Source organism: Pristiophorus japonicus, unplaced genomic scaffold (genome assembly GCF_044704955.1).
Source record: "Pristiophorus japonicus isolate sPriJap1 unplaced genomic scaffold, sPriJap1.hap1 HAP1_SCAFFOLD_195, whole genome shotgun sequence".
Classification (NCBI taxonomy): Eukaryota; Metazoa; Chordata; class Chondrichthyes; family Pristiophoridae; genus Pristiophorus; species Pristiophorus japonicus.
This window is the reverse complement of record NW_027251643.1, coordinates 618,732-690,820: the sequence shown is the minus strand read 5'-3', so window position 1 is coordinate 690,820 and position 72,089 is coordinate 618,732.

Here is a 72,089-nt window from a genome sequence, read left to right as displayed (position 1 = left end):
ATGGGCTCGCATAGTCGACATGCACCCACGACCATGGTTTGGTGGGCCAGCGCCAGGTTCTTAAGGTGCCTCCCTGGGGGCATTACTGAGTTGGGCACAAAAGGTGCACCGACGGACGCAGAGCTCCAAGTCCGCGTCAATGCCAGGCCACCAGACTTGAGATCTGGCTATGGCCTTCATAAGGACAATCCCCAGGTGCTCGCAATGGAGCTCCTGGAAAAATGCCTCCCTGCCTCGTAAGGGCATAATTACTTGGCTGCCCCACAGCAGGCAGTCTGCCTGTAGTGAGAGTTCATGCATGCACCTATGGAAGCGTTTGACTTCCTTGGGACAGGCATCGCGAGCCTCTGCCCAGTCACCAGTTAAAACGCATCTTTTAACTAGAGATACCGTGAGGTCGCTGCTGGTCCAGCCTCTGATTTGGCGAGCTGTCATGGGTGAACCTGTGGATTCAAAGCATTGATTGCCATGACCATCTCACAGTCCTGTTCGTTGGACCCTTCTGTGGTCGCCAGGGGTAGCCTGCTAAGCGCGTCGGCACAGTTGTCTGTGCCTGGTTTGTGACTTATCGTAAGCCACCAGCATGAGTGGCCACCGCTGAATGCGCGACGAGGCGTTGGCGTTGATTGCCTTGCACTCGGATAGGAGGGACGTGAGGGATTTGTGGTCAGTTTCTAACGCAAACTTGGCCCCGGAAACGTATTGCTGCATCTTTTTGTCACCATACACGTACACGAGTGCCTCCTTCTCAACTAAACCGTTCCCGCGCTCTGACCGCGAAAGTGACCTGGTGGCATAAGCAACGGGCTGCAATTTACCTGCATCATTGACGTGCTGTAAAACGCAACTGAACACATAAGCTGACGCAGCACACATAAGGATTAAATTTTTACCTGGTTCAAAAAATGCTAAAACACTCTTGGAACATAGGAAGTTGCATGCCTTATTGAAGGTGCGTTCTTTGTCGTCCCCCCAAAACCAATCGCACCGCTTTCTGAGTAGCACTTGGAGAGGCTCCAGCAGCGTGCTCAAGTTCTGCATAAAGTTCCCAAAGCAATTGAGTAGCCCGAGAAACGCACACAGTTCTGAGACATTCCAGCGACTGGGTGCCAGGTGAATCGCTTTGGTTTTGGATTCGGTTGAGCGGATTCCATCAGCGGCAATCCTTCTGCCAAAAAATTCAACCTCAGGCGCGAGAAACAGACACGTGGATTTCTTAACTCTTTGGCCTACCCGATCCAATCGACTGAGTATTTCCTCAAGTTTGCGGACATGAGAGTCGGTGTACCTGCCCATGATGAGTATGTCATCTTTAAACACAACAGTCCCCGGGATGGACTTGAGCAGACTCTCCATGTAGCGCTGGAATATAGCCGCCGCCTACCTGATGCCGAATGGGCATCAATTTTACCCAAAAAGGCCTCGATGTGTGTTGATGGTGGTGAGTAGCTCAGACTATTCGGTCAGTTCTTGCGTCATATATGCAGATGTGCGTCAAGTTTCGAGAAAAGTTTACCTCCGACTAACGTGGCAAATAGTTCCTCCGCTCTGGGCAGCAGCTATTGGTCCTGTCGGGAGACTCTATTTATCGTGTAATCCCCACAGATTCACATGGATCCATCAGGCTTCACGACGGGGATGATGGTGTTTGCCCAGTCGCTAAATTCCACGGGAGAAATTATGCCTTCCCGCAGAAGCGGGTCCAGTTCGTTTTCTCTCTTTTCCCTCATCACATATAGATCCTCAGTTTGGTGTCGATCTTTGTGAGTTTTGGTCTGTTGCTTTTGTGCGGCTATAGTTGTTCAAATTGTTGAACGCTCATGAGGGATTGACTGGCCCCCGTGTCCAGTTCCATGTTGACGGGTATCCCGTTGAGTAGAACCCTCATCATAATTGGAGGCGTCTTGGTGTAAGAAGAGTAGACATTGATCGTGTTAACCAGCTGTACCTCGGCGTCCCGTGCACTGTTCCAACCAGGTTCTGGTCCGCATTCCGACCCTTCTGATTCGTAAACCAGCCGAGCTGCTGTTTTTCTGCACATACGAGCCAGATGCTGTGTGTGTTGCAGTTTCTGCAAACGGCATGCTGAAATCGACACACCCTGATAGAGTGCCTTCCCCCACATCTGCAACACAGACCATTTCCATTATTTGCGAAGGATGAGCTGCGTCTGGCTGATCTCCCTTGAGCTTCTCTCGATCTGTTGTTTATTGCTCGCATTGGGGTTGATGAGGTGTGATCGGCCGTTTATGTGGCCCTTGATTTTGATGGATTTTGGCGCCACTGTCTGCTGTTGAAGGCCTGCTCTCCGGCCTTTGTCTGTGTGTGGGGGTAGCGGTTTGTTTCACAATGTGAATTCCTTGTTCCGATGCCTTGTTGGTTGTCATACCCGAAGTACAGATCAGCCTCGTTTCTTCTTCGCCTGCCAAGAACGTCTGTGCGACCAGTGCTGCTGCCTTTCGAGGCAAGTTCTTAGTCTCTATAAGCTTTCGGAATATGCCTACGTGGCCTATTCCTTCAATAAAAAAGTCTCTCAATACTTTTCTCCTTAGTTCATCGGTGAAATCACATGAACTAGCCAGCCTCCGAAGTTCCGCAACGAAGTTGGGTATGCTTTGTTCCACACAGCGTCGGTAGTTGTAGAACCTGTGTCTGGGCATGTGTAGGCTGTTTGCTGGCTTCAGGTGGTCTCTCACCAGTGCGCTCAACTCCTCAAACGACTTGCTTGCTGGTTTCTTGTTGCCAGCAGATCTTTCATTAAAGCTTATGTTTTCGATCCACAGCTGGTCAGGAGATGGGCTCTTGTCTTGTCTGCCTTATCGTCGCCCAGCCAGTCTTTCGTCACAAAGCTTTGCTGGAGCCTTTCTATAAAGTCATCCCAATTGTCTCCAGCATTGTATTTCTCATCTGAGCTATTGGTAGCCATTCTGTCGATTCTGTGATCCCATTCTCTTCGACACTGTAAAGTCCTGAGTCTAATGTACTGAATTCCACAAGACACATGCTGAACTCATGGTCACTCACGACCTGCACCTTTAATTCACAGATCTCCAGTGCTGCACTTGCCTGAGACCTCCCTTTATGTACCTCAGTGGGACAGGTATGGAGTGTATCCTGCAAGTGCACCCCTGGTGGTAAGGTATGCTTATTGTTACAGGTTATATCCAGTTAAAGTAATGTATAGCATGGTAAGATACAGTTATATACAGTAATGTGAGATACATCACAGGAAGCAAACTCGGGGAAAATGCTATATCAAGGAGTGGGTTTAGGAAAAGATGAGCATATTTCGAGTAAATGAACAAATGCACTGCGATCTGGGTGCGCAGCGAAGCAGCCAGCCCCAATGTAACTTGGAACACAACAGTTTAACAATTCGGTCATTGCAGCAGAAATCACACTCTAGCTTACACAAATCATATTCCTTCTCAAACTATGCAGGATGATCCGGGATTACGAGATAATCAGTTTTAAAGGGACAGTTATGAACCGGAACTGACAACCATCCCGTTTAAACAGACGCAAAATGATCCGCGAATGAAAGCACATCCATTTTACACAGATGCAGAATGACCCTTGACTGACATCAGTTCCCTTTTAAAAGAAGAAAGTGAGATTTATATAATCCCTGAAGGCAATTGCGCGGTGCGTGAGTGAGCGTGGGGGTCAGGACCACGCGGGGCTGGGATGGTGATTGAAACCACATGTGATAGACAGGCAGGAGGGAGGGAGGGACGTAAAAGCACTAAAAGCCAATTTAGAAATATATATATATTTAACATTTTAAGAAAAGAAATACGCTTATATGTTATTTAAAAATAAATGAATTTGATTTGTTTTAAATAAATAAATAATTAATTCATTATCTGGATGTTTTTTGATTGAACGAAGGCTGTGTGACAGGAAGAATTCAATTGGAAATGACGAGGTGCAGTCAGTAAATACCAAAACACTGTAAGCCCATGGCGGAAGACAAGCCGGACGGAAGATGTGGGCTACAAAGGCGGTCTTTTAAATTCACATGTGTCATTCTACTGCATCTGACAGCAGCTGCTTGTGCTGTGAAAGAGGTCAAATGTAATAGAGCCCAGTGCAGACAGAACAGAAAAAGCATATTTATCGTGAAAGTTAAAAAGTTGGGATTGTATATATTTATACGTAAACACAAAGCCAGTCAGTTAGTCATGTCTTGTCTTGTCTTGAATTGATTTGATTTGAATTTCAAAATACATGTTGAGGATATCATCATGTCACACAGCCCACACGCAAGCCCTGGCTAAAATCGCTATATTTCTAACTTGTGTATTTTCCCTTCTTTCAGATGTAGAATAGCAAAATCCCACAGCAGATTCTTCTACTGTCAGAGAGTCCACGAAGGAGTGTTCAATCAAATCAGTATGGCTTCAAGTTGCATGTAATGTATTTGTCTCACATGACATGAAATGCACAGTAAGATCGCACAGTACGCTTGCAAACACTCTGGCTTACACAAACAAACAAATAAACAAACTAAAATTCTAGCACCGTTCAAAGGCAGTTTTTCAAATTTGAAATTTGAAATCCGGGACAGTCAACACATCCCTTTTTAATAGGCACATAATGATCCGGGACTGACAGCACACCATTTTAAACAGACAGAGAATGATACCGGACAGGCAGTCCATCCTCTTAAAAGGGACATGGAAACACAATGAATAAAAACAGATGATTGTATAAAATTCAGCAGGTCGTGCAGATTCTGTAGATGAAAAACCCGGTTTCACGTTCTGTCGGATAATCATACCGATATTTTTGGAAAAAGTTAAAGATTACAATTTTTTTCAACAAAAATAGCGCCTGGCAAATATACGTAGCGAGAAAGGTCAAAAGGAAACGTCTGTGATACACTGGAACGCAGGAGTGATTAAGTAATTGATGGCAGAATGGGAAACGGCAAAGTGGGTGGTATTCGGGCAATAACGTAAGAAAGGATGGTCCAGTGTTAGTGCGAATAGCAGAACCATTCCCAGACAATGGGAACGATGCTTATGATCCGATACGTTTGAACATAATGTTGAGTCCAGAAGACTATAACATGACTAAAAGATATGCCTTCAACGCCTTTTAATCAGACCAGCCAGCTGGGCCACCCGTTATTGATTTCCTGTCCGTTTTGAATTCGGCAGCCAAGGGACTAATTCAAAAGCCAGCCTCTCACATCTTTTGAGCTCCAGAGAAACAGGACACATTCATATTCAGGTCAGAGTTGGAGATTGACGCTGAATGTATGCTTATCCCAGTTCAGGTGAGGTTGTGCGTTGAGACAGGAATATATACTGATCAAGTATTGGCCGGAACCAAACACGGGTTTCGGTTATCAAACGAGACACAGAGCCGAGTACCTCTCAGATACTTTAACTTTACTCCGTTGGGTGAGTTTCGCTTTGCTATGGAATTTGGAAGCTGTGTGATCATCTGCGCAAAATCACATGTTTTAATGTGAAATATTTTTATTTTCTCTTATGTCGACCGGCTGGGAGAAGCAGAATTTTGAGTAAAAACTGGCGGGGCTCGTACGGGATTTCTCGCATTTTAAATGTGATCATCGCTAAGCGAGAATCGCACCCAAAAACCATCGAGCCACCAACAGTGAAGAACGTAGCTCTCAGATTCTGACGGTAGTGAGAAAAGATACTCGGCGCATCGTGCGTGTGCTGTCCCTCCAGACCTAGATGATTAGTCCTCCTCTCCATAGTCCTACAAATGTTATCCCTTTGACGAATATATTATTAATTTGAGGCATGACAGTCGCAAAGTGCAGCATTCTTGTTCGCAAAAGGGAAATATGGCGATGATGTGATTGACAAACGACCAGGGGGATCAAAACTGTAACACAATAACGACGAGGATGAGATGTGAACCCATGCAATAGCTTATCAGTCCATCGCCTTAACCACTCGGCCACCTCGTGTCTTATTTAGCGACAATTCACCCATTCAACCTGCTGCTTTTTGTATCCAAAGAGAAATTATGTGCAAGAAAGTCCACTTCACAGCTTGTTCTGCCCATTCAAATAGATCGACAATGATGAAAATGTGCCATTAGATTCTTAAAGCAAACAGCTTTCCTTCACTTCAGGTGAGTGACTGTAAGAGATGGTTGGTTTTTCGGCAGCATCACAACAAAGAATATAAATTTTCATGTGGCGAACTAATTGACCACAGCAGGACTCGAACTTGTAAGTTTCTGATAACGTCACGCTGGTAATCGAAGTCAGACACCTTATCCGTTAGGCCATGCGACCTCTGCATCAGCGCACAGTTTGTTGTTGTTTATATTGGGAGCAAATTCGGGGCAACTGCGATATGAAGGAGTGGATTTTGGAAAAGATGAGTATATTTCGAGTAAAGTAACAAATGCACTGCGATCTGAGTGCGCATCGGCTCAGGCATCCCCAATGTAACTTGGAACACAACAGTTTAACAATTCGGTCATTGCATTTGAAATCATACGCCTTCTCAAACTATACAGGATGATCTGGGATTAGGAGAAAATTCGTTTTAAATGGAGAGATTATGAGCCGGACCTGACAACCATCCCGTTTAAACAGACACAGAATGATCCGCGAATGCAAACACAACCCTTTTTCACAGATGCAGAATGACCCTTGACTGACAGCAGTTCCCTTTTAAAAGAATAAATTGACATTTCTATGATCCCTGAATGCAATTGTGCAGTGAGTGTGCGTGGGGGTCAGGAACTCGCGGGGCTGGGACGGTGATTGAAAACACAGGTGATAGACAGTCAGGAAAGGGTGAGGGACGTAAATCAAGCCAGTCAAAAAGCCAATTTACAAAAATATATACAGTTAACTTAAGAAAAGATAAAATATATATTTTATTGAAAAAAATTGAATTTGATTTATTTTAAATAAATAAATAATTGATTCATTATCTCGATATGTTTTGATTGAACGAAGGCTGCGTGACTGGAAGAATTCCATTGGAAATGATGGGGTGCTGTCAGCAAATATCCAAACACCGTAAGCCCTTGGTGGAAGGCAAGCCACGATGGAAGATGTGGGCTTTCAAGGCGATCTTTTGAACTCGCGAGTGTCTTTCTGCTACATCTGACAGCAGCTGCTTGTGCTGTGAAAGATATCCAATGTAATGAAGCTCAGTGCAGGCAGAACAGAAAAAGCACATTTATTTTGAAAGTTAAAAAGTTGGGATTGTGTATAAATATACACATATATATACATGTATACACAAAGTCAATCAGTCAGTCATGTCTTGTTATGTCTTGATTTTATTTGATTAGCATTGGAAAATAACGGTGTAGGATGGCATCTTGTCACACAGCCCACACGCAAGCCCTGGCTAAAATCGCTATATTTCTAACTTGTTTAATTTCCCTTCTTTCAGATGTGGAAAAGCAAATTCCAACAGCAGATTATTGTACCATCAGAGAGTCCACGAAGGAGTGTTCAATCAAATCAGTATGGCTTCAAGTTGCACGTAATGCATTTTTCTCACATGACATGCAATGCACAGTAAGATCGCACAGCGCGTTTGCACACACCCTGGCTTACACAAACACACAAACAAACTAAAATACCTGCACCGTCCAAAGGCAGTTTTTGAAATTTGAAATTTGAAATCTGGGACAGACAGCACATCCCTTTTAAACAGGCATAGAATGATCCGGGACTGAGAGCAAACCATTTTACACAGACAGAGAATGATCTTGGACAGACAGCACAGTCGCTTAAAAGGGATAAGGAAACAGAATGCATAAAGGACAGATAATTATGTAAAACTCAGCAGGTCGTGCAGATTCTGTGGATGAAGAACCCGTTTTCACGTTCTGTCGGATAATCATTCCAATATTTTAGGAAAATGTTAAAGATTACAGATTTGTTCAACAAATCGAGCAGCTGGACAAAATAGGCAAAGAGAAAGGACAAAAGAGAAGTTCTGTGATACAGTGGAGCGCATGAGAGATTAAATAATAAATGGCACAATGGGAAAAAGCAAAGTGGGTGGTAATCGGGCAATAAAGTAACAAAGGATGGTCCAGAGTAGGTGTTAGTGGGAATAGCAGAACCATTACCAGACAATGGGAGCGGTGCTTATCATCCGATTTGTTGAACCTAATTTTGAGGCCGAACGACTGTCAAATGCCGAATCGAAATATAGGATGTCAACGCCTTTTAATCAGACCAGGCAGCTTGGCCACCCGGGATTGATTTCCTGTCCGGTTTCAATTCGGCAGCCAAGTGTCTAATTCAAAAGCAAGCTTCGCACATCTTTTCAGCTCTAGAGAAACAGGACGCACTCATATTCAGGGAAGAGGTGGATATTGACGCTGAATGTCTGCTTATCCCAATTGAGGTGAGCTGATGCGGCACAAAGGAAGATATACTGATCAAGTATTGTCTGGAACCAAACACGGGTTTAGGTTGTTCAATGAGACACAGACCCGAGTACATCTGAGATATTTTAACTTTACTCAGTTGGGTAATTTCACTTTGCTCCTGTGAAACTCTGGGATTTGGACCCTGTCGGAACGACGGCGTGAAATGACACGCTTAATTTGAAATATTGTTGTTTTCTCACATGTCGACCTGCTGCGAGAAGTGGATCTTTGAATAAAAGATGTCGAGGCTCGTGCAGGATTTGAACCTGTGATTTCTCGCATTTAAATTGCGACAATCGCTAAACAAGTCGACCAACGAGCCGCGAACGTTGAGAAGCGAAGCTCTCAGATTCTGACGGTAGTTTACTATTCGGCCCATCGTGTCTGTGGTGTCTCTCAGTGACCTATCTAATTAGTCACCATATCCATTGTCCTGCTAATGTTTTCTCTTTGAACAACATATTATTAATGTGAGACATGACATGACCAAAGTGCAGCATCCTTGTCAGTAAAAGGTGAATTTGGCCATGAGGTTAAATGTGATTGACAAAACAAACAGAGCGGTCAAATGTTTAACACAATAACGACGAGGTTGGGAGCACAATTGATTAGCAGTCCATAACCTGAACCTCTCTGCCACTTTATCTCCTATTTACTACAACGTCAGCCATACAGTCCTCTAATTTTTGCATCCAAACAGACATAATCTGCAAGAAGGTCTACTTCATCGCTTGTTGTGCCCGTGCAACCAGATCGACAATGATGAAAATTTGCCATTGGTTTCTTAAAGCAAACAGCCTCCCTTTACTTCAGGTGAGTGACTGAGCGAGATGGCTCGTTTTGCAGCAGAATAACAACAAAGACTTTAAAATTTCACGCAGCGAGATAATTGACAGCGGCAGGACACGAATCTGTAATCGTCTGATAACATCACGCTTACAATCGAAGACAGACATTTTATCCGTTAGGCCACGCGCTGCTGCCGCCAAAGGGCTATTTGTTTTTGTTTATATTGGGAGTAATTCGAGGCAACGGCTATAACAATGATTGGATTTAGGAAAAGATGAGCATGTCTTGAGTAATTTAACAGATGCGCTGCGACCTGGGTCAGCAGCGGCTCAGGCAAACAGAATGTAGCTTGGAAGACAACAGTTTAACAATTCGGTCATCACAGTTGAAATCACACTCCTTTTAAAAATATACAGGATGATCTCGGTTTATGAGAAAATCCGTCTTCAAGGGGCAGATTATGAACTGGAACTGACAAAGATTTCGTTTAAACAGACACCGAATGATCCAGGACTACAAGCACATGCCTTTTAGCCACTTGCAGATAGACCCTTGACAGACCGCAGTTAACTTTTAAAAGAATAAAGTGAGATTTCTATCATCCCTGAAGGAAATTGTTCAGTGAATGAGTGAGCGTGGGGCTCTGGACCACGCGGGGCTGGGACGGTTATTGGGGCCACAGGTTATAGACAGGCAGGAAGGAGGGACGCACATAAAATCAACCCAGACAAAAAGCCAATTTAAAAAAATATATATATGTACATAAAACATTTTAAGAAAATACATAAAATTTAAGTTTCATTTAAAAAAAAACATTTGATTTGTTTTAAATGAATAAATAATTGATTCCTAATCTATATATTTTCTGATTGAACGAAGGCTGCGTGACTGGATGAATCCCATTGGAAATGAGGGGATGCAGTCAGCAAATACTCAAACACAGTAAGCCCTTTGAGGAAGACAAGCCAAAAGGGAAGATGTGCGCGACAAAGGCGATCTTTTAAAGTGGCGCGTGTCTTTCTACTGGCTCTGACAGCAGCTCCTTGTGCTGTGAAAGAGGTCAAATGTAATAGAGCCCAGTGCAGGCAGAACAGAAAAAGCACATTTATTGTGATATTAAAAAGTTGGGATTGCATATAAATATACATATATATTTATATATATGTGTTAACAAAGTCAGTCAGTCAGTCTTGTCTTGTCTTGAATTGATATGATTTGAATTTCAAAATAAGTTTGGATAATGTCATCATGTCACACAGCCCGCACACAAGCCCTTGCTAAAATCGTTATATTTCAAACTTGTTTATTTTCCCTCGTTCAGATGTGGAATAGCAAAGTCCCACGGCAGATTCTTCTACCGTCAGAGAGTGCAAGAAGGAATGTTCAGTCAAATCAGTATGTCTTAAAGTTGCATTTAATGCATTTTACTCTCATGACATGAAATTCACGGTAAGATCGCACAGCACGTTTGCACACACTCTGGTTTACACAAACACACAAACAAACTAAAATTCCTGCAAATTTTGGAAATTTGAAATTTGAAATCCAGGACAGACAGCACATCCATTTTAAACACGCAGAGAATCATCCTGCAGTGATAGCACACCATTTTAAACAGACAGACAATGATCCCGGACAGACAGCCCATCCCCTTAAAAGGGATATGGAAACAGAATGAATAAAGCAGATAATTACGTAAAACTCAGCAGGTCGTGTAGATTTTGTGAATGAAGAACCCGGTTCCACGTTCTGTCGGATAATAATTCCGATATTTTAGAATAACGTTAAAGATTACAGATTTTTTCAAAAAAAAATAGAGCCTGGAAAAAATAAGCAGCGAGAAAGTTCAAAAGGAAACGTCTGTGGTACAATGGAACGCAGGAGTGATTAAATAATACATGGGACAATGGGGAACGGCAAAGTGGGTGGTAATCGGGCAATAAGGTAACAAAAGATTGTCCAGAGGAGGTGCTAGTGGGAACAGCAGACCACTAACAGAAAATGGGAGCGGTGCTTATGATGCGATAAGTTGAATCTAATGTTGAGGCCAGAAGAGTACAACATGCCGACAATATAGGGTGCTAATTAGATAGGTCTCCGAGGGTCTATAATAACGCCTTTTAATCAGACCAGGCAGCTTCGCCACCCCGGATTGATTTCCTGTCCGGTTTGAATTCGGCAGGCAAGGGACTAATTCAAAAGCCAGCTTCTCACATCTTTTCAGCTCTAGAGAAACAGGACGCACTCATATTCAGGGCAGAGTTGAGATTGCCGCTGAATGTATGCTTATCCCAATTGAGGTGAGCTTATGCGTGGAGACAGGTAGATATACTGATTAAGCATTGGCCAGAAACAAACACGGGTTTAGGTTATCCAACGAGACACAGAGCCGAGTATCTCTGAGATACTTTAACTTTACTCAGTTAGGTGAGTTTCACTTTGCTCTGGGATCTGGGAACATCGGAGCAAAATCACACGATTTAATGTGAAATATGTCTGATTTCTCAAATATCGACCGGCTGTGAGAAGCGGAAAATTGAGTAAAAAATGCCGGGGCATGTCCGGGATTTGGACCCGCGACCTCTTGCATTTACAAATGTAATCATCCCTCAGCGCCAATCAGACACTGAGACCAACGAGCCGCCGATAGTGAAGAGCGTTGCTCTCAGTTTCTGACGGCAGTGAGAAAGAATATTCGGCGCATAGTGCTTCTGCTGTCCCTCAGAGACCGATCTAATTAGCCCCCCTCTCCATGTTCCTAAAATGTTATCCCTTTGAAGAATATATTATTAATTTCAGACGTGCAAAGGGCAGCATCCTTGTGAGTGTAAGAGGAAGTTGGCGATGAGGTTTAATGTGATTGATAAAACGACCACGGTGGGTCATAGCTGTAACACCAACTCTCCAGTTTGCAGCAACGTTAGGCATTCAATTTACTGCTTTTTGCATCCAAACAGAAATATTCTGCAAGAATGTCCACTTCACCACTTGTCCTGACAATGCAACCAGATGTACAATGTTGAAAATGTGCCATCAGCTTTCCATTACTTCAGGTGAGTGGCTGTACACACGTGGAATTAAATGCACCAGATACAGCAGAAGGAGGAGCTGCGAAAATAGCGGAGTTAGGATATTCATAAAAAGGAGGAATTGGAATAGGGCTGCAGAAACAGGGAAATTAGAAGCTCCGGAAATAGAGCAATAAGGAGCTCCTGAAACAGAATGAGAAGGAGCTCCAAAAATAGTGGGATAAGGAGCTCCTGAATCAGACTGATAAGGAGCTCCTGAAACAGAGGAATTTGCAGCTCCTGAAACAGAGGGATAAGGAGCTCCATAAACAGAGGGATAAGGAGCTCCTGAAACAGAGGGATAATGAGCTCCTGAAACAGAGGGATAAGGAGCTCCAGAAACAGGGGGACGAGGTGCTCCTGAAACAGAGGGATAAGGAGCTCCTGAAACAGATGGATAAATAGCTCATGAATCAGAGGGATAAGGAGCTCTTGAAACAGATGGATAAGGATCACCTGAAGAAAATAATTAGGAGCTCCTGCAAAAAAGGGATAAGGTGCTCCTGAAACAGAGGAATAAGGAGCTCCTGAAACAGAGGAATTAGGAGCTCCTGAAACAGAGGAATAAGGAGCTCCTGAAACAGGGGGATAAGGAGCTCCTGTAACAGAGGAATTAGGAGCTCCTGCAAAAGAGGGGTAAGGAGATCCTGAAACAGAGGTGTAAGGAGCTCCTGAAACAGGGGGATAAGGTGCTCCTGAAACAGAAGGATAAGGAGCTCCTGAAACAGAGGTGTAAGGAGCTCCTGAAACAGGGGGATAAGGAGCTCCTGAAACAGAGGGATAAGGAGCTCCTGAAACAGAGGAATTAGGAGCTCCTGCAACACAGGGATAAGGAGCTCCTGAAACAGAGGGATAAGGAGCTCCAGAAACAGGGGGATAAGGAGCTCCTGAAACAGAGGAATTAGGTGCTCCTGCAACACAGTGATAAGGAGCTCCTGCAACACAGGGATAAGGAGCTCATGCAACAGAGGGATAAGGAGCTCCTGAAACAGATGGATAAGGAGCTCTTGAAACAGGACCTATGAGCTCCTGCAACAGAGGGACAAGGAGCTCCTGAAACAGAGGTATAAGGAGCTCCTGAAACAGAGGGATAAGGAGCTCATGAAACAGAGGGAAAAGGAGCTCCTGAAACAGAGGGATATGGAGCTCCTGAAACAGAGGGATATGGAGCTCCTGAAACAGAGGGATAAGGAGCTCCTGAAACAGAGGGATAAGGAGCTCATGAAAGAGAGGGATAAGGAGCTCCTAAAACAGGATAATTTGGAGCTCCTGAAACAGAGGGATAGGGATCTCCTGCAACAGAGGAATTAGGAGCGCCTGAAACAGATGGATAAGGAGTTCCTGCAACAGAGTCATTAGGAGCTCCTGCAACACAGGGATAAGGAGCTCTTGAAACAGAGGGATAAGGAGCTCCAGAAACAGGGGGATAAGGAGCTCCTGAAACAGAGGGATAAGGAGCTCTTGAAACAGGACCTATGAGCTCCTGCAACAGAGGGACAAGGAGCTCCTGAAACAGAGGTATAAAGAGCTGCTGAAACAGAGGGATAAGGAGCTCCTGAATCAGAGGTATAAGGAGCTGCTGAAACAGAGGGATATGGAGCTCCTGAAACAGAGGGATAAGGAGCTCATGAAACAGAGGGATAAGGAGCTCATGAAACAGAGGGAAAAGGAGCCCCTGCAACAGATGGATAAGGAGCTCATGAAACAGAGGGATAAGGAGCTCCTGCAACAGAGGGATATGGAGCTCCTGAAACAGAGGGATAAGGAGCTCCTGAAACAGAGGGATAAGGAGCTCATGAAAGAGAGGGATAAGGAGCTCCTGAAACAGGAGAATTTGGAGCTCCTGAAACAGAGGGATAGGGATCTCCTGCAACAGAGGAATTAGGAGCTCCTGAAACAGATGGATAAGGAGTTCCTGCAACAGAGTCATTAGGAGCTCCTGCAACACAGGGATAAGGAGCTCCTGAAACAGAGGGATAAGGAGCTCCAGAAACAGGGGGATAAGGAGCTCCTGAAACAGAGGGATAAGAAGCTCATGAAACAGAGGGATAAGGAGCTCCAGAAACAGGTGAATTTGGAGCTCCTGAAAAAGAGGGATAGGGAGCTCCTGAAACAGAGGGATAAGGAGCTCCTGAAACAGAGGGATAGGAAGCTCCTGAAACAGAGGGATAAGGAGCTCCTGAAACAGAGGGAGAAGGAACTCCAGAAACAGAGGGATAAGGAGCTCCAGAAACAGAGGGAAAAGGAGATCCTGAAACATGGGGAATTCAGAGCCCCGGCTACAGGGATTCCCGGAGTTTCACAAACAGGTACATTTGGTTTTGAAAAGACATGTGAATTATGAACACCAAAAATAGGGCGATTAGGAGAGATGGCGGTACTTGCACCCCTAAATATCATTGTCAGGTATAGTTTCTAAATATAATGTACTCTGATCCATCTTTCTTAGGTTCAATGTGGAAGAATTTATACTTCGCCACAGGGATCTATATCTACACAGTTATTTTCGCAAACACTTAATAAACGTCTCTTTGTAACTTCATGTTCTACGACGATATTTGCAGTGCCAGTTACATTGTTATTCATTAAAATTGGATGAGAGAGCAGGACTTGAAAGAGTCTCCCCGTTTGTTTTTCTTTCTCTGTCTTCTCACGTCTTTTTTCTTTTTGTCTCCCCATCTGTTTCCAACTCTCTCTCGCCCAACGTTTCACTCCATCGTCTTTCTCGCCACTTGTGTAACCCCTGTCTGTCTTTCTCTGTGCCCCTCTCGCCGGTCTCTCCGTCTGACTGCCACTGCATTTTTCTTTCCTCTGCTGTTATCTCTATTTCTGTCTCCCCGTCTGTTCCCATACGTCTCTCCGCCTCCATCCCTCTGCCGTCTGTCTCTCGAGTCTGTCCCTTGCATTTCTCACTCCGTTTGGCCCGCAGTCTGTCCACCTATCTCTCTCACTGTCTGTCTATGTCGTTACCTCCCTGTCTCCCTCCTGTTTAACTTTCTCGTTTGCACTCTCTCACTCTCCCCAGTCTGGCTCTCTCTGTCCCTAACTTTCCTGCTTTCCTGTGTCTGCCTGATCCCTCCGCTCTATTTCTGTCTTCCCCGTTTCCCTCTGCTGTATCTCTCTCCCCTTCTACATCCTCCCGTCTGTCTACCACCATCAGTCTCGCCCACTCTGTCTCCTTCTTTTACATTTCCAGTCGGACTATTTCCACCACACGGTCTGTCGCTCTCTCTCTATCACTTTCTGCTTGTGTCGCTCTCTCTCTGTCCCCCACCACATCTCCTCTCTATCTCCTTCCGAAATCTCGCCTGTCTTTCTCTCACTCTCGCTGTTGGCCCTCTGGCTCACCAGTTTGAATGTTCCCGTCTGGCACCGTCTCTGCCTTTGTATTTGTAACATATCATCTATCTACCGCAGCCTGTCGCAATCCATCATTCTTCCAGTTAATCTCTATCACAACACACCAATATATTGCTCTCTCTCTGTCTCTCGCTCCCCCAGCTCTTTTTCTTTGTCTATCGCGTCGGTTTCTCCCTGGGTCTGATTTCTGCCGATTTCTCTCCTACGTCTGTCCCATTCTAACCCGCTCACGTGTACTCACTTCTGCATCAAATCCATCTGCCCTGTCTATCCACAGCTGTCTCCCCATCTCGCACTCTCTCTGTCACCCCCAAATGTTTATCTCTCTTTGCCCCGCCGATCTGTCTGTCTGTCTCTCTCTGTGCCTCCGCCTTCTCGTTCTCTCCTTCTTTCTCCCCACGTCTGTCTCCCTATATTTCTCACTCTGTTTGACCCATCCATTACCCCACCTTCTATATATCTCTCTCTTTCCCTGTCTCCAACGTGTTTTTTTTCATTAATTCAAAGATTTGGGCGTTGCTACTACGGCCTTCCTTCCTTTGTTGCCCTTCTGAAACTGCCCCGGAGAAGGTGGTGGTGAGCCGACTGTTTGAACCGCTGCAGTCCGTGTGGTGAAGGTACTCCCACAATGCTTTCATTGTCGCAGCGGTTTGATTCAACTGAGTGTCTCGCTGGGCCATTGTAGAGGGCATTGAAGTATCAACCACATTGCTATGCATTTGGAGTCATGTGTAGCCTAGACCAGGAAAGGACGGCATAATTCATCCTTTAAAGGCATTAGTGAACCAGATGGATTGTTACGACGATCCAGTAGTATCATGGTCATTTTTGATACTAGCCTTTTAAATCCAGATTGATGTAATTAACTGAACCTAAATTTTTCAGCTATGGTGGCAGGATTTGAACTTACATCTCGGGATCTTTAGTCCAGGCCACTGGATTAGTTCAGCAATATTCCCAGTCTGCTACCGTAAGTTTTCTCTCGTTCTCTCACTCGGTGTATTCCCGGTCTGTCTCCTCCTTCCTTCTCCCCCACCTGCCTCTCTCTGTCTTGCCATCAATCTTTTTCCACCGCCTGTCTCCGTCAGTCTCTCTCTCTCCCCACGCTCCTACCCGTATCTGTCTCCAAATCTGATCCCCCGTATGTCCCTCTCATTCTGCCTCCTCTTATGTCTTTCTTGTCCTGTCTTTCCTGCAAGCCTCTGTCTCTGTCTCTGTCTCCTCATCTATCTGCCGTTGCTGTCTGCCCCATCTGTATCTCTCGCCGTCTCGCCCTGTTTGCCCCGATTGTTTCAACCAATTCTCTATTTTTCTGTCCCTTACAAGTCTGTCTCACCCCCTCTCTCTCACTCACTACGTTACCCCACCGTCTGTCTCTCTCTATCTCAGCCCACTCTGTTATCTTTCTGGCTAACACACTTCTGCCTCCCCTGTCTGCCAATTACTGTCCCCTTCCACCATTCACCCCCATCTGCCCCTGTCTGTCGATCTATGTCTGCGTTCCGTCAGTTTTTCCTGTCTGCCTCCCCTGTCTGTTACGCACTGCCCCCTTCCATTATTCTCCCACATCTGACTACTCCCTTCTGCCTTCCACGTCTATCTCTCTCTTTGTCTCCCACCATATCTCCCACCGCCCAGCCACCCCAGTTTGCCTCCATCCGTTTCTCACCCTGTCGGTCTGTCTTGCCACCCCCACCCCTCAGTATTGTCACTCTCTATATCCTCCACCATAATTAACTCACTCTTTCTCCCCTCCCCCTAGTCTGTCGCTCTCTCTCTTTCAAAATATGTCTGTCTCGCTTTCTGTCTCTCAGGAATGTCTCCTCTCCATCACAACCACCTGTCTGACTCTCTCTTTCTGTGACATGCACATAACTGTCTCCCCCTGCCTGTCCATCTCTCTGTCACCTTTACCAGGCGTAAGATTTTGAAGGAGACCTTCCAAGCAAGAGTTTGTAAAATAGCGCAAATCTCCGACCACAAAGACCCTTCTCTCAGGGATCCGTTGGATCTGTCAAAAGCCATTTTGACTTTTCCAGTGCCGGTTTTCAGCGCATGCACATCGCGCTCTGAGAAGTGCACTTGAGGGGACTCGACGCGTGCGGCTGACAAGTTGTCAATGACGATTGCAATAATTATTAATCTTTCACAGAGAGTTATGTAATTAATTTAATAAGCTTCATTTTAATTTAATAAATCCCGGAACGGGCATCGAACCTGTGCCGACGAGGATAGAGTGCTGCATCCTAACCACTAGATGGCGGTCAGAGGGTTGAGTAAACGTGAGAGGCCAAGAACTCGTGAGCCAGTCAGACGGCCTCTGTGAGAATCTTCAAAGGGAGAATATTCAAAGTAAGCTAGTCGCAACAGCATTGAACTGCAATTTTTAAAAAAAGCTAAAGCTTGTGGTTTGCCCTGGCACACATGGCGGAAATTAAACGGCGCAAGTTAACCGATTTGAAGATTTAATGTCTTTTGGAACTGGCTCGTTTTGTTAACTGTAAAACATATGATTTATCTTAAAGATTGGATATTTTATTGCAGTCCTCTGCTGTTGCGACTTTACAAGAACAACAACATCAATTTAGCTCCCAGACTGATGTGCGGTATCCGGATTGGTTTCAATACCCGCAAACTGGTGCACTGGGATTACCTCAGACAGTATCTGGATTGCATTATTGACGCTTCCCGTCAATGACATTTAATCACAATCTCGTCATCATAAATCTTTCCAGAGTTGCTGGCTGAGTATATCCAACATTTTCTGATGTCATTTCAGATTTACAGGCTTCGCAGTACTTTGCTTTTGAAACTAAAAAGTTATGTAATTTGACGTCATTGAGGATTCGAACGTCAGGGCGTTTATTCAACGGCAAACGTGAGACGTGCATGCTGTGTATCCTCTCTGCTGCCAGGTAAAGAACATCACTGAGTGATGAGGAACATTTTGAGGGGTGAAGGTGATCAGCATAAGCCGTGATCTATGTGCTAACCAAGACATAAGGAGATAAGGGGATGAATTCCTTCAGTCAGAGTTTCAGGTGTAATTGAGGAAATTAATGAGCAGGACCACAAAGGCATTCCATGGATTATTCCCAGTGCCCCGCGCTATTGAGTTTAGAATAAACGGTGCACGAGGTTGGGCTACAGAAACCTGGGACATTGGGATCAGTTCTGGCGCAGGACGGACCTGTTACTGTAGGTCGGGTTGGACATCAACAGAGCTTGGACCAAAGTACTTGCGGGAAGATTAACTGGTGGGTTGGGTGAGAGGTTGAACTCATTTGGCAGTGGATTTGTTTATCAGGATGAAACATCTGTAGATGTTGTAATTTTGCACTGTATACCCAAGTCCAGATGATTATTATATATCAAATATAGCAGTGAACGTGGACTCAGACAGGGCATTGCAACCCATCCATGGGAAACGATAAACCACGGCCCGAACAAACCTTCCCTTACACCGAGCACAAGCATAGGCAAAACAGGCACAGCAGAATTTGCTGAGGACCGCAGAGAGTAAAATGTTCTTTGATTAGTGATAGTTCTAAATATATGTTAATGTCTCTGTATTAATTTGCAATTTGTTCTGTGGGATATAAATATATTTTGTATATCTGTATTAGTGTTTATATATTTGAATGCAACAAAATTATTTATAATTGAATTATGGATCATCTGTGTGCGATATAAATGTATATTCTGTGTCTATCTTTGTATCTATGTTACTTGTAAACACCTCGCAAATAAACGTAAAGACAATTGCAGCGCAGAGATACTTAGAGAAAAATTCAGAAAGAAAACAGAGATAAAAACAAATATATTTATAATAACGCAGAGATGAACACAAATAATTTGATTATCAAGGTTCCACACAATTTTATTTACATGTCACAGATAGATACACAGATATCGTTTAAATTTCCCGCACGGACATCCAAATTCATTAGAAATAACAAAGCATTACACACAAAAATAAAACAAGTGCAGATGGGGGTCGAACCCATGATCTTCAATTTACAATACCAACACCTTTCCACTGGGCCACTGCACAATAATACGCTGCGTGATTTTCGTCACATTGCTACCGAATCCCAATTCATTTAAATTTCATTGTCTGAGCACAGACGCATATACACAAACATAAAGTGGGATAGTGCAACGGGCAAATGATCAGCGTAATTTATATGAAACTAACATAAAACATTTCATAAAACCATACATTTCCGATTGAGAGTACTTGGTCCATCGTACTCTTGAACGAGCTATCCAATTGGTCCCAGCTCTTTCCACAACGGCCTGCAAAATGTGCCTCTTCAAGCATTTATCCAATTCCATTTTGAGGGTTACAATTGAATTGTAGTGCAACGGGGAAATGACAGGGTGGTGAGACTGGCTGAGAGTCAGCACGGGCTCGACGGGCCGAATTGTCTTCTATTGTGCTGTAACAATTCCATGAATCGATGACTCTATGGTTCACCACCCTTTCAGGCAGTGCATTACAGATCACAACCACTCACAGCTTAAAAACAAACAATTCTCCTCCACTTACATCTGTTTCCTTTGTTGTGCTCTGGATGTTCCCAAGACTGGATAGATTCGGTTATGGGGAAAGATTGGAGTTGTTTTCGTCGGAACAGATGAGGATAATGGGTGACATAATTGAGGTGTTTAACTTTATGCGGGGCCCAGATAGTATGCATAAGAAACATCTATACTCCTGAGCAGAGAGGTCAATTACCAAGGGGCATAGATTTAAAGTAATTGACAAAAGGATTACACGAGAGTCGAGATACATTTTTTCACCCAGAGTGAATTTGGGTCTTGAGCTCATTGACTGAAAAGTTGGTGGAGACACAATCATAAGCACTACTTGTATAGGGATTGAATTGCCCTAATCTGCAACGCTACAGATCAAGAGCTGGGACGTGGGATTAGGCTGAATAGCTCTTTCGAATGGCGGAGACAGGATCGGCTGAATGCCCTCCTTCTCTGCGGCAAACGTCTACAATTCTATGAGTCTAAGAGGTGTGGAATGCTCTTTTGTGTCCTGCTCGTATCTGTATCCCACCATCGATGGGATCTTGCTGTGTGGTAATTGGCTGCCGTATTGCGCTACAGTACATCAAGTGACTACACTTTAAGAACGACTTCATCTTCTGTAAAGCACGTTTTGGTAAAATATTAATTCAGTGGATGTGTGCGTAGCTAGCAAGGCTTATATTCATTGCCCAACCCTAATTGGGTTTGAGAAGGTAGTGATGAACAAACTTCGTGAACCACTGCAGTACTTGGATATGCACTTGATGGCTATGGTCCAAGAGCTAGAAATTGGATTTGGCAGGAGAGTACTTTGTCCACCAGCAAGAACGCGATGGGCTAAATGGTTTCCTTCTGTGCTGGAAATATCTATAGTTCTATTATTCAGTGAGGTAATGGTAGTACCAATGTGCTGTTGTTCAAGGAGTTCCAAGATTTTCACCCAGTACAATAATGGAAATGCGATATATTTCCTGTTTCATTATCTGCGGAGTTGATACTAGAGTTGGAAAAATCAATCTTCAGCGATCATGCCCACTTCTGACCTTATGATGAAGGGCAGTTCATTAATGAAGCAGGTGATGAGGAACTCCTGCAGCGATATCCTGGGCTGAGATGATTGGCGTCGAAAAACCACAATCATCTTTTTTTAGGCTAAGTATGTCTCCAGCAGTGGAGATTAACCCAGCAATGACTTCAACTTTAGAAACCTCCTTGATGAAACATTCGGTCAACTACTGCTTTGATGTCAAGGACAATCACTCTCGCCTCATTTTAGAATTAGTCACTTTTGGCCATATTTGGACCAAGGCTGTAATGATGTCTGGAGGCTGGGGGTCCTGTCGGAACTCAAACTGAGCAACAGCGGGCAATTGTGTCATTCTATGTTCGTGAAAGATGCTACAGGAATGCAAGCACGTGCTGTTACTGTTTGAAAACAGCGCACAGTTGCATGATGTATATTTGTAGGATCACATGTGTCATCGACCTCAAATCTTACTCCTACCTTCCTCTTCGGACAGACCCTACCAGGGCTTCAAAGCATGGCACGTTTTAAAGTGACAGTGTTAAAAAAATTGTTTCATTCTATATTTCTTAAAGATTAAGAAGGCACAACAGGCAGCCATATATCCCAGTTTGCCGATGATGCAAATATTGGTGATATAGTAATTAGTGCAGAAGTTAGCGTATACTTATAAAGATATATTGATAGATTAAATGAACGGACAATTCAGTGGCAGATAGATTCTAAACAGGTAATTGTGTGGTCATCCATTATAGATCACAAAGTTTAGATCCGAGTACTAATTAAATGGAGCACAGCTCGGAGGGATGGAGTTCCAAAGTGGTTGACCGTCCAAGTGCACATACCGCTAAAATGTAGTAGCAAGTTACAAATATATTCGAAACAACTAATGGCATGTTAGGCTTTATAACTAGTGGTTGGACTGTAAAGCAAAGGAAGTTTTTCTTCAACTGTACAGAGATGTAGTTAGACTATATCTGGGGTACTCTAAGTTATTGAATATAATAGATTCATACAAGTTTACAGCATGAAAGGAGGCAATTTCGGCCCATCCTGTCTGTGCCACGGTTATCCAGCCTAATCCAACTTTCCAGCTCTCGGTCGATAACCCTGCACGTTACGGCCCTTCAGGTGCACATCCAAATACGTTTTAAAGGTGCTACAGATTTCTGCCTCCACCACTCTTTCAGGCAGTACGTTTTAGAGTACCACAACTATCTGCGTGTGGAGATTTACCATCACATCTCCTGTAAACCTTCTCCAATTACTATAAATGTATGCCCGCTTGTTGTTGAGCACTCTGCTAAGGGAAATAAGCCATTTCTATCCATTATATCTAGTCCCCTTATGGGCACGGCCCCTTAGAAATGATAGGCTGGATTGGAATGTGTACTATTCTTACTCACCAGAATGTTACCAGGATGCCACGGGTTAAATTATGAGGAGAGATTACATAAACTAGGCCTGTACTCCCTGGAATATAGAAGGTTACGTGTCGATTTGATTGAGGTTTTTAAGGTTTTGAAACAAATTGATAAGATAGATAGAGATAAATATTTTTTCACCATTCGTGGGGGAGTTTTGACAAGGGGACATAATGTTAAAATCAGAGGCAGGACATTCGACAGAGTAGTTAGGAAAATCTTGTTCACGCAAAGGGTGATGGATATATCTTCTACAAAAGGCAGGATATACTAGCTTAATTAAAAATGTTAATTTTAGATTGATAGTTTTTGCGAGACACTGGTTGAAATGATGTGGAGCAAATGTAGGTGGATGGAGTTACGATGGAGCTCAGCCCAGAATTGACAGGATGGCGAATAGGCACAAGGGGCGGAATGGCCTAATCCTGTTCCTATGTTCAGTCAATTGGCAGAACACCTATTAAAAATAAAGAAAAGTTGTCTTGAAGGGTGAATTAAAATATATTATTTGCAGAGATTATGGACCGCTTCCACGCTTTAATAACAAACAAGCATTAAGTTTAATTGTCAAGCCAGTTGTTTGAATATTTACCAGGAGCAGAGACACATCAGTTGGATTTTAATTCCAACGCATTAACATCTCGGCCATCCTGGTCATGGGCACGCTGCAGTGCAGTGCTTGGAAATTCGGCAAATCGCTTGCAAACTCAAAAAGTAGTTTTCAGCACAGAGCAAACTACACGTCTGCATACTCTGCAGACGTGGGAGGATATATACCTTGTGTTTAACTGTGGATGGTGAAAAGATGAAACGCAAAAGCAAAGCACTTAGGCAATAACGCATTGACACATCAGTTGTGATCTTATTGAATGGCGGAGCATGTTCGTGAAGCCAAATGGCCTAATCCTGCTCCTATTTTTTAAAGGTTGATGGGTTTGTGCAGCTCTTTCAGACAGCTTGTGAGTGACTGTTAAAAGAGCCGTTGTGTTTGCGTTTGTTCTCTCAGAACAGCGCGCAGTTTTACTTGGAGCTGGTGAACTTGGTGACTGCCTGTATCCCTTCCGACACAGCGTGCTTGGCCAGCTCCCCGGGCAGCAGCAGGCGCACGGTGGTCTGGATCTCCGGGAGCTGATGGTGCGGCGCTTGTTCTTATGGGCCAGGCGGGAAGCCTCACCCGCGATGCGCTCGAAAATATCGTTCACAACCGAATTCATGATGCCCATGGCCTTGGAGGAGATGCCGGTGTCGGGGTAAACCTGCTTCATCACTTTGTAGATGTAGATCGAGTAAATCTCCTTCCTCGACTTTCTGCGCTTCTTGCGGCACTTCGCTGGTACTTTGGTGACGGCTTGCTTCGTGCCTTCCTTGGTGGAAACTGTTTACCCCGCCGGTGGAAGCAGGCTCAATGTCCGCCAATTTGGTCAGGGCGGGTCACTCTGCGCATGAGCAGACCTTTGTGCAGGGACAATGTGTGGGCGGGGCTTCAGTGTATATGTCAGTTTGATTGGACAGACGTTTATGCCCGGGTCAGTGACCCCTGAAAAGGAGCCTTGTTGTTCTGATTATTGTCTGGTGACCCTGGGCCCGGGCTCCTCCTATTGGGCCAGCCCAGGCTTACCCTATCGGACCAGCACAGGGTCACACTATTGGGCCAGCCCAGGTTCACCCTCTCTGACCAGCACAGGCTCACACTATTGGGCCAGCCCAGGTTCACCTTATCTGGCCAGTACAGATTCTCACTATTGGGCCAACCGGTCTCACCCTATTGGGCCAGCCCACGTGCACCCGATTGGGCCAGCCGGTCTCACCCTATTGGGCCAGCCCAGGCTCAACCTATTGGGCCAGCCGGTCTCACCCTATTGGGCCAGCCGGTCTCACCCTATTGGGCCAGCCCAGGCTCAACCTATCAAGCCAGCACAGGCTCACCCTATTGGGCCAGCCGGTCTCACCCTATTGGGCCATCCCGGGCTCACCATTTTGGGCCAGCACAAAAGACCCAGTAAGCAGCAGAGAAAATCAGCAGCTCATTGATTTTATTCTCACTCTGCGCACAGCGGGTGCAGAACTGAACCCAACCATGTAAGCTGGGATTAATCCACATCATCAGCCTTTGAATGTGGAAGGAGAAATGTATGTCTCTTCTGTCTGTGGGAACAGATTTCAAACATCAGTGTGACGAGAGAAGCACTGAGATACACACACATCTGAGTGAGAGTGTCCCAGTGCACTGCCTGTGGAAAAAGTTTCAACCAGTTACACAGCCTGAAAAACGTCGCAACTTTCACATCGGGGAGAAATACACGTGTTCTGTGTGTGGACAAAACGTCAACTAATCATCCAACCTGGAGAGATACAAGGACACCCACACCATGGAGAAACCATCGAAATGTGGAACAGTTCACCATCTGATCTAGACATTTATTGTCGCAGTCACACCGGGGAGAGGCTGTTCACCTGCTCTGTGCGCGGGCAGGGTTTCACTCAGTCATCGGATCTGCTTTAACTCCAGCGAGTTAATACTCGGGAAGTGTGGGAAGGGATTCACTCAGTTATCTGAATTGCGAGTTCACAAGTGACAGCAGCGGTTGGGTTCGACTGTTATTACTGCTGTTAATCACATCCTGACTGAATCGTATTCATTCTGTCAATTGGGATTTGTTTCTGCTGATGTTAATAACCCCGAAAACTGGGATGGAGTTTAATATTTTGAGATTTCAAATAATACAATGTGTCGATATTTGATTTCTCCATGATAAGAGGAGACTTTTGATGTCCTGTTACATTTTGCGCCTTTTCTCCTTTCCAATTCTAGATTGTTTCAGTTCTCATGCCTTCGGTTACTCTCAGGGACATGCCCCAGTTCCTCATACCTTCCAGATTGCCTCTCTTTGCCTTGGCGTCTAGGTTAGGAATAGCCAACATGCCCGGGATCACTAAACACAAACCCCAGTCTGTTAATCTCTTTCAGCTACAGGACTTTGCGTGTTCCTGGCAGCATCTCTCTCACCTTCGATGTGTGTATAGAGCATCCTGCAAATCTGGTTTCAATTTAAATTTGAATCCACTTAGTTAATGTATTTTTAAAAAAGTACAGGTAAACCGATTACATCAAGTAATTGGCAAAGGTTTGCAGTCAACAAGATGAACAAGTAAAAGTATCATGGGCCAATAACCCAGCTCTTTCTGCACAGGAGAAAGTCTGTTATCTAAATCCTCGAATGTTAGTTGGTGAGATGAGGGACTGAAACTCTTTCCACACTCAGCTGGTAAACGGCCTCTCCTCCCGATGTGTTTCCACCAGACGCACAATCGCATCCATTCCCACTGTCCCCACATTTACAGTGTTGAGTCAGCTGGGCACATACTTCTCACAGGCTAGACGATTGGTTGGTGGTGCAGCCATAAAAACAACATGTGTCCTGTTTCTCCCCGCTGTAATTGGTGTTTTTCCAAAGGCTGATGATAAGGTGATGCCGATGAATCCGGTAAATCTCTCAAATCCTGGCGTGATGTTTGGTTTCAGTTTCTCAGCTGCAGATCCTCCCCTTCTAATACACTGCAAAGGGAGCTTACAAAAGTTGTTACTTTTAAGTACAGGGTAGAAATTTCCACTGTGGTTAGGTATCAGAGTCGGGTCAAATTCTGTCCACAAATGACATTCACACACCTCCCAGTTGAGGTATTTTCCCAGTTGAGGTCATTGCATCGGTATCAAGAGCAGGGCCCCTGCCTAATCTTTTGCTCATATTTAGTCCAATGGTACTGAGGATAATTATAACCTTTGAACTACTGCCAGGGAATTCTTGCACTGATGCAGCAAATCCAGGGACTTCTTACACTGATCGACCATTTACAATGAGTCATCAAATCCATGATGAATTACATGGTGACACCAAATTGGGAGATTACTAATACCGTGACAACAAATCCAGGGACCAGTAGCACTGAGACAACAAATCCAGGGAGCACTTATACGGAGACTACAACATTACATGGGATATACGGCACAGTAATGGACCATTCGCACTAACCAGTCCATGCCGGTGTTTATGCTCTGCTCGGGAATTAGAGAGCATCAGTATGGGGTGTGGCCATGCCGGTGAAACCAGCTCTAGTTAGGGTGAAAGGTGGGTAATGAATGAAGATATGATGCTGGCATCAGACGGTGACCAGTGGGGCCTGGTGACAGATTGTTAGAAGCCCTTTTCAGGTAGATTGATGATTAGATATAACCAGCACAACAACTATATCCATCTGTTCTTGATCAAAATCCCCAATCTAATGTCACTAATTTATTTTTCTGTGACAAATGTAGAGATGTGAAAGAACAGAGGAAATGAGGCTTGCACAGGAATGAAGATTCCTTGAGTGAACACATTTGTGTGAGGTTAAAAACCTGAAATGGAAACGGGCACGTCCAGTGACACTTATATTGCCAAAAGTGCTTTCTAAGTTAATCATTATATCCTAAGCCGAATATCCTACTGATTATCCCAATCACTAATCCCAATCCTAAAAAATAACCATAAACCACACCCACTAACCGCTAAACCTACATCTAAACCCATTCCCCAACCAAAGCTAAGAACATAAGAAATAGTTGCAGAAGTAGGCCATCTGGCCCCTTGAGCCCACTCCGCCATTCAATAACATCATGGCTGATATGATCTTGGCCTCAATTCCACTTCCCTGCTCTCTCCCCATAAACCTTGACTCTCCTATCTTTCAAAAATTAGTCCATCTGCAACTTAAATATCCCTCATATGCGGTCCCTCAAAATGAGATATATTGAATATCCAGCCTCCGTTGCTCTCTGGGGCAGAGAATGTCAAAGATTCACGACCCTCTGAGAGAAGAAATTTCTCCTCGTTTCGGTTTTAAATGGGCGACCTCTTATTCTCAGACTATGCCACCTAGTTCTAGATTCCCCACAAGAGGTAACAAAGTGGGGAAGCTAAAGACCTTATAAAGGAAGTATTTAAACAATTATGTTGATGCAAAAATTACTGCAAGGTATGTTAGTAACAAGTAATTATAATCAACTAACCCATCAAAATTAGCAAAGACAACGACAAAGATCAGAACATTTCAATATTGATCACATGCAGTATGTGTGGAGATCTATTAACCGCATCCAACAATCGTTAAACAATACAGAAAATAACAGATTTCCAGTCTTAAGCCTTTCGTTCTTTCTAGGGCTACTTGAAAGGAACTTCAAATGAGTGTAAAGTGAGACACGCCGATTCAGTCCATGACACCCACAAGCCATATACTCAAACGAAACAAGCTTGGGATTTGATGTGGCAAAAGATGAACTGCGTGAGAAGTGAAATAATCGAGAGTAAGAAAAGGCGCAAAACAGAAGGTAAGGGAAGATGAATTAGTCCCTTATTCTGGAGAGATCAGATATTGGACACTCGGTGTGTGAAACAAGCTGATTTATACAATATTTACACAGCTCAGGTACAGGGTCACTGAGAGCAGCAGTCTCAGTGCCAGGATGAACATGGTTCAGTGCCCAATGGGAGCCCAGGAAATCCTGCTCCAGTCACTGAAGTTATCCGTCATAGTTACCCAGCATTCCCCGCAACAGGGATGTGCCGGACTCAGACTACAGGGGCCCAGTGCGCAGGCGTAGGACCAGGCTGTGTGTGGAGCATGCGCGGTGCGTGTAATGGCGGAGTGGGTATCGTGAGCGTGTGCTCCGTCAAAGTGACAAATTCCCGCGGGACCGAGGGCAGTAATGGACCAGCGGGTAGCTTCGGAGGGATCATAAGTTACTGGTGCCCGCCGGAAGCCCGCAATAATAACCGGAATATCGGCGGCTGCAAACCCGAGGCTTTCTCCCGGTCACAGGCCCAGAGTAACGGCGGCCATCTTTGTACAGGAAGGCAGGTTCAGTCCTCCGCCATCTTCATCGGGTGAGCAGCGAAGCGCATGCGTGGCCATCTTGGTAAAGTAACAACTTAGTTATTGTATTCTGGCATTTCTCACCATCTCTCCCACAGGCGCTGCTCAGTGCTCAGCTCACAGTCTGTGTCCTGGACAATTGTAAGAGGAAAACCCCAGAGCTGGTCACTCCCAGTGGGAGAATCCCCATGTACAGTCAAAGGGGTGGGATCCCCATCAACAATCCCAGGGTTATTATCTCATAACAACACAATAACATCACAAAAATAGGAGCAGGAGTGGGTCAGTGGGCCCTTGGATCCTGCTCTGCCATTCAATAAGATCAAGGCTGATCTGATCATGGACTGGGCTCCACTTCTCTGCCCGCTCCCCATAACCCTTTATTCCCTTATCGCTCAAAAATCTCTCTACTTCTGCCTTAAATGTATTCAATGACCCAGCCTCCACAGCTCTCCGGGGCAGAGAATTCTATTAAATGGGCAACCCCTTATTCTGAGACTGCTCCCTAGTTTCAGTTTCCCCTATGAGTGGCAATATCCTCTCTGCATTCAACTTTTCAAGCCGCCTCGTGATCTCACATGTTTCAATAAAATCTCCTCATTTTTCTAAATTCCTATGTGTGTCGGCCCAACCTTCTCAACTTATCCTCATAAAACAACCCCCTTATCTTCGGAATCAACCTCTGAACAGCCTCCAATGCAAGTATATCCTTCCTTAAATGCAGAGACAAAAACTGCATGCAGTATTCCAGGTGTGGTCTCACCAATACCCTGTACAGTTTTAGCAGGACTTCTCTGCTTTTATATTCTATCCCCCTTGCAATAAAGGCCAACATTCCATTTGCCTTCCTGATTACTTGCTGTACCGGCATACTAACTTTTTGTGTTTTATGCACAAACACCCTCAGGTCTCTCTGTCCTGCAGCAATTTACAATTTTTCTCCATTAAAATTATAATTTGTTTTTCTATTATTTCTGCCAAAGTGGATAACCTCAATACTACATCTGATAAATTTTTGTGCACTCATATAGCTTGTCTATATCCCTTTGCAGATGTTTTTGTGTCCTCTTCGTAAATTGCTTTCCACCCATTTTTCTATCATCAGCAAACTTGGCTCCATTAAACTTGGTCCTTTCATCCAAGTCATTAATATAGATTGTAAATATTTGAGGCCGATCCCTGCGGCACCCCACTAGTCACTGTTTGACAACCGGAAAATGACTAATTTATCCCAACTTTCTGTTTTCTGTTAGTTAGCCCACCCTCTATCCATACTAATATATTACCCCAACCCCGTGAACTGTTATCTTGTGCAGTAGCCTTTTATATGGCACCTTATCGAAAGCCTTCTGGAAATCCAAATACACCACCTCCACTGGTTCCCCCTTATCCACCCTACTCATTACATCCTCAAAGAACTCCAGCAAATGTGTCAAATGTGATTTCCCTTTCATAAAGCCATGCTGACTCTGCTTGATTGAATAATGCTTTGCTAAATGTAGCACTACTGCTTCCTTCATATTGGACTCCAGCATTTTCCCAATGATAGATGTTAGGCTAACTGGTCTATAGTTTCCTGCTTTTTGTCTGCCTCCTTTTTTAAATAGAGGCGTTACATTTGTGGTTTTCCAATCTGCTGGGACCCAGATCCAAGTGATTTTGGTAGATTACAACCAAAGCATCTTCTATCTCTACAGCTACTTCTCTTAAAACCCTCAGGTCGAGGGGACTTGCCTGTCTTTAGTCCCATTATTTTACTGAGTACTACTTCATTAGTGATCGTGATTGTATTAAGTTCCTCCCTCCATATATCCACTTGATTGTCCACTTCGGTATTACTCTCACTGACCGAGTGTTTTACTGTAATTAAATTAATCTCGGACTTTTTATGTCAGATTCTAACTCCTGCACGGTCCCAGCAAACACCACCACTCCCTCGTCCTGCCGATATTTCTGCAGGATTGCTTTGTGAAGACGGGCTCATGGAGAAAAACACCATGCACGGAATGATTCCAAATTGAGCATCTCCAAGGGACGAGGCTCCCAGCTTTAATCATTCTCTGTCCTTTCCGCCCAGGCCCCATTCCTGTGCTCAGATTCGGATAAGAGTAAATTGGGAAAAGTGCTCTTTGATTTTTACAAGCTGAATTATTGCAGAGAGCTGCGCATGTGCGGATAAGCCCTGCTCCGTGTTGATTTCCAGTGAGTAGAAGAGCGCATGTGTCTTCCCCTCCCCCAGCCCTGCCTGTGATCACCATTCACTCAGTGAGCAGAAGAAGATGGTTTAAAACAGCCGGGAATGGAGACACCGTGGCCCCGGGGTAAGGCAGTGAGCAGCAGCCTCCTTACAGCAGCACAGCGCTTTGGGAGTGTGTCCGCAGATGGGCTCAGAGATCGGCATTGAGTCCGGGGGGAGTTCAGGGGGAGTCGGGGGCTGTGTGTAAGAGGCTGAGTGGACCAAGAACCAGTCTCAGTGCGTGGTGTGAGTGGGGGAAGGGAGAGGCCATTCTCAGGCTGTGTGTGGACAGTGTGTGTCCAGGGTAAGTGAGACAGAATGGTCAGAATCTGCTATTTGCAATCTGCTGCTTTCTCTCTCCACACCAGCAGTGAACGTTCCTGGTTTAGTTCCGTCAGGGTCTGTGTGTAAGAGGCAGAGTGGAGCAGGAACTAGTTCCGGAACATGGTGTGAGTGGGGGAAGGGAGAGGCCATTCTCGGGCTGTGTGTGGACAGTGTAAGGTAACAGAGAAAGTAAATCACCTCGATCTTTCAAATCATTGCTGCTTTCTTTCCCCAAATCAGTAGTGAATGTTCCTGATTCAGTTCCAATCTCATCGTGTCTGTTGTTTCTGGGCAGTGAGCAGTGGAAACACAGCTTGAGAGTGAGGATGTGGGGAGTTTCACAAAGTGCATCTATTGCAGGCATCAGAATAGGAGTGTGAGGGAAGATATTTTTAAAAAACAGTTATATTGTTTCGGTGAGTTGAGTTCTCCAGAACCGTGTTGCTGATGATTGAGAGATACATTGTCGCCCCCTCAGATACACCATATTTTCCCCCGCATCCATATCTTAGAACTTCTAATATTCTTGTATTATTATTCTCAGAGCAAAATTCTTCAACCAGCCAGAACAAATGTGATCTTTCCTCAACCCGGAACAAAAGGTACAGTGCAGGCAGCTCCTTCTCACACACAGTAAGTAGATTATCACTCGCTGAGCACAGAGTCCCAGAACTGGCCTCAATCCTATTGTCACATACAGCAGAAGCTGTCAGTCCCACAGTGATCCGAAGTGGCAGAGTTACATTGTGAATCTTACAGCCACATGGAGCAGTAGAAGCAGATGCTGTTTCACCATTGAAAGTGATCACACTGACAGGTACATTAAAAACCCACACTCACTTGGTAGGTCGAGCATAAAACAGACAATCGCCTGTCAGAAAAAATGTCAAACAGATAGTATGAATCACACTCGCGTATCAGTAGCTGATGGGTACAGAGCAAAAGCCATATTCATGTTTCAGAATCTGATGGATTCAGTATTAACCACCCGAACACACCAGAAGATGACAGGTGCAGAATAAAACCCACATTCCCGCACCACAGACTGAGAGATACAGTATACAACACACACCCACATATACGAAAGTGACAGTAACAGAATAAAATCCCCACTTGCATACCAGAGAGTGACAGGTAAAGTGTAAATCCCATGTGCACATATCGGAAAACTGAAAGGCAGTAAGTAAAATTGTTACTTGCATCGCAGAAACTGATAGGGGCAGAGTAAAACCCTCACACACACATCAGACAACTGACACGTGGAAGGGAAAATCTTCACTCACATATCAGAGAAATACAGGCAAAAAGTAACATTGATTCTCACGTTCACATACCAGATTCTGACAGATACAGAGTAAATTCCACACTCACATAGCAGGGACTGACAGGTAAAGTCTAAATCACACAATCAACTAGCAGGAACAAATAGGTACAGTTTTAACCCAGACTAACATAACAGAAACTGAGAGGTACAGATTATACCTCACACTCACATACAAGGAACTGACAGGTACAGATTATACCAACACTCACATACCAGACACTGACAGCTACAGATTATACTCACACTCACATAACAGAAACTGACAGGTACAGATTATATCCACACTCACATACCAGAAACTGACAGGTACAGATTATACCCACACTCACATACCAGAAACTGAGAGGTACAGATTATACCCACACTCACATACCAGAAACTGACAGGTACAGATTATACCCACACTCACATACCAGAGACTGACAGGTACAATTTATACTCACACTCACATACCAGGGACTGACAGGTACAGAGTGTACCCATACTCACATACCAGAGACTGACAGGTACCGATTATGTTACACTCACATGCCAGGAACTGACAGGTACAGATTATACCCATACTCACATACCAGAGACTGACAGGTACAGATTATATTACACTCACATGCCAGGAACTGACAGGTACAGATTATACTCACACTCACATACCAGAAACTGACAGATACAGATTATTCCCACACTCACATACCAGAGACTGACAGGTACAGATTCTACCCCACACTCACATACCAGAAACTGACAGGTACAGATTATACCCACACTCACATACCAGAAACTGACAGGTACAGATTATACCCACACTCACAAACCAGAGACTGACAGGTACAGATTATACCCACACTCACATACCAGAGACTGACAGGTACAGATTCTACCCCACACTCACATACCAGAGACTGACAGGTACAGATTATACCCACACTCACATATCAGAGACTGACAGGTACAGATTATACCCCACACTCACATTTCAGAAACTGACAGATACAGATTATTCCCACACTCACATACCAGAGACTGACAGGTACAGATTATACCCCACACTCACATATCAGAGACTGACAGGTACAGATTATACCCACACTCACATATCAGAGACTGACAGGTACAGATTATACCCCACACTCACATATCAGAGACTGACAGGTACAGATTATACCCCACACTCACATACCAGACACTGACAGATACAGATTATAACCCACGCTCACATACCTGAAACTGACAGATACAGATTATACCCACACTCACAAATCAGAAACTGACAGGTACAGATTATACCCACACTCACATACCAGAAACTGACAGGTACAGATTATACCCCACACTCACATACCAGACACTGACAGGTACAGATTATACCCCACGCTCACATACCAGACACTGACTGATACAGATTATACCCCACACTCACAAATCAGAAACTGACAGATACAATATAAAACATACAACCACGTAACGTAATCGATAAAATTAAATGATTATACCTCATACTCACATATCAGAACGTGACAGGTACAGAATAAAACCCAGACTCCCATAACAGAGAAAGGCCCGCACTCACATACCAGATGCAGATAGATACAGAGTAAAACTCAGACTCACATACTAGAGACCGACAGATTCAGCATAAACACTCACCTCCATAACAAAAATTGACAATTAGAAAGTAAATATTCTATCAGAAATTGGTGGTACCGAGTAAAACATTGCTAACATACTGGAGAATGATGCATATGGATAGAGCTCACATAACAGATACAGCACAAAACAAACACTCACACACCATGAATGGAAAGATACAGATTGAAACCCACTGGCAATTACCAGAAATTGACAGGTACAGGATAAAACCCAGACTCTCCTATCAGAAACTGAAATAGAGTAATACCCTCATTCACATGCCAGAGATGGACTGATACAGGGTCAAACCCACGTTCCCATAACAGACACCCACAACATTAATTCTATATTTACCTGTCAATGGATCAGAGAGTGAAAGTATCAGTATCTATCCTATAATCGGCAGTTAATCCCACACTGACACTGCAACAGAGATTGAAAGTGGCAGGGTGTACCCTACATTCATCTGTCAATCAGAACCTCATATAGTATCAGAGAATGAGAAATGCAGTATCTATCCAACACTCACCTGTCATATAGTATCAGAGAATGAGAAAGGCAGTATCCATCCAACACTCACCTGTCATATAGTATCAGAGAATGAGAAATGCAGTATCTATCCAACACTCACCTGTCATATAGTATCAGAGAATGAGAAAGGCAGTATCTATCCAACATTCACCTGTCACATCGTGTCAGAGAATGAGAGAGGCAGTATCTATCCAACACTCACCTGTCATATAGTGTCAGAGCATGAGAAAGGCAGTATCTATCCAACACTCACCTGTCACATAGTATCAGAGAATGAGAGAGTCAGTATCTATCCAACACTCACCTGTCATATAGTGTCAGAGAATGAGAAAGGCAGTATCTATCCAACATTCACCTGTCACATAGTGTCAGAGAATGAGAGAGTCAGTATCTATCCAACACTCACCTGTCATATAGTATCAGAGAATGAGAGAGGCAGTATCTATCCAACACTCACCTGTCACATTGTGTCAGAGAATGAGAAAGGCAATATCTATCCAACTTCTATTATTAAGGAAGCAGTAGCAGTACATTTGGAGTAGCATAATTCAATCAAGCAAAATCAGCATGGTTTTATGAAAAGGAAATTATGTTTGACAAATTTGCTGGAGTTCGTTGAAGATGTAATGAGCAGGGTGGATAAGGGGGAACTAGTAGCTGTAGTGTATTTTGATTTGAAGAAGGCATGTGATAAGAGGTGACTGAATGAGATAAAAGTTCACAGGATTTGGGGTAATATATTAGCATGGATAGAGGATTGGCTAACTAACAGAAAACAGAAAGTCAGTATAAATGGGACATTTTCCAGTTGGCAATCAGTGACTAGTGGGGTGCCACATGGATCGGTGCTTGGTCTTTACAATCTATATTAATGACTTGGATGAAGGGACCGAATGAAATGTAGCCAAGTTTGCTGATGATTCAAGGATGGGCAGGAAAACAAATGTGAGGAGGACACAAAAAATCTGCAATGGAATATAGACAGGCTAAGTGAGTGGGCAAAAATTTTGCAGATAGAGTATAATGTGGGAAAATGTGAGGTTATCCACTTTGGCAGAAGTAATAGAAAGCAAATTATAATTTAAATGGAGAAAAATTGCAAAATGCTGCAGTACAGAGAGACCTGGGGCTACTTGTGCATGAAACACAAAGTTTTAGTATGCTGGTACAGAAGTAATCAGGAAGGCAAATGGAATGTTGCCTTTTATTGCAAGGGGAATAGAGTATAAAAGCAGAGAAGTCCTGCTCCAACTGTACAGGGTATTGGTGAGGCCACACCTGGAATACTACGTGCAGTTTTGTTCTCTGTATTTAAGCCTGCTGACACACCAGCGAGTTCACACTGGGAAGAGGCCATTCAGCTACACTGTGTGTGGGAAGGGATTCACTCAGTCATCTAGCCTGCTGACACACCAGCAAGTTCACAAGTGACTGCAGGGTTTGGATTCTGCTATTATCACAGACTGAATCAGATCCATTCTGACAGTTGGGCTTTCTTTCTGCTCATATTGATACCCCTGAAACTGGGCTGGAGCTTAATATTCTGGATAGTTGACCAATTAATCAACGGGAAAAGGATCAGATAAAAAATAACGCTGATTTTGTTTGCATCTATAATTCACCCTTTAAAAAACATAAGAAATAGGAGCAGGAGTAGGCCAATGGCCACTCAAACCTGCTCTGCCATTTAATAAGTTTATGGCTGATCTGATCTTGGCCATAGCTCCACTTCCCTGCCCACTCCCCATAACCCTTCGCTCCATTATCACTCAGAAATCTGTCTACCTCCACCTTAAATACATTCAATGACCGAGAATCCACAGCTCTCCGGGGTAGAAAATTCCAAAGATTTATGACCCTCTGAGAGAAGGAATTTCTGCTCATCTCAGTTTTAAATCGGCGACCCCTTATTCTTAAACTATGCCCCCTCGTCCTAGATTCCCCCACGAGTGGAAACATCCTTTGTGTATCGACCTTGTCGATTCCCCTCAGTATCATATGTTTCAATAAGATCACCTCTCATTCTTCTAAACTCCAATAAGTATCGACCCAACCTGCTCAACCTAACCCTATATGTCAACCCCTTCATCTCAGAAATTAAACTAGTGAAGCTTCTCTGAACTGTCTCCAATGCAAGTATATCCCTCCTTAAATAAGGAGATGAAAACTGTATGCAGTACTCCAGGTGTGGTCTCACCAAAACCCTGTACAGTTGTAGCAGGACTTCCCTGCTTTTATACTCCATCCCCTTTGCAATAAAGGGCAACATTTCTATTGGCTTTATAAGTACTTGCTCTATCTTAACACTAAATTTTTGTCTTTTGAACACAAGGACAACACCGTCCCTCTGTACTGCAGACTTTGTAATACCTCTCCAATTAAATAATACTTTGTATTTTTATTTTTCCTGCCATAGTGGATAACCTCACACTTTCCCACATTATACTCCATCTGCCAAATATTAGCCCACTTACTTAGCCTGACTACATCCCTTTGCAGATTATTTGAGTCCTCCTCCTATTTACTTTCCCATCCATCTTTGTATCATCAGCAAATTTGGTTACATTACACTCTGTCCCTTTATCCAAGTCACTAATATAGATTGTAAATAATTGAGGCCGATCCCTGCGGCACCCCATTAGTCACCGTTTGCCAAACAGAAAATGATCCATTTATCCCAACTCTCTGTCTTCAGTTAGTTAGCCCACTCTCTATCCATACTAATATATTACCCCCAATCCCATGAACTTTTATCTTGTGCAGTAGCCTTTTATATGGCCCCTTATCGAAAGTCTTCTGGAAATCCAAATACACCACATCCACTGGTTCCCCCTTATCCACCCTGCTCATTACATCCTCAAAGAACTCCAGCAAATTTGTCAAACATGAGTTCTCTTTCAAAAAACCATGCTGACTCTGCTTGTCCTGCTACTCGTTCCTTAATAATGGCCTCCAGGTTTTCCCAACAACAGATGTTAGGCTAACTAGTCTATAGTTTCCTGTTTTTTGCCTCCGTCATTTTTTAAATAGCGGTGTTACATTTGTGGTTTTCCAAACCGCTGGGATCTCTCCACAATCCAGAGAGTTCTGGCAGATTTCAACCAACGCATCCACTATTATCTGAATGGTGACAGATTCGGAAAAGGGGAGGTGCAACGAGACCTGGGTGTCATCGTGCATCAGTCATTGAAGGTTGGCATGCAGATACAGCAGGTGGTTAAGAAAGCAAATGGAATGTTGGCCTTAATAGCGAGGGGATTTGAGTATAGAGGCAGGGAGTTGTGACTACAGTTGTACAGGGCCTTGGTGAGGCCACACCGAGAGTATTGTGTACAGTTTTCGTCTCCTAACTTTTGGAAGGACATTGTTACTATTGAGGGAGTGCAGTGAAGGTTCACCAGACTGATTCCCGGGATGGCGGGACTGACATATCAAGAAAGACTCGATCAACTGGGTTAAAATTCGCTGGAGTTTAGAAGAATGAGACGGGATCTCTGCAGTAACTCCTTTAAGACCCTTGGATGCAGGCCATGATGTCCAGGGGATTTCTCCACCTTTAGTCCCATTATTTTACAGCTTACTTTTTCTTTAGTGTCAGTGATAGTTTTAAGTACCCACTTCCCTCTCCCCCTTGATTATTATTGGGATGTATTCCGTATCTTCACGAAATATATTCAAAAAGGAGTTAGATGTAGTCCTTACCACTAGGGGGATTAAGGGGTATGGCGAGAAAGAGGAATGGCGGACTGAAGTTGCATGTTCAGCCATGAACTCAATGTTTGGTGGTGCAGGCGCGAAGGGCTGAATGGCCTACTCCTGTACCTATTTTCTATTTTTTTATACAGCACCCCACAGGGACATCACATACTATCCCTTCCCTGGGGCAGCTCGGAGTCAGATACAGTACGTACTACACCTCACAGGGACATCACACACTGTCCCTTCCCTGGGGCAGCTCAGAGTCAGATACAGAACGTACTGCACCCCACAGGGACATCACACACTTTCCCCTCTCTGGGGCAGCTGAGGGTCAGACACTGAACATACTGCATCCCACGGGAACATCACACACTGCCCCCACCCTGGGGCAGCTCAGAGTCAGACACTGAACATACTGCATCCCACGGGGACATCACACACTGCCCCCTCCCTGGGGCAGCTCAGAGTCAGACACTGAACATACTGCATCCCACGGGGACATCACACACTACCCCCTCCCTGGGGCAGCTCAGAGTCAGACACTGAACATACTGCATCCCACGGGGACATCACACACTGCCCCCTCCCTGGGGCAGCTCAGAGTCAGACACTGCACCCCACAGGGACATCACACACTACCCCCTCCCTGGGGCAGCTCAGAGTCAGACAGTGAACATACTGCACCCCACAGGGACAGCACACACTGCCCCCTCCCTGGGGCAGCTGAGGGTCAGACACTGAACATACTGCACACTACAAGGGCTGCACGATCTGCCCTGTTTCTGGGGGAGTCGCAGCTGAGGGTCCGCAGACAGAAGGGGAACTTCTTCAAACCTTCTGGTCATGAATCCTGAGTCAGATTGATGTCGATTCCCCACATTCTGCGCTCCTCCTGAGAAGTCACAGCGACCATGGAACCTCACGGACCCTGGAGAAGCTCCCAGACCTCAGAGCTCTGCCCCACAGATCTGTGATACTGGGTCACCCATTGGGGGCAGTGATCCCTCGGCCTCACCCCCCACCCACAGACTCCCCCTCCGCATGTTAGCTCCACTCTCACTGTGTGCTGCATGGAGTTATATTTATCCACAGCCGCTCTCCTCCCCTCAAGACGCTGACTCTGGCTGGGAGCAGAAATACAAATCAAACATCTTCAATTCCCAGCACACATTCAGGAAATGTGCGCCACTTACTGGGCACTGTACAGGGCTGGAGCAGATAACAACTCCCTCAATTATCCTGGTCCCAGACTGACACAGAACCAGATCCCCCCTCACCCTGCCCTATCCCAGACTGTCCCAGAACCTCCTTACCCTCCCCTGTCCAAGACTGACCCAGACCTCCCCTCACCCTCCCCTGTCCCAGACTGACACAGGCTCCCCTCACCCTCCCCTGTCCCAGACCCCCCCTCACCCTGCCCTGTCCCAGACCCCCCCCCTCACACTCCCCTGTACCATTCTGACCCAGAACCCTCCTCACCCTCCCCTGTCCCAGACCCCACTCCTCACCCTCCAGTGTCCCAGACTAACCCAGACCTCCACTCACCCTCCCCTGTCCCAGACTAACCCAGAACCCCCCTCAGCCTCCCCTGTCCCAGAATGACCCAGACCTCCCCTTACCCTCCCCTGTCCCAGAATGACCCAGACCTCCCCTTACCCTCCCCTGTCCCAGACTGACCCAGAAACCCCTCACCCTCCCCTGTCCCAGACTGACCCAGAAACCCCTCACCCTCCCCTGTCCCAGACTGACCCAGAATCCCCTCACCCTCCCCTGTCCCAGACTGACCCAGAAACCCCTCACCCTCCCCTGTCCCAGACTGACCCAGAAACCCCTCACCCTCCCCTGTCCCAGACTGACCCAGAACACCCTCACCCTCCCCTGTCCCAGACTGACTCAGAAACCCCCTCACCCTTCCCTGTCCCAGACTGACCCGGAACACCCTCACCCTCCCCTGTCCCAGACTGAACCAGAACCCCCTCACCCTCCCCTGTCCCAGACTGACCGAGAACCCCCTCACCCTCCCCTGTCCCAGGCTAACCCAGAACCCCCTCACCCTCCCCTGTCCCGAACTGACTCAGAAATCCCCTCACCCTCCCCTGTCCCAGACTGACTCAGAAACCCCCTCACACTCCCCTGTCCCAGACTGACTCAGACCTCCCCTCACTCACCCCTGTCCCAGATTGACCCAGAACCCCTCACCCTCCCCTGTCCCAAACTGACTCAGAACCCCCCTCACCCTCCCCTGTCCCAGACTGACTCAGACCTCCCCACACCCAACCCTGTCCCAGACTGACCCAGAACCCCCTCACCCTCCCCTGCCCCAGACTGACCTAGAACCCCCTCACCCTCCCATGTCCCAGACTGACCCAGAACCACCTCACCTTACCCTGTCCCAGACTGACCCAGAACCCCCTCACCCTCCCCTGTCCCAGACTGATCCAGAACCCTCTCACCCTCCCCTGTCCCAGAACCCCTTAACCTCCCCTGTCCCAGGCTAACGCAGAACCCCCTCACCCTCCCATGTCCCAGACTGACCCACAACCACCTCACCTTACCCTGTCCCAGACTGACCCAGAACCCCCTCACCCTCCCCTGTCCCAGACTGACTCAGAACCCCCTCACCCTCCCCTGTCCCAGGCTAACCCAGGGGAGGGTGATGAGGTTCTGGGTCAGTCTGGGACAGGGGAGGGTGAGGGGAAGTCTGGGTCAGTCTGGGACAGTGGAGGGTGAGGAGAAGTCTGGGTCAGTCTGGGACAGGGGAGGGTGAGGTGTTCTGAGTCAGTCTGGGACAGGGGAGGGCGAGTGGAGTTCTGGGTCAGTCTGGGACAGGGGAGGGTGAGGGGAGGTATGGGTCAGTCTGGGACAGTGGAGTGTGAGGGGAAGTCTGGGTCAGTCTGGGACAGGGGAGGGTGAGGGGAAGTCTGGGTCAGTCTGGGAGAGTGGAGGGTGAGTGGAGTTCTGAGTCAGTCTGGGACGAGGAGGGTGAGCGGGTTCTGGTCAGTCTGGGACCGGGAAGCGTGAGGGGGTTCTGGGTCAGTCTGGGACAGTGGAGGGTGAGCGGGTTCTGGGTCAGTCTGGGACAGGGGAGGGTGAGGGGGTTCTAGGTCAGTCTGGGACAGGGGAGGGTGAGGGGGTTCTAGGTCAGTCTGGGACAGGAAGGGTGAGGGGGTTCTGGGTTAGTTTGGGACAGGGGAGGGTGAGGGGTTCTGGGTCAGTCTGGGACAGGGGAGGGTGAGGAGGGTTCTGGGTCAGTCTGGGACAGGGGTGGGTGAGGGGAGGTCTGGGACAGGGGAGGGTGAGGGGGTTCTGGGTCAGTCTGGGACAGGGGAGGGTGAGGGGGTTCTGGATCAGTCTGGGACAGAGGAGGGTGAGCGGAGGTCTGCGTCAGTCTGGGACAGGGGAGGGTGAGGGGGGTCTGGGTCAGTCTGGGACCGGGTAAGCGTGAGGGGGTTCTAGGTCAGTCTGGGACAGGGGAGGGTGAGGGGTGTCTGGGTCAGTCTGGGACAGGGGAAGGTGAGGGGGGTCTGGGTCAGTCTGGGACAGGGGAGGGTGAGGGGTTCTTGGTCAGTCTGGGACAGGGGAGGGTGAGGGGTTCTGGGTCAGTCTGGGACAGGGGAGGCTGAGGGGTTCTGGGTCAGTCTGGGACAGGGGACGGTGAGGGGAGGTCTGGGTCAGTCTGGGACAGCTGAGGGTAAGGGTTCTGAGTCAGTCTGGGACAGTGGAGGCTGAGTGGAGTTCTGAGCCTGTCTGGGACGGGGAGAGTGAGGGGAGGTCTGGGTCAATCTGGGACAGGGGAGGGTGAGGGATTCTGGTCAGTCTGGGACAGGGGAGGGTGAGGGGATTCTGAGTCAGTCTGGGACAGTGGAGGATGAGTAGAGTTCTGAGTCTGTCTGGGACGGGGAGGGTGAGGGGAGGTCTGGGTCAATCTGGGACAGGGGTGGGTGAGGGGGGTTTTGAGTCAGTCTGGGACAGGAGAGAGTGAGGGGGGCCTGGGTCAGTCTGGGACCGGGGAGCGTGAGGGGATTCTCGGTCAGTCTGGGACAGGGGAGGGTGAGGGGGTTCTGGGTCAGTCTGGGATAGTGGAGGGTGAGGGGGTTCTAGGTCAGTCTGGGACAGGGGTGGGTGAGCGGTTCTGAGTCTGTCTGGGACAGGGGAGCGTGTGGGAGGTCTGGATCAGCCTGGGACAGGGGAGGGTGAGGGGTTCTGGGTCAGTCTGGGACACGGAAGGGTGAGGGGGTTCTGGGGCAGTCTGGGACAGGGGAGTATGAGGGGATGTCTGGGTCAGTCTGGGACGGGGAGGGTGAGGGGAGGTCTGCGTCAATCTGGGACAGGGGAGGTTGAGGGATTCTGGTCAGTCTGGGACAGGGGAGGGTGAGGGGGTTCTGGGTCAGTCTGGGACAGGGGAGGGTGAGGGGGTTCTAGGTCAGTCTGGGACAGGGGAGGGTGAGGGGGTTCTGGGTTAGTTTGGGACAGGGGAGGGTGAGGGGTTCTGGGTCAGTCTGGGACAGGGGAGGTTGAGGGGAGGTCTGAGTCAGTCTGGGACAGGGGAGGGTGAGGGGATTCTGAGTCAGTCTGGGACAGGGGTGGGTGAGGGGAGGTCTGGGTCAGTCTGGTACAGGGGAGAGTGAGGGGGGCCTGGGCTCAGTCTGGGACTGGGGAGGGTGAGGGGGGTCTGGGTCAGTCTGGGTCAGTCTGGGACAGAGGAGGGTGAGGGGTTCTGGGTCAGTCTGGGACAGGGGAGGGTGAGGGGGTTCTGGGTTAGCCTGGGACAGGGGAGGGTGAGGGGTTCTGGGTCAGTCTGAGACACGGGAGGGTGAGGGTTTCTGGGTCAGTCTGGGACAGGGGAGGGTGAGGGGGTTCTGGGTCAGTCTGGGACAGGGGTGTGTGAGCGGAGGTCTGGTACAGGGGAGGGTGAGGGCGTTGTGGTTCAGTCTGGGACAGGGGAGGGTGAGGGGAAGTCTGGGTCAGTCTGGGACAGGGGAGAGTGAGGGGTTCTGAGTCAGTCTGGGACAGTGGAGGGTGAGTGGAGTTCTGAGTCAGTCTGGGATGGGGAGTGTGAGGGGAGGTCTGGGTCAATCTGGGACAGGGGAGGGTGAGGGATTCTGGACAGTCTGGGACAGGGGAGGGTGAGGGGGTTCTGGGTCAGTCTGGGACAGGGGTGTGTGAGCGGAGGTCTGGTACAGGGGAGGGTGAGGGCGTTCTGGGTCAGTCTGGGACAGGGGAGGGTGAGGGGAAGTCTGGGTCAGTCTGGGACAGGGGAGGGTGAGGGGGTTCTAGGTCAGTCTGGGACAGGGTAGGGTAAGGGGGTTCTGGGTTAGTTTGGGACAGGGGAGGGTGAGGGGTTCTGGGTCAGTCTGGGACAGGGGAGGTTGAGGGGAGGTCTGGTACAGGGGAGGGTGAGGGGATTCTGGGTCAGTCTGGTACAGGAGAGAGTGAGGGGGACCTGGGTCAGTCTGGGACCGGGGAGGGTGAGGGGGTTCTGGGTTAGCCTGGGACAGGGGAGGTTGAGGGGTTCTGGGTCAGTCTGGGACAGGGGAGGGTGAGGGGTTCTGAGTCAGTCTGGGACAGTGGAGGCTGAGTGGAGTTCTGAGTCTGTCTGGGAGGGGAAGGGTGAGGGGAGGTCTGGGTCAATCTGGGACAGGGGAGGGTGAGTGATTCTGGTCAGTCTGGGACAGGGGAGGGTGAGGGTTTCTGGGTCAGTCTGGGACAGGGGAGGGTGAGGGGGTTCTGGGTCAGTCTGGGACAGGGGTGTGTGAGCGGAGGTCTGGTACAGGGGAGGGTGAGGGCGTTGTGGTTCAGTCTGGGACAGGGGAGGGTGAGGGGAAGTCTGGGTCAGTCTGGGACAGGGGAGAGTGAGGGGTTCTGAGTCAGTCTGGGACAGTGGAGGGTGAGTGGAGTTCTGAGTCAGTCTGGGACGGGGAGTGTGAGGGGAGGTCTGGGTCAATCTGGGACAGGGGAGGGTGAGGGATTCTGGTCAGTCTGGGACAGGGGAGGGTGAGGGGGTTCTGGGTCAGTCTGGGACAGGGGTGTGTGAGCGGAGGTCTGGTACAGGGGAGGGTGAGGGCGTTCTGGGTCAGTCTGGGACAGGGGAGGGTGAGGGGAAGTCTGGGTCAGTCTGGGACAGGGGAGGGTGAGGGGTTCTGAGTCAGTCTGGGACAGTGGAGGCTGAGTGGAGTTTTGAGTCTGTCTGGGAGGGGAAGGGTGAGGGGAGGTCTGGGTCAATCTGGGACAGGGGAGGGTGAGTGATTCTGGTCAGTCTGGGACAGGGGTGCGTGAGGGGGTTCTGGGTCAGTCTGGGACAGGGGAGGGTGAGTGGGTTCTAGGTCAGTCTGTGACAGGGTAGGGTGAGGGGGTTCTGGGTCAGTCTGGGACAGGGGAGGGTGAGGGGATTCTGGGTCAGTCTGGGACAGGAGAGGGTGAGGGGGTTCTAGGTCAGTCTGGGACAGGGTAGGGTGAGGGGGTTCTGGGTTAGTTTGGGACAGGGGAGGGTGAGGGGATTCTGAGTCAGTCTGGGACAGGGGAGGATGAGGGGAGGTCTGGGTCAGTCTGGGACAGGGGAGTGTGAGGAAGGTTCTGGGTCAGCCTTGGACAGGGGAGGGTGATGGGAGGTCTGGGACAGGGGAGGGTGAGGGGGTTCTTGGTCAGTCTGGGACAGGGGAGGGTGAGGGGGTTCTGGGTCAGTCTGGGACAGGGGTGTGTGAGCGGAGGTCTGGTACAGGGGAGGGTGAGGGCGTTGTGGTTCAGTCTGGGACAGGGGAGGGTGAGGGGAAGTCTGGGTCAGTCTGGGACAGGGGAGAGTGAGGGGTTCTGAGTCAGTCTGGGACAGTGGAGGGTGAGTGGAGTTCTGAGTCAGTCTGGGATGGGGAGTGTGAGGGGAGGTCTGGGTCAATCTGGGACAGGGGAGGGTGAGGGATTCTGGTCAGTCTGGGACAGGGGAGGGTGAGGGGGTTCTGGGTCAGTCTGGGACAGGGGTGTGTGAGCGGAGGTCTGGTACAGGGGAGGGTGAGGGCGTTCTGGGTCAGTCTGGGACAGGGGAGGGTGAGGGGAAGTCTGGGTCAGTCTGGGACAGGGGAGGGTGAGGGGGTTCTAGGTCAGTCTGAGACAGGGTAGGGTAAGGGGGTTCTGGGTTAGTTTGGGACAGGGGAGGGTGAGGGGTTCTGGGTCAGTCTGGGACAGGGGAGGTTGAGGGGAGGTCTGGTACAGGGGAGGGTGAGGGGATTCTGGGTCAGTCTGGTACAGGGGAGAGTGAGGGGGACCTGGGTCAGTCTGGGACCGGGGAGGGTGAGGGGGTTCTGGGTTAGCCTGGGACAGGGGAGGTTGAGGGGTTCTGGGTCAGTCTGGGACAGGGGAGGGTGAGGGGTTCTGAGTCAGTCTGGGACAGTGGAGGCTGAGTGGAGTTCTGAGTCTGTCTGGGAGGGGAAGGGTGAGGGGAGGTCTGGGTCAATCTGGGACAGGGGAGGGTGAGGGGGTTCTGGGTCAGTCTGGGACAGGGGAGGGTGAGTGGGTTCTAGGTCAGTCTGGGACAGGGTAGGGTGAGGGGGTTCTGGGTCAGTCTGGGACAGGGTAGGGTGAGGGGGTTCTGGGTCAGTCTGGGACAGGGGAGGGTGAGGGGATTCTGGGTCAGTCTGGGACAGGAGAGGGTGAGGGGGTTCTAGGTCAGTCTGGGACAGGGGAGGGTGAGGGGATTCTGAGTCAGTCTGGGACAGGGGTGGGTGAGGGGAGGTCTGGGTCAGTCTGGTACAGGGGAGAGTGAGGGGGGCCTGGGCTCAGTCTGGGACTGGGGAGCATGTGGGGGTTTTCAAGGTCAGTCTGGGACAGGGGAGGGTGAGGGGGGTCTGGGTCAGTCTGGGTCAGTCTGGGACAGGGGAGGGTGAGGGGGTTCTGGGTTAGCCTGGGACAGGGGAGGGTGAGGGGTTCTGGGTCAGTCTGGGACAGGGGAGGGTGAGGGGGTTCTGGGTCAGTCTGGGATAGGGGAGGGTGAGGGGGTTCTAGGTCAGTCTGGGACAGGGGAGCGTGTGGGAGGTCTGGATCAGCCTGGGACAGGGGAGGGTGAGGGGTTCTGGGTCAGTCTGGGACACGGAAGGGTGAGGGGGTTCTGGGGCAGTCTGGGACAGGGGAGGATGAGGGGAGGTCTGGGTCAGTCTGGGACAGGGGAGTGTGAGGAAGGTTCTGGGTCAGCCTTGGACAGGGGAGGGTGATGGGAGGTCTGGGACAGGGGAGGGTGAGGAGAGGTCTGTGTCAGTCTGGGACAGGGGAGGGTGAGGGGGTTCTGGGTCAGTCTGGGACAGGGGAGGGTGAGGGGGTTCTGGGGCAGTCTGGGACAGGGGAGGGTGAGGGGGTTCTGGGTCAGTCTGAGACAGGGGAGGGTGAGGGGGTTCTAGGTCAGTCAGTGAAGGGGAGCGTGCGGGTGGTCTGGATCAGCCTGGGACATGGGAGGGTGAGGGGTTCTGGGTCAGTCTGGGAGGGGAAGGGTGAGGGGAGGTCTGGGTCAATCTGGGACAGGGGAGGGTGAGTGATTCTGGTCAGTCTGGGACAGGGGTGCGTGAGGGGGTTCTGGGTCAGTCTGGGACAGGGGAGGGTGAGTGGGTTCTAGGTCAGTCTGTGACAGGGTAGGGTGAGGGGGTTCTGGGTCAGTCTGGGACAGGGGAGGGTGAGGGGATTCTGGGTCAGTCTGGGACAGGAGAGGGTGAGGGGGTTCTAGGTCAGTCTGGGACAGGGTAGGGTGAGGGGGTTCTGGGTTAGTTTGGGACAGGGGAGGGTGAGGGGATTCTGAGTCAGTCTGGGACAGGGGAGGATGAGGGGAGGTCTGGGTCAGTCTGGGACAGGGGAGTGTGAGGAAGGTTCTGGGTCAGCCTTGGACAGGGGAGGGTGATGGGAGGTCTGGGACAGGGGAGGGTGAGGGGGTTCTTGGTCAGTCTGGGACAGGGGATGGTGAGGAGAGGTCTGGGTCAGTCTGAGACACGGGAGGGTGAGGGTTTCTGGGTCAGTCTGGGACAGGGGAGGGTGAGGGGGTTCTGGGTCAGTCTGGGACAGGGGTGTGTGAGCGGAGGTCTGGTACAGGGGAGGGTGAGGGCGTTGTGGTTCAGTCTGGGACAGTGGAGGGTGAGGGGAAGTCTGGGTCAGTCTGGGACAGGGGAGAGTGAGGGGTTCTGAGTCAGTCTGGGACAGTGGAGGGTGAGTGGAGTTCTGAGTCAGTCTGGGATGGGGAGTGTGAGGGGAGGTCTGGGTCAATCTGGGACAGGGGAGGGTGAGGGATTCTGGTCAGTCTGGGACAGGGGAGGGTGAGGGGGTTCTGGGTCAGTCTGGGACAGGGGTGTGTGAGCGGAGGTCTGGTACAGGGGAGGGTGAGGGCGTTCTGGGTCAGTCTGGGACAGGGGAGGGTGAGGGGAAGTCTGGGTCAGTCTGGGACAGGGGAGGGTGAGGGGGTTCTAGGTCAGTCTGGGACAGGGTAGGGTAAGGGGGTTCTGGGTTAGTTTGGGACAGGGGAGGGTGAGGGGTTCTGGGTCAGTCTGGGACAGGGGAGGTTGAGGGGAGGTCTGGTACAGGGGAGGGTGAGGGGATTCTGGGTCAGTCTGGTACAGGGGAGAGTGAGGGGGACCTGGGTCAGTCTGGGACCGGGGAGGGTGAGGGGGTTCTGGGTTAGCCTGGGACAGGGGAGGTTGAGGGGTTCTGGGTCAGTCTGGGACAGGGGAGGGTGAGGGGTTCTGAGTCAGTCTGGGACAGTGGAGGCTGAGTGGAGTTCTGAGTCTGTCTGGGAGGGGAAGGGTGAGGGGAGGTCTGGGTCAATCTGGGACAGGGGAGGGTGAGGGGGTTCTGGGTCAGTCTGGGACAGGGGAGGGTGAGTGGGTTCTAGGTCAGTCTGGGACAGGGTAGGGTGAGGGGGTTCTGGGTCAGTCTGGGACAGGGTAGGGTGAGGGGGTTCTGGGTCAGTCTGGGACAGGGGAGGGTGAGGGGATTCTGGGTCAGTCTGGGACAGGAGAGGGTGAGGGGGTTCTAGGTCAGTCTGGGACAGGGGAGGGTGAGGGGATTCTGAGTCAGTCTGGGACAGGGGTGGGTGAGGGGAGGTCTGGGTCAGTCTGGTACAGGGGAGAGTGAGGGGGGCCTGGGCTCAGTCTGGGACTGGGGAGCATGTGGGGGTTTTCAAGGTCAGTCTGGGACAGGGGAGGGTGAGGGGGGTCTGGGTCAGTCTGGGTCAGTCTGGGACAGGGGAGGGTGAGGGGGTTCTGGGTTAGCCTGGGACAGGGGAGGGTGAGGGGTTCTGGGTCAGTCTGGGACAGGGGAGGGTGAGGGGGTTCTGGGTCAGTCTGGGATAGGGGAGGGTGAGGGGGTTCTAGGTCAGTCTGGGACAGGGGAGCGTGTGGGAGGTCTGGATCAGCCTGGGACAGGGGAGGGTGAGGGGTTCTGGGTCAGTCTGGGACACGGAAGGGTGAGGGGGTTCTGGGGCAGTCTGGGACAGGGGAGGATGAGGGGAGGTCTGGGTCAGTCTGGGACAGGGGAGTGTGAGGAAGGTTCTGGGTCAGCCTTGGACAGGGGAGTGTGATGGGAGGTCTGGGACAGGGGAGGGTGAGGAGAGGTCTGTGTCAGTCTGGGACAGGGGAGGGTGAGGGGGTTCTGGGTCAGTCTGGGACAGGGGAGGGTGAGGGGGTTCTGGGGCAGTCTGGGACAGGGGAGGGTGAGGGGGTTCTGGGTCAGTCTGAGACAGGGGAGGGTGAGGGGGTTCTAGGTCAGTCAGTGAAGGGGAGCGTGCGGGTGGTCTGGATCAGCCTGGGACATGGGAGGGTGAGGGGTTCTGGGTCCGTCTGGGACACGGGAGGGTGAGGGGGTTCTGAGGCAGTCTGGGACAGGGGAGGGTGAGGGGGTTCTGGGGCAGTCTGGGACAGGGGAGGGTGAGGGGGTTCTGGGTCAGTCTGGGACAGGGGAGGGTGAGGGGTTCTGGGTCAGTCTGGGACAGGGGAGGCTGAGGGGTTCTGGGTCAGTCTGGGACAGGGGAGGGTGAGGGGAGGTCTGGGACAGGGGAGGGTGAGGGGGTTCTGGGTCAGTCTGGGACAGGGGAGGGTGAGGGGAAGTCTGGGTCAGTCTGGGACAGCTGAGGGTAAGGGTTCTGAGTCAGTCTGGGACAGTGGAGGCTGAGTGGAGTTCTGAGCCTGTCTGGGACGGGGAGAGTGAGGGGAGGTCTGGGTCAATCTGGGACAGGGGAGGGTGAGGGATTCTGGTCAGTCTGGGACAGGGGAGGGTGAGGGGATTCTGAGTCAGTCTGGGACAGTGGAGGATGAGTAGAGTTCTGAGTCTGTCTGGGACGGGGAGGGTGAGGGGAGGTCTGGGTCAATCTGGGACAGGGGTGGGTGAGGGGGGTTTTGAGTCAGTCTGGGACAGGGGAGAGTGAGGGGGGCCTGGGTCAGTCTGGGACCGGGGAGCGTGAGGGGATTCTCGGTCAGTCTGGGAAAGGGGAGGGTGAGGGGGTTCTGGGTCAGTCTGGGACAGTGGAGGGTGAGGGGGTTCTAGGTCAGTCTGGGACAGGGGTGGGTGAGCGGTTCTGAGTCTGTCTGGGACAGGGGAGCGTGTGGGAGGTCTGGATCAGCCTGGGACAGGGGAGGGTGAGGGGTTCTGGGTCAGTCTGGGACACGGAAGGGTGAGGGGGTTCTGGGGCAGTCTGGGACAGGGGAGTATGAGGGGATGTCTGGGTCAGTCTGGGACGGGGAGGGTGAGGGGAGGTCTGCGTCAATCTGGGACAGGGGAGGTTGAGGGATTCTGGTCAGTCTGGGACAGGGGAGGGTGAGGGGGTTCTGGGTCAGTCTGGGACAGGGGAGGGTGAGGGGGTTCTAGGTCAGTCTGGGACAGGGTAGGGGGAGGGGGTTCTGGGTTAGTTTGGGACAGGGGATGGTGAGGGGTTCTGGGTCAGTCTGGGACAGGGGAGGTTGAGGGGAGGTCTGAGTCAGTCTGGGACAGGGGAGGGTGAGGGGATTCTGAGTCAGTCTGGGACAGGGGTGGGTGAGGGGAGGTCTGGGTCAGTCTGGTACAGGGGAGAGTGAGGGGGGCCTGGGCTCAGTCTGGGACTGGGGAGGGTGAGGGGGGTCTGGGTCAGTCTGGGTCAGTCTGGGACAGAGGAGGGTGAGGGGTTCTGGGTCAGTCTGGGACAGGGGAGGGTGAGAGGGTTCTGGGTTAGCCTGGGACAGGGGAGGGTGAGGGGTTCTGGGTCAGTCTGAGACACGGGAGGGTGAGGGTTTCTGGGTCAGTCTGGGACAGGGGAGGGTGAGGGGGTTCTGGGTCAGTCTGGGACAGGGGTGTGTGAGCGGAGGTCTGGTACAGGGGAGGGTGAGGGCGTTGTGGTTCAGTCTGGGACAGGGGAGGGTGAGGGGAAGTCTGGGTCAGTCTGGGACAGGGGAGAGTGAGGGGTTCTGAGTCAGTCTGGGACAGTGGAGGGTGAGTGGAGTTCTGAGTCAGTCTGGGACGGGGAGTGTGAGGGGAGGTCTGGGTCAATCTGGGACAGGGGAGGGTGAGGGATTCTGGTCAGTCTGGGACAGGGGAGGGTGAGGGGGTTCTGGGTCAGTCTGGGACAGGGGTGTGTGAGCGGAGGTCTGGTACAGGGGAGGGTGAGGTAGTTCTGGGTCAGTCTGGGACAGGGGAGGGTGAGGGGAAGTCTGGGTCAGTCTGGGACAGGGGAGGGTGAGGGGTTCTGAGTCAGTCTGGGACAGTGGAGGCTGAGTGGAGTTTTGAGTCTGTCTGGGAGGGGAAGGGTGAGGGGAGGTCTGGGTCAATCTGGGACAGGGGAGGGTGAGTGATTCTGGTCAGTCTGGGACAGGGGAGGGTGAGTGATTCTGGTCAGTCTGGGACAGGGGTGCGTGAGGGGGTTCTGGGTCAGTCTGGGACAGGGGAGGGTGAGTGGGTTCTAGGTCAGTCTGGGACAGGGTAGGGTGAGGGGGTTCTGGGTCAGTCTGGGACAGGGGAGGGTGAGGGGATTCTGGGTCAGTCTGGGACAGGAGAGGGTGAGGGGGTTCTAGGTTAGTTTGGGACAGGGGAGGGTGAGGGGATTCTGAGTCAGTCTGGGACAGGGGAGGATGAGGGGAGGTCTGGGTCAGTCTGGGACAGGGGAGTGTGAGGAAGGTTCTGGGTCAGCCTTGGACAGGGGAGGGTGATGGGAGGTCTGGGACAAGGGAGGGTGAGGGGGTTCTTGGTCAGTCTGGGACAGGGGATGGTGAGGAGAGGTCTGGGTCAGTCTGAGACACGGGAGGGTGAGGGTTTCTGGGTCAGTCTGGGACAGGGGAGGGTGAGGGGGTTCTGGGTCAGTCTGGGACAGGGGTGTGTGAGCGGAGGTCTGGTACAGGGGAGGGTGAGGGCGTTGTGGTTCAGTCTGGGACAGGGGAGGGTGAGGGGAAGTCTGGGTCAGTCTGGGACAGGGGAGAGTGAGGGGTTCTGAGTCAGTCTGGGACAGTGGAGGGTGAGTGGAGTTCTGAGTCAGTCTGGGATGGGGAGTGTGAGGGGAGGTCTGGGTCAATCTGGGACAGGGGAGGGTGAGGGATTCTGGACAGTCTGGGACAGGGGAGGGTGAGGGGGTTCTGGGTCAGTCTGGGACAGGGGTGTGTGAGCGGAGGTCTGGTACAGGGGAGGGTGAGGGCGTTCTGGGTCAGTCTGGGACAGGGGAGGGTGAGGGGAAGTCTGGGTCAGTCTGGGACAGGGGAGGGTGAGGGGGTTCTAGGTCAGTCTGGGACAGGGTAGGGTAAGGGGGTTCTGGGTTAGTTTGGGACAGGGGAGGGTGAGGGGTTCTGGGTCAGTCTGGGACAGGGGAGGTTGAGGGGAGGTCTGGTACAGGGGAGGGTGAGGGGATTCTGGGTCAGTCTGGTACAGGAGAGAGTGAGGGGGACCTGGGTCAGTCTGGGACCGGGGAGGGTGAGGGGGTTCTGGGTTAGCCTGGGACAGGGGAGGTTGAGGGGTTCTGGGTCAGTCTGGGACAGGGGAGGGTGAGGGGTTCTGAGTCAGTCTGGGACAGTGGAGGCTGAGTGGAGTTCTGAGTCTGTCTGGGAGGGGAAGGGTGAGGGGAGGTCTGGGTCAATCTGGGACAGGGGAGGGTGAGTGATTCTGGTCAGTCTGGGACAGGGGAGGGTGAGGGGGTTCTGGGTCAGTCTGGGACAGGGGAGGGTGAGTGGGTTCTAGGTCAGTCTGGGACAGGGTAGGGTGAGGGGGTTCTGGGTCAGTCTGGGACAGGGTAGGGTGAGGGGGTTCTGGGTCAGTCTGGGACAGGGGAGGGTGAGGGGATTCTGGGTCAGTCTGGGACAGGAGAGGGTGAGGGGGTTCTAGGTCAGTCTGGGACAGGGGAGGGTGAGGGGATTCTGAGTCAGTCTGGGACAGGGGTGGGTGAGGGGAGGTCTGGGTCAGTCTGGTACAGGGGAGAGTGAGGGGGGCCTGGGCTCAGTCTGGGACTGGGGAGCATGTGGGGGTTTTCAAGGTCAGTCTGGGACAGGGGAGGGTGAGGGGGGTCTGGGTCAGTCTGGGTCAGTCTGGGACAGGGGAGGGTGAGGGGGTTCTGGGTTAGCCTGGGACAGGGGAGGGTGAGGGGTTCTGGGTCAGTCTGGGACAGGGGAGGGTGAGGGGGTTCTGGGTCAGTCTGGGATAGGGGAGGGTGAGGAGGTTCTAGGTCAGTCTGGGACAGGGGAGCGTGTGGGAGGTCTGGATCAGCCTGGGACAGGGGAGGGTGAGGGGTTCTGGGTCAGTCTGGGACACGGAAGGGTGAGGGGTTCTGGGTCAGCCTGGGACAGGGGAGGGTGAGGGGTTCTGGGTCAGCCTGGGACAGGGGAGGGTGAGGGGTTCTGGGGCAGTCTGGGACAGGGGAGGGTGAGGGGTTCTGGGTCAGCCTGGGACAGGGGAGGGTGAGGGGTTCTGGGGCAGTCTGGGACAGGGGAGGATGAGGGGAGGTCTGGGTCAGTCTGGGACAGGGGAGTGTGAGGAAGGTTCTGGGTCAGCCTTGGACAGGGGAGGGTGATGGGAGGTCTGGGACAGGGGAGGGTGAGGAGAGGTCTGGGTCAGTCTGAGACACGGGAGGGTGAGGGTTTCTGGGTCAGTCTGGGACAGGGGAGGGTGAGGGGGTTCTGGGTCAGTCTGGGACAGGGGTGTGTGAGGGGAAGTCTGGGTCAGTCTGGGACAGGGGAGAGTGAGGGGTTCTGAGTCAGTCTGGGACAGTGGAGGGTGAGTGGAGTTCTGAGTCAGTCTGGGATGGGGAGTGTGAGGGGTTCTGGGTCAGTCTGGGACAGGGGAGGTTGAGGGGAGGTCTGGTACAGGGGAGAGTGAGGGGGACCTGGGTCAGTCTGGGACCGGGGAGGGTGAGGGGGTTCTGGGTTAGCCTGGGACAGGGGAGGTTGAGGGGTTCTGGGTCAGTCTGGGACACGGGAGGGTGAGGGGTTCTGGGTCAGTCTGGGACAGGGGAGGTTGAGGGGAGGTCTGGTACAGGGGAGAGTGAGGGGGACCTGGGTCAGTCTGGGACCGGGGAGGGTGAGGGGGTTCTGGGTTAGCCTGGGACAGGGGAGGGTGAGGGGTTCTGGGTCAGTCTGGGACACGGGAGGGTGAGGGGTTCTGGGTCAGTCTGGGACACGGGAGGGTGAGGGGGTACTGGGGCAGTCTGGGATAGGGGAGGATGAGGGGAGGTCTGAGTCAGTCTGGGACAGGGCAGGTTGAGGAAGGTTCTGGGTCAGTCTGGGAGAGGGGAGGGTGATGGGAGGTCTGGGTCAGTCTGGGACAGGGGAGGGTGATGGGAGGTCTGTGTCAGTCTGGGACAGGGGAGGGTGAGGGGGTTCTGGGTCAGTCTGGGACAGGGGAGGGTGATGGGTTTCTGGGTCAGTCTGGGACAGGGGAGGGTGAGGGGGTTCTGGGACAGTCTGGGATAGGGCAGGGTGAGGGGGGATCTGGTTCTGTGTCAGTCTGGGACCAGGATAATTGAGGGAGGTGTTATCTGCTCCAGCCCTGTACAGTGCCCAGTAAGTGGCGCACATTTACTGAATGTGTGCTGGGAATTGAAGATGTTTGATTTGTATTTCTGCTCCCAGCCAGAGTCAGCGTCTTGAGGGGAGGAGAGCGGCTGTGGATAAATGTAACTCCATGCAGCACACAGTGAGAGTGGAGCTAACATGCGGAGGGGGGAGTCTGTGGGTGGGGGGTGAGTCCGAGGGATCACTGCCCCCAATGGGTGACCCAGTATCACAGATCTGTGGGGCAGAGCTCTGAGGTCTGGGAGCTTCTCCAGGGTCCGTGAGGTTCCATGGTCTCTGTGACTTCTCAGGAGGAGCGCAGAATGTGGGGAATCGACATCAATCTGACTCAGGATTCATGACCAGAAGGTTTGAAGAAGTTCCCCTTCTGTCTGCGGACCCTCAGCTGCGACTCCCCCAGAAACAGGGCAGATCGTGCAGCCCTTGTAGTGTGCAGTATGTTCAGTGTCTGACCCTCAGCTGCCCCAGGGAGGGGAAGTGTGTGCTGTCCCTGTGGGGTGCAGTATGTTCAGTGTCTGATCCTAAGCTGCCCCAGGGAGGGGGCAGTGTGTGATGTCCCTGTGGGGTGCAGTGTCTGACCCTGAGCTGCCCCAGGGAGGGGGCAGTGTGTGATGTCCCTGTGGGGTGCAGTGTCTGACCCTGAGCTACCTCAGGGAGGGGGCAGTGTGTGATGTCCCTGTGGGGTCCAGTATGTTCAGTGTCTGACTCTGAGCTGCCCCAGGGAGTGGGTAGTGTGTGATGTCCTGTGGGGTGCAGTGTCTGAACCTGACCTGCCCCAGGGAGGGGGCAGTGTGTGATGTCCTTGTAGTGTGCAGTATGTTCACTGTCTGATCCTAAGCTACCCCAGGGAGGGGGCAGTGTGTGATGTCCCTGTGGGGTGCAGTGTCTGACCCTGAGCTACCCCAGGGAGGGGGCAGTGTGTGATGTCCCTGTGGGGTGCAGTGTCTGACCCTGAGCTGCCCCAGGGAGGGGGCAGTGTGTGATGTCCCTGTGGGGTGCAGTGTCTGACCCTGAGCTGCCCCAGGGAGGGGGCAGTGTGTGATGTCCCTGTAGTGTGCAATATGTTCAGTGTCTGACCCTGAGCTGCCCCAGGGAGGGGGCAGTGTGTGATGTCCCTGTGGTGTACAGTATGTTCAGTGTCTGACCCTGAGCTGCCCCAGGGAGGGAGCAGTGTGTGATGTCACTGTGGGGTGCAGTATGTTCAGTGTCTGACCCTGAGCTGCCCCAGGGAGTGGGCAGTGTGTGATGTCCCTGTGGGTGCAGTATGTACAGTGTCTGACCCTGAGCTGCCCCAGGGAGGGGGCAGTGTGTGATGTCCCTGTGGGGTGCAGTATGTTCAGTGTCTGACCCTGAGCTGCCCCAGGGAGGGGGCAGTGTGTGATGTCCCTGTGGTGTGCAATATGTTCAGTGTCTGACCCTGAGCTACCCCAGGGAGGGAGCAGTGTGTGATGTCACTGTGGGGTGCAGTTTGTTCAGTGTCTGACTCTGAGCTGCCCCAGGGAGGGGGCAGCGTGTGTTAATTCCCCGTGGGATGCAGTATGTTCAGTGTCTGACTCTGAGCTACCCCAGGGTGGGGGCAGTGTGTGATGTCTCTATGGGGTGCTGTATGTTCAGTGTCTGACTCTGAGCTGCCCCAGGGAGTGGAAAGTGTGTGATGTCCCTGTGGGGTGCAGTACGCTCTGTATCTGACTCTGAGCTGCCCCAGGGAGTGGAAAGTGTGTGATGTCCCTGTGGGGTGCAGTACGCTCTCTATCTGACTCTGAGCTGCTCCAGGGAAGGGACAGTGTGTGATGTCCCTGTGGGGTGCTGTATAAAAACATAGAAAATAGGTACAGGAGTAGGCCATTCGGCCTTCGAGCTGCACCATCAAACATTGAGTTCATGGCTGAACATGCAACTTCAGTCCGCCATTCCTCTTTCTCGCCTTACCCCTTGATCCCCCTAGTAGTAAGGACTACATCTAACTCCTTTTTGAATATATTTAGTGAAGATACTAAATACATCCCAATAATAATCAAGGGGGAGAGGGAAGTGGGTACTTAAAACTATCACTGACACTAAAGAAAAAGTAAGCTGTAAAATAATAGGACTAAAGGTGGAGAAGTCCCCTGGACATCATGGCCTGCATCCAAGGATCTTAAAGGAGTGGCTGCAGAGATCCCGTCTCATTCTTCTGAACTCCAGCGAATACAAACCCAGTTGATCCAATCTTTCTTGATGTGTCAGTCCCGCCAACCCGGGAATCAGTCTGGTGAAGCTTCGCTGCACTCCCTCAATAGTAACAATGTCCTTCCAAAAGTTAGGAGACCAAAACTGTACACAATACTCTAGGTGTGGCCTCACCAAGGCCCTGTACAACTGTAGCAACACCTCCCTGCCTCTATACTCAAATCCCCTCGCTATTAAGGCCAACATTCCATTTGCTTTCTTAACCACCTGCTGTAACTGCATGCCAACCTTCAATGACTGATGCACGATGACACCCAGGTCTCGTTGCACCTCCCCTTTTCCTAATCTGTCACCATTCAGATAATAGTGGATGCGTTGGTTGAAATCTGCCAGAACTCTCTGGATTGTGGAGAGATCCCAGCGGTTTGGAAAACCACAAATGTAACACCGCTATTTAAAAAATGACGGAGGCAAAAAACAGGAAACTATAGACTAGTTAGCCTAACATCTGTTGTTGGGAAAACCTGGAGTCCATTATTAAGGAACGAGTAGCAGGACAAGCAGAGTCAGCATGGTTTTATGAAAGAGAACTCATGTTTGACAAATTTGCTGGAGTTCTTTGAGGATGTAATGAGCAGGGTGGATAAGGGGGAACCAGTGGATGTGGTGTATTTGGATTTCCAGAAGATTTTCGATAAGGGGCCATATAAAAGGCTACTGCACAAGATAAAAGTTCATGGGATTGGGGGTAATATATTAGTATGGATAGAGAGTGGGCTAACTAACTGAAGACAGAGAGTTGGGATAAATGGATCATTTTCTGTTTGGCAAACGGTCACTAATGGGGTGCCGCAGGGATCGGCCTCAATTATTTACAATCTATATTAGTGACTTGTATAAAGGGACAGAGTGTAATGTAACCAAATATGCTGATGATACAAAGATGGATGGGAAAGTAAATAGGAGGACGACTCAAATAATCTGCAAATGGATGTAGTCAGGCTAAGTAAGTGGGCTAATATTTGGCAGATGGAGTATAATGTGGGAAAGTGTGAGGTTATCCACTATGGCAGGAAAAATAAAAATACAAAGTATTATTTAATTGGAGAGGTATTACAAAGTCTGCAGTACAGAGGGACGGTGTTGTCCTTGTGTACAAAAGACAAACATTTAGTGTTAAGATAGAGCAAGTACTTATAAAGCCAATAGAAATGTTGCCCTTTATTGCAAAGGGGATGGAGTATAAAAGCAGGGAAGTCCTGCTACAACTGTACAGGGTTTTGGTGAGACCACACCTGGAGTACTGCGTACAGTTTTCATCTCCTTATTTAAGGAGGGATATACTTGCATTGGAGACAGTTCAGAGAAGCTTCACTAGCTTAATTTCTGAGATGAAGGGGTTGACATATGGGGTTAGGTTGAGCAGGTTGGGTCGATACTTATTGGAGTTTAGAAGAATGAGAGGTGATCTTATTGAAACATATGATACTGAGGGGAATCGACAAGGTCGATACACAAAGGATGTTTCCACTCGTGGGGGAATCTAGGACGAGGGGGCATAGTTTAAGAATAAGGGGTCGCCGATTTAGAACTGAGATGAGGAGAAATTCCTTCTCTCAGAGGGTCATAAATCTTTGGAATTTTCTACCCCGGAGAGCTGTGAAGACTCGGTCATTGAATGTATTTAAGGTGGAGGTAGACAGATTTCTGAGTGATAATGGAGCGAAGGGTTATGGGGAGTGGGCAGGGAAGTGGAGCTATGGCCAAGATCAGATCAGCCATAAAATTATTAAATGGCAGAGCAGGTTTGAGTGGCCAATGGCCTACTCCTGCTCCTATTTCTTATGTTTTTTAAAGGGTGAATTATAGATGCAAACAAAATCAGCGTTATTTTTTATCTGATCCTTTTCCCGTTGATTAATTGATCAACTATCCAGAATATTAAGCTCCAGCCCAGCTTCAGGGGTATCAATATGAGCAGAAAGAAAGCCCAACTGTCAGAATGGATCTGATTCAGTCTGTGATAATAGCAGAATCCAAACCCTGCAGTCACTTGTGAACTTGCTGGTGTGTCAGCAGGCTAGATGACTGAGTGAATCCCTTCCCACACACAGTGCAGCTGAATGGCCTATTCCCAGTGTGAACTCGCTGGTGTGTCAGCAGGCTTAAATACAGAGAACAAAACTGCACATAGTATTCCAGGTGTGGCCTCACCAATACCCTGTACAGTTGGAGCAGGACTTCTCTGCTTTTATACTCTATTCCCCTTGCAATAAAAGGCAACATTCCATTTGCCTTCCTGATTACTTCTGTACCAGCATACTAAAACTTTGTGTTTCATGCACAAGTACCCCCAGGTCTCTCTGTACTGCAGCATTTTGCAATTTTTCTCCATTTAAATTATAATTTGCTTTCTATTACTTCTGCCAAAGTGGATAACCTCACATTTTCCCACATTATACTCCATCTGCAAAATTTTTGCCCACTCACTTAGCCTGTCTATATTCCATTGCAGATTTGTTGTGTCCTCCTCACATTTGTTTTCCTGCCCATCCTTGAATCATCAGCAAACTTGGCTACATTTCATTCGGTCCCTTCATCCAAGTCATTAATATAGATTGTAAAGACCAAGCACCGATCCATGTGGCACCCCACTAGTCACTTTTTGCCAACTGGAAAATGTCCCATTTATACCGACTTTATGTTTTCTGTTAGTTAGCCAATCCTCTATCCATGCTAATATATTACCCCCAAATCCTGTGAACTTTTATCTCATGCAGTCACCTCTTATGTGGCACCTTATCACATGCCTTCTGCAAATCAAAATACACTACAGCTACTAGTTCCCCCTTATCCACCCTGCTCATTACATCTTCAAATAACTCCAGCAAATTTGTCAAACATAATTTCCTTTTCATAAAACCATGCTGACTTTGCTTGATTGAATTATGCTACTCCAAATGTACTGCTACTGCTTTCTTAATAATAGAAGTTGGATAGATACTGCCTTTCTCAGTCTCTGACACTATGTGACAGGTGAGTGTTGGATAGATACTGCCTCTCTCATTCTCTGACACTATATGACAGGTGAGTGTTGGATAGATACTGACTCTCTCATTCTCTGACACTATGTGACAGGCGAATGTTGGATAGATACTGCCTTTCTCATTCTCTGATACTATGTGACAGGTGAGTGTTGGATAGATACTGCCTCTCTCATTCTCTGACACTATGTGAGAGGTGAATGTTGGATGGATACTGCCTTTCTCATTCTCTGATACTATATGACAGGTGAGTGTTGGATAGATACTGCATTTCTCATTCTCTGATACTATATGAGGTTCTGATTGACAGATGAATGTAGGGTAGACCTTGCCACTTTCAATCTCTGTTGCAGTGTCAGTGTGGGATTAACTGCCGATTATAGGATAGATACTGATACTTTCACTCTCTGATCCATTGACAGGTAAATATAGAATTAATGTTGTGGGTGTCTGTTATGGGAACGTGGGTTTGACCCTGTATCTGTCCATCTCTGGCATGTGAATGAGGGTATTACTCTATTTCAGTTTCTGATAGGAGAGTCTGGGTTTTATCCTGTACCTGTCAATTTCTGGTAATTGCCAGTGGGTTTCAATCTATATCTTTCCATTCATGGTGTGTGAGTGTTTGTTTTGTGCTGTATCTGTTATGTGAGCTCTATCCATACGCATCATTCTCCAGTATGTTAGCAATGTTTTACTCGGTACCACCAATTCCTGATAGAATATTTACTTTCTAATTGTCAATTTTTGTTATGGAGGTGAGTGTTTATGCTGGATCTGTCGGTCTCTAGTATGTGAGTCTGAGTTTTACTCTGTATCTATCTGCCTCTGGTAAGTGAGTGCGGGCCTTTCTCTGTTAAGGGAGTCTGGGTTTTATTCTGTACCTGTCAAGTTCCGATATGTGAGTATGAGGTATAATCATTTAATTTTATCGATTACGTTACGTGGTTATATGTTTGATATTGTATCTGTCAGTTTCTGATTTGTGAGTGTGGGGTATAATCTGTATCTGTCAGTTTCTGGTATGTGAGTGTGAATATAATCTGTACCTTTCAGTTCCTGGCATGTGAGTGTAATATAGTCTGTACCTGTCAGTCTCTGGTATGTGAGTATGGGTATAATCTGTACCTGTCAGTCCCTGGTATGTGAGTGTGAGTATAATCTGTACCTGTCAGTCCCTGGTATGTGAGTGTGAGTATAATCTGTACCTGTCAGTGTCTGGTATGTGAGTGTGAGTATAATCTGTACCTATCAGTTCCTGGTATGTGAGTGTGGGTATAATCTGTACCTGTCAGTTTCTGGTATGTGAGTGTGGGTATAATCTGTACCTGTCAGTCTCTGGTATGTGAGTGTGAGTATAATCTGTACCTGTCAGTTCCTGGTATGTGAGTGTGAGTATAATCTGTACCTGTCAGTGTCTGGTATGTGAGTGTGAGTATAATCTGTACCTATCAGTTCCTGGTATTTTAGTTTGATATAATCTGTACCTGTCAGTCTCATATATGTGAGTGTGGGTATAATCTGTATCTGTCAGTCTCTGGTATGTGAGTGTGGGTATAATCTGTATCTGTCAGTCTCTGGTATGTGAGTGTGGGTATAATCTGTACCTGTCAGTCTCTTTTATGTGAGTGTGGGTATAATCTGTACCTGTCAGTCTCTGGTATGTGAGTGTGGGGTATAATCTGTACCTGTCAGTTTTTGGTATGTGATTGTGGGTATAATCTGTACCTGTCAGTTTCTTGTATGTGAGTGTGGGTATAATCTGTACCTGTCAGTTTCTTGTATGTGAGTGTGGGTATAATCTGTACCTGTCAGTTTCTTGTATGTGAGTGTGGGTATAATCTGTACCTGTCAGTCTCTGGTATGTGAGTGTGGGTATAATCTGTACCTGTCAGTCTCTGGTATGTGAGTGTGGGTATAATCTGTACCTGTCAGTCTCTGGTATGTGAGTGTGGGTATAATCTGTACCTGTCAGTTTCTGGTATGTGAGTGTGGGTATAATCTGTACCTGTCAGTTTCTTGTATGTGAGTGTGGGTATAATCTGTACCTGTCAGTTTCTTGTATGTGAGTGTGGGTATAATCTGTACCTGTCAGTTTCTTGTATGTGAGTGTGGGTATAATCTGTACCTGTCAGTCTCTGGTATGTGAGTGTGGGTATAATCTGTACCTGTCAGTCTCTGGTATGTGAGTGTGGGTATAATCTGTACCTATCAGTTCCTGGTATGTTAGTTTGATATAATCTGTACCTGTCAGTCTCTGATATGTGAGTGTGGGTATAATCTGCACCTGTCAGTCTCTGGTATGTGAGTGTGGGTATAATCTGTACCTGTCAGTTTCTGGTATGTGAGTGTGGGTATAATCTGTACCTGTCAGTTTCTGGTATGTGAGTGTGGGTATAATCTGTACCTGTCAGTTTCTGGTATGTGAGTGTGGGTATAATCTGTACCTGTCAGTCCCTGGTATGTGAGTGTGAGTATAATCTGTACCTGTCAGTCCCTGGTATGTGAGTGTGAGTATAATCTGTACCTGTCAGTGTCTGGTATGTGAGTGTGAGTATAATCTGTACCTATCAGTTCCTGGTATTTTAGTTTGATATAATCTGTACCTGTCAGTCTCAGATATGTGAGTGTGGGTATAATCTGCACCTGTCAGTCTCTGGTATGTGAGTGTGGGTATAATCTGTACCTGTCAGTCTCTGGATGTGAGTGTGGGTATAATCTGTACCTGTCAGTCTCTGGTATGTGAGTGAGGGTATAATCTGTACCTGTCAGTTTCTGGTATGTGAGTGTGGGTATAATCTGTACCTGTCAGTTTCTGGTATGTGAGTGTGGGTATAATCTGTAACTGTCAGTCTCTGGTATGTGAGTGTGGGTATAATCTGTACCTGTCAGTCTCTGGTATGTGAGTGTGGGTATAATCTGTACCTGTCAGTCTCTGGTATGTGAATGTGGGTATAATCTGTACCTGTCAGTCTCTGGTATGTGAGTGTGGGTATAATCTGTACCTGTCAGTCTCTGGTATGTGAGTGTGGGTATAATCTGTACCTGTCAGTCTCTGGTATGTGAGTGTGGGTATAATCTGTACCTGTCAGTCTCTGGTATGTGAGTGTGGGTATAATCTGTACCTGTCAGTTTCTGGTATGTGAGTGTGGGTATAATCTGTACCTGTCAGTTTCTGGTATGTGAGTGTGGGTATAATCTGTACCTGTCAGTCCCTGGTATGTGAGTGTGAGTATAATCTGTACCTGTCAGTCCCTGGTATGTGAGTGTGAGTATAATCTGTACCTGTCAGTGTCTGGTATGTGAGTGTGAGTATAATCTGTACCTATCAGTTCCTGGTATGTTAGTTTGATATAATCTGTACCTGTCAGTCTCTGATATGTGAGTGTGGGTATAATCTGCACCTGTCAGTCTCTGGTATGTGAGTGTGGGTATAATCTGTACCTGTCAGTCTCTGGTATGTGAGTGTGGGTATAATCTGTACCTGTCAGTCTCTGGTATGTGAGTGTGGGTATAATCTGTACCTGTCAGTCTCTGGTATGTGAGTGTGAGTATAATCTGTACCTGTCAGTGTCTGGTATGTGAGTGTGAGTATAATCTGTACCTATCAGTTCCTGGTATGTTAGTTTGATATAATCTGTACCTGTCAGTCTCTGATATGTGAGTGTGGGTATAATCTGCACCTGTCAGTCTCTGGTATGTGAGTGTGGGTATAATCTGTACCTGTCAGTCTCTGGTATGTGAGTGTGGGTATAATCTGTACCTGTCAGTCTCTGGTATGTGAGTGTGGGTATAATCTGTACCTGTCAGTCTCTGGTATGTGAGTGTGGGTATAATCTGTACCTGTCAGTCTCTGGTATGTGAGTGTGGGTATAATCTGTACCTGTCAGTCTCTGGTATGTGAGTGTGGGTATAATCTGTACCTGTCAGTCTCTGGTATGTGAGTGTGGGGTATAATCTGTACCTGTCAGTTTCTTGTATGTGAGCGTGGATATAATCTGTACCTGTCAGTCTCTGGTATGTGAGTGTGGGTTATAATCTGTACCTGTCAGTTTTTGGTATGTGATTGTGGGTATAATCTGTACCTGTCAGTTTCTTGTATGTGAGTGTGGGTATAATCTGTAACTGTCAGTTTCTTGTATGTGAGTGTGGGTATAATCTGTACCTGTCAGTTTCTTGTATGTGAGTGTGGGTATAATCTGTACCTGTCAGTCTCTGGTATGTGAGTGTGGGTATAATCTGTACCTGTCAGTCTCTGGTATGTGAGTGTGGGTATAATCTGTACCTGTCAGTCTCTGGTATGTGATTGTGGTATAATCTGTACCTGTCAGTTTCTGGTATGTGAGTGTGGATATAATCTGTACCTGTCAGTCTCTGGTATGTGATTGTGGGTATAATCTGTACCTGTCAGTCTCTGATATGTGAGTGTGGGTATAATCTGCACCAGTCAGTCTCTGGTATGTGAGTGTGGGTATAATCTGTACCTGTCAGTCTCTGGTATGTGAGTGTGGGTATAATCTGTACCTGTCAGTCTCTGGTATGTGAGTGTGGGTATAATCTGTACCTGTCAGTTTCTGGTATGTGAGTGTGGGTATAATCTGTACCTGTCAGTTTCTGGTATGTGAGTGTGGGTATAATCTGTACCTGTCAGTCCCTGGTATGTGAGTGTGAGTATAATCTGTACCTGTCAGTCCCTGGTATGTGAGTGTGAGTATAATCTGTACCTGTCAGTGTCTGGTATGTGAGTGTGAGTATAATCTGTACCTATCAGTTCCTGCTATTTTAGTTTGATATAATCTGTACCTGTCAGTCTCAGATATGTGAGTGTGGGTATAATCTGCACCTGTCAGTCTCTGGTATGTGAGTGTGGGTATAATCTGTACCTGTCAGTCTCTGGATGTGTGTGTGGGTATAATCTGTACCTGTCAGTCTCTGGTATGTGAGTGTGGGTATAATCTGTACCTGTCAGTTTCTGGTATGTGAGTGTGGGTATAATCTGTACCTGTCAGTTTCTGGTATGTGAGTGTGGGTATAATCTGTACCTGTCAGTCTCTGGTATGTGAGTGTGGGTATAATCTGTACCTGTCAGTCTCTGGTATGTGAGTGTGGGTATAATCTGTACCTGTCAGTCTCTGTTATGTGAGTGTGGGTATAATCTGTACCTGTCAGTTTTTGGTATGTGAGTGTGGGTATAATCTGTACCTGTCAGTCTCTGGTATGTGAGTGTGGGGTATAATCTGTACCTGTCAGTCTCTGGTATGTGAGTGTGGGTATAATCTGTACCTGTCAGTTTCTGGTATGTGAGTGTGGGTATAATCTGTACCTGTCAGTCTCTGGTATGTGAGTGTGGGTATAATCTGCACCTGTCAGTCTCTGGTATGTGAGTGTGGATATAATCTGTACCTGTCAGTCTCTGGTATGTGAGTGTGGGGTATAATCTGTACCTGTCAGTTTCTTGTATGTGAGTGTGGATATAATCTGTACCTGTCAGTCTCTGGTATGTGAGTGTGGGGTATAATCTGTACCTGTCAGTTTCTTGTATGTGAGTGTGGGTATAATCTGTAACTGTCAGTTTCTTGTATGTGAGTGTGGGTATAATCTGTACCTGTCAGTCTCTGGTATGTGAGTGTGGATATAATCTGTACCTGTCAGTCTCTGTTATGTGAGTGTGGGTATAATCTGTACCTGTCAGTTTCTGGTATGTGATTGTGGGTATAATCTGTACCTGACAATTTCTTGTATGTGAGTGTGGGTATAATCTGTACCTGTCAGTTTCTTGTATGTGAGTGTGGGTATAATCTGTACCTGTCAGTTTCTGGTATGTGAGTGTGGGTATAATCTGTACCTGTCAGTTTCTGGTATGTGAGTGTGGGTATAATCTGTACCTGTCAGTCCCTGGTATGTGAGTGTGAGTATAATCTGTACCTGTCAGTCCCTGGTATGTGAGTGTGAGTATAATCTGTACCTATCAGTTCCTGGTATGTTAGTTTGATATAATCTGTACCTGTCAGTCTCTGATATGTGAGTGTGGGTATAATCTGCACCTGTCAGTCTCTGGTATGTGAGTGTGGGTATAATCTGTACCTGTCAGTCTCTGGTATGTGAGTGTGGGTATAATCTGTACCTGTCAGTCTCTGGTATGTGAGTGTGGGTATAATCTGTACCTGTCAGTTTCTGGTATGTGAGTGTGGGTATAATCTGTACCTGTCAGTTTCTGGTATGTGAGTGTGGGTATAATCTGTACCTGTCAGTCTCTGGTATGTGAGTGTGGGTATAATCTGTACCTGTCAGTCTCTGGTATTTGAGTGTGGGTATAATCTGTACCTGTCAGTCTCTGGTATGTGAGTGTGGGGTATAATCTGTACCTGTCAGTCTCTGGTATGTGAGTGTGGGTTTAATCTGTACCTGTCAGTTTCTGGTATGTGAGTGTGGGTATAATCTGTACCTGTCAGTCTCTGGTATGTGAGTGTGGGTATAATCTGTACCTGTCAGTTTCTGGTATGTGAGTGTGGGTATAATCTGTACCTGTCAGTCTCTGGTTTGTGAGTGTGGGTATAATCTGTACCTGTCAGTCTCTGGTATGTGAGTGTGGGTATAATCTGCACCTGTCAGTCTCTGGTATGTGAGTGTGGGGTATAATCTGTACCTGTCAGTCTCTGGTATGTGATTGTGGGTATAATCTGTACCTGTCAGTCTCTGGTATGTGAGTGTGGGTATAATCTGTACCTGTCAGTCTCTGGTATGTGAGCGTGGGTATAATCTGTACCTGTCAGTCTCTGGTATGTGAGTGTGGGTATAATCTGTACCTGTCAGTTTCTGGTATGTGAGTGTGTGTATAAACTGTACCTGTCAGTCTCTGGTATGTGAGTGTGGGTATAATCTGTACCTGTCAGTCTCTGGTATGTGAGTGTGGATATAATCTGTACCTGTCAGTCTCTGGTATGTGAGTGTGGGTATAATCTGTACCTGTCAGTCTCTGGTATGTGAGTGTGGATATAATCTGTACCTGTCAGTCTCTGGTATGTGAGTGTGGATATAATCTGTACCTGTCAGTCTCTGGTATGTGAGTGTGGGGTATAATCTGTACCTGTCAGTTTCTTGTATGTGAGTGTGGATATAATCTGTACCTGTCAGTCTCTGGTATGTGAGTGTGGGGTATAATCTGTACCTGTCAGTTTTTGGTATGTGATTGTGGGTATAATCTGTACCTGTCAGTTTCTTGTATGTGAGTGTGGGTATAATCTGTACCTGTCAGTTTCTTGTATGTGAGTGTGGGTATAATCTGTACCTGTCAGTTTCTTGTATGTGAGTGTGGATATAATCTGTACCTGTCAGTTTCTGGTATGTGAGTGTGGGTATAATCTGTCCCTGTCAGTCTCTGGCATGTGAGTGTGGGTATAATCTGTACCTGTCAGTCTCTGGTATGTGATTGTGGGTATAATCTGTACCTGTCAGTTTCTGTATGTGAGTGTGGATATAATCTGTACCTGTCAGTCTCTGGTATGTGATTGTGGGTATAATCTGTACCTGTCAGTCCCTGGTATGTGAGTGTGAGTATAATCTGTACCTGTCAGTGTCTGGTATGTGAGTGTGAGTATAATCTGTACCTATCAGTTCCTGGTATTTTAGTTTGATATAATCTGTACCTGTCAGTCTCAGATATGTGAGTGTGGGTATAATCTGCACCTGTCAGTCTCTGGTATGTGAGTGTGGGTATAATCTGTACCTGTCAGTCTCTGGATGTGAGTGTGGGTATAATCTGTACCTGTCAGTCTCTGGTATGTGAGTGTGGGTATAATCTGTACCTGTCAGTTTCTGGTATGTGAGTGTGGGTATAATCTGTACCTGTCAGTTTCTGGTATGTGAGTGTGGGTAGAATCTGTACCTGTCAGTCTCTGGTATGTGAGTGTGGGTATAATCTGTATCTGTCAGTCTCTGGTATGTGAGTGTGGGTATAATCTGTACCTGTCAGTCTCTGGTATGTGAGTGTGGGTATAATCTGCACCTGTCAGTCTCTGGTATGTGAATGTGGGTATAATCTGTACCTGTCAGTCTCTGGTATGTGAGTGTGGGTATAATCTGTACCTGTCAGTCTCTGGTATGTGAGTGTGGGTATAATCTGTACCTGTCAGTCTCTGGTATGTGAGTGTGGGTATAATCTGTACCTGTCAGTCTCTGTTATGTGAGTGTGGGTATAATCTGTACCTGTCAGTTTTTGGTATGTGAGTGTGGGTATAATCTGTACCTGTCAGTCTCTGGTATGTGAGTGTGGGGTATAATCTGTACCTGTCAGTCTCTGGTATGTGAGTGTGGGTATAATCTGTACCTGTCAGTCTCTGGTATGTGAGTGTGGGTATAATCTGTACCTGTCAGTCTCTGGTATGTGAGTGTGGATATAATCTGTACCTGTCAGTCTCTGGTATGTGAGTGTGGGGTATAATCTGTACCTGTCAGTTTCTTGTATGTGAGTGTGGATATAATCTGTACCTGTCAGTCTCTGGTATGTGAGTGTGGGGTATAATCTGTACCTGTCAGTTTCTTGTATGTGAGTGTGGGTATAATCTGTACCTGTCAGTTTCTTGTATGTGAGTGTGGGTATAATCTGTACCTGTCAGTCTCTGGTATGTGAGTGTGGGTATAATCTGTACCTGTCAGTCTCTGGTATGTGAGTGTGGGTATAATCTGTACCTGTCAGTTTCTGGTATGTGATTGTGGCTATAATCTGTACCTGTCAGTTTCTTGTATGTGAGTGTGGGTATAATCTGTACCTGTCAGTTTCTTGTATGTGAGTGTGGGTATAATCTGTACCTGTCAGTCTCTGATATGTGAGTGTGGGTATAATCTGCACCTGTCAGTCTCTGGTATGTGAGTGTGGGTATAATCTGTACCTGTCAGTCTCTGGTATGTGAGTGTGGGTATAATCTGTAACTGTCCGTCTCTGGTATGTGAGTGTGGGTATAATCTGTACCTGTCAGTTTCTGGTATGTGAGTGTGGGTATAATCTGTACCTGTCAGTTTCTGGTATGTGAGTGTGGGTATAATCTGTACCTGTCAGTCTCTGGTATGTGAGTGTGGGTATAATCTGTACCTGTCAGTCTCTGGTATTTGAGTGTGGGTATAATCTGTACCTGTCAGTCTCTGGTATGTGAGTGTGGGGTATAATCTGTACCTGTCAGTCTCTGGTATGTGAGTGTGGGTTTAATCTGTACCTGTCAGTTTCTGGTATGTGAGTGTGGGTATAATCTGTACCTGTCAGTCTCTGGTATGTGAGTGTGGGTATAATCTGTACCTGTCAGTTTCTGGTATGTGAGTGTGGGTATAATCTGTACCTGTCAGTCTCTGGTTTGTGAGTGTGGGTATAATCTGTACCTGTCAGTCTCTGGTATGTGAGTGTGGGTATAATCTGCACCTGTCAGTCTCTGGTATGTGAGTGTGGGGTATAATCTGTACCTGTCAGTCTCTGGTATGTGATTGTGGGTATAATCTGTACCTGTCAGTCTCTGGTATGTGAGTGTGGGTATAATCTGTACCTGTCAGTCTCTGGTATGTGAGCGTGGGTATAATCTGTACCTGTCAGTCTCTGGTATGTGAGTGTGGGTATAATCTGTACCTGTCAGTTTCTGGTATGTGAGTGTGTGTATAAACTGTACCTGTCAGTCTCTGGTATGTGAGTGTGGGTATAATCTGTACCTGTCAGTCTCTGGTATGTGAGTGTGGATATAATCTGTACCTGTCAGTCTCTGGTATATGAGTGTGGGTATAATCTGTACCTGTCAGTCTCTGGTATGTGAGTGTGGATATAATCTGTACCTGTCAGTCTCTGGTATGTGAGTGTGGATATAATCTGTACCTGTCAGTCTCTGGTATGTGAGTGTGGGGTATAATCTGTACCTGTCAGTTTCTTGTATGTGAGTGTGGATATAATCTGTACCTGTCAGTCTCTGGTATGTGAGTGTGGGGTATAATCTGTACCTGTCAGTTTTTGGTATGTGATTGTGGGTATAATCTGTACCTGTCAGTTTCTTGTATGTGAGTGTGGGTATAATCTGTACCTGTCAGTTTCTTGTATGTGAGTGTGGGTATAATCTGTACCTGTCAGTTTCTTGTATGTGAGTGTGGATATAATCTGTACCTGTCAGTTTCTGGTATGTGAGTGTGGGTATAATCTGTACCTGTCAGTCTCTGGCATGTGAGTGTGGGTATAATCTGTACCTGTCAGTCTCTGGTATGTGATTGTGGGTATAATCTGTACCTGTCAGTTTCTGGTATGTGAGTGTGGATATAATCTGTACCTGTCAGTCTCTGGTATGTGATTGTGGGTACAATCTGTACCTGTCAGTTTCTGGTATGTGAGTGTGGGTATAATCTGTACCTGTCAGTCTCTGGTATGTGAGTGTGGGTATAATCTGTACCTGTCAGTCTCTGGTATGTGAGTGTGGGTATAATCTGTACCTGTCAGTTTCTTGTATGTGAGTGTGGGTATAATCTGTACCTGTCAGTTTCTTGTATGTGAGTGTGGGGTATAATCTGTACCTGTCAGTTTCTGGTATGTGAGTGTGGGTATAATCTGTACCTGTCAGTCTCTGGTATGTGAGTGTGTGTATAAACTGTACCTGTCAGTTTCTTGTATGTGAGTGTGGATATAATCTGTACCTGTCAGTCTCTGGTATGTGAGTGTGGGTATAATCTGTACCTGTCAGTTTCTGGTATGTGAGTGTGGGTATAATCTGTATCTGTCAGTTTCTGGTATGTGATTGTGGGTATAATCTGTACCTGTCAGTTTCTTGTATGTGATTGTGGGTATAATCTGTACCTGTCAGTTTCTTGTATGTGAGTGTGGGTATAATCTGTACCTGTCAGTCTCTGGTATGTGAGTGTGGGTATAATCTGTACCTGTCAGTGTCTTGTATGTGAGTGTGGGGTATAATCTGTACTTGTCAGTCTCTGGTATGTGAGTGTGGGTACACTCTGTACCTGTCAGTTTCTGTTATGTGAGTGTGGGTATAATCTGTACCTGTCAGTCTCTGGTATGTGAGTGTGGGTATAATCTGCACCTGTCAGTCTCTGGTATGTGAGTGTGGGTATAATCTGTACCTGTCAGTCTCTGGTATGTGAGTGTGGGTATAATCTGTACCTGTCAGTTTCTGGTATGTGAGTGTGGGTATAATCTGTACCTGTCAGTCCCTGGTATGTGAGTGTGAGTATAATCTGTACCTGTCAGTCCCTGGTATGTGAGTGTGAGTATAATCTGTACCTGTCAGTCCCTGGTATGTGAGTGTGAGTATAATCTGTACCTGTCAGTGTCTGGTATGTGAGTGTGAGTATAATCTGTACCTATCAGTTCCTGGTATTTTAGTTTGATATAATCTGTACCTGTCAGTCTCAGATATGTGAGTGTGGGTATAATCTGCACCTGTCAGTCTCTGGTATGTGAATGTGGGTATAATCTGTACCTGTCAGTCTCTGGTATGTGAGTGTGGGTATAATCTGTACCTGTCAGTCTCTGGTATGTGAGTGTGGGTATAATCTGTACCTGTCAGTCTCTGGTATGTGAGTGTGGGTATAATCTGTACCTGTCAGTCTCTGTTATGTGAGTGTGGGTATAATCTGTACCTGTCAGTTTTTGGTATGTGAGTGTGGGTATAATCTGTACCTGTCAGTCTCTGGTATGTGAGTGTGGGGTATAATCTGTACCTGTCAGTCTCTGGTATGTGAGTGTGGGTATAATCTGTACCTGTCAGTCTCTGGTATGTGAGTGTGGGTATAATCTGTACCTGTCAGTCTCTGGTATGTGAGTGTGGATATAATCTGTACCTGTCAGTCTCTGGTATGTGAGTGTGGGGTATAATCTGTACCTGTCAGTTTCTTGTATGTGAGTGTGGGTATAATCTGTACCTGTCAGTCTCTGGTATGTGAGTGTGGGGTATAATCTGTACCTGTCAGTTTCTTGTATGTGAGTGTGGGTATAATCTGTACCTGTCAGTTTCTTGTATGTGAGTGTGGGTATAATCTGTACCTGTCAGTCTCTGGTATGTGAGTGTGGGTATAATCTGTACCTGTCAGTCTCTGGTATGTGAGTGTGGGTATAATCTGTACCTGTCAGTTTCTGGTATGTGATTGTGGCTATAATCTGTACCTGTCAGTTTCTTGTATGTGAGTGTGGGTATAATCTGTACCTGTCAGTTTCTTGTATGTGAGTGTGGGTATAATCTGTACCTGTCAGTCTCTGATATGTGAGTGTGGGTATAATCTGCACCTGTCAGTCTCTGGTATGTGAGTGTGGGTATAATCTGTACCTGTCAGTCTCTGGTATGTGAGTGTGGGTATAATCTGTAACTGTCAGTCTCTGGTATGTGAGTGTGGGTATAATCTGTACCTGTCAGTTTCTGGTATGTGAGTGTGGGTATAATCTGTACCTGTCAGTTTCTGGTATGTGAGTGTGGGTATAATCTGTACCTGTCAGTCTCTGGTATGTGAGTGTGGGTATAATCTGTACCTGTCAGTCTCTGGTATTTGAGTGTGGGTATAATCTGTACCTGTCAGTCTCTGGTTTGTGAGTGTGGGTATAATCTGTACCTGTCAGTCTCTGGTATGTGAGTGTGGGTATAATCTGCACCTGTCAGTCTCTGGTATGTGAGTGTGGGG